Here is a 72089-nt window from a genome sequence, read left to right on the forward strand (position 1 = left end):
ACATTGGGCAGTCAGTATATGGCACTCACAAGGCAGCAGCAGTTCCAAGGGTACCTGCAAGACCATTGGCTAGAACAAGATCGTTCATATGAGACGTTAACAGTTCTTCATCTGGACTGCGGTAATGGGGAGCCAGCATCATCTGCCTCATAGTCATTTCACTGAGCACACGCACGAGCTCCAGTTACGTGCTCCACTTTGTTACATGTTACAGCATGTCCCTCCCCCGGGGTATCCCACACCTCCTTTGCTGCTGCCATCAACCAATTTATCAGGATCTGATTGCCATCATGTACATTTGTGTGCCTAGCGCACTGCAGTACATGCTGCAGAGAGGGCACAGCTGTTGTGCTGGCATGTTGCAACACCTCAGAAGGTGAGAGCTCCGTATTCTCAGTGTCCTCATCCCACAGCTGAAACAGCCAGGCAGGCACAGATTTCCCCAAATGTTCCTTACACTGCTTGGCCAAATTCCACAATTCCATGGCCATATATGTCATGTACATCATTTGCCTGGTAGCTATCTGGGAGCCTCCTGGCTTCACCCTGTGGCTACAGGTTCTGGTATCCCCACGCATTGCTGCACAGAGGGTGAGCAGCATGCAAACCCAAAGGTGCTGTTCCGCACTTGGGGATTTCAGCCCCCGATGATGGGGAAGTACTCACGCATCCCTGTAACATGTTCAGCGGCCACCAGCTGTTGCTCCAAGTCTTCTTCCTTCCATTGGAGACTATTCACTCACTGCTGCTACTGTGCAGTTTCACAAGCAGCCCGGTGAACAACTGTTAAGAACATCCACTTGCCCAGCCGATTCCTGGTGGGCCGGAGGAAGGAGGGAATCTGGTGTAATCAATGCAGTCCACATAGCCTCTGGGGTCGGCTGTGCAGGCTTCCAATCTTCTGGTGCCACCCAAGTGGTCAAGCACAAAGAGGCTGGGCCATATTTTCTCCACCCACCCCATCCATGTCCAGGGAAGCAGAAGGACCATTGTTCTGGCAACCACCTACCTCATCCTGCTCACAGAACCAAGTGTCACTGTCTGGGCTTTGCTGTTGAGGTCTTAGGGTGATGCAAAGAGCAAAGAAAGAGGCTGGAGTCATCATGCAGGGTGCTCAAAAGAAGCCACTTTATTCTGCATAAAGCTGTACTTTTTATACTGCTATAATGCTGATTCACGGTTGCATAAGTATTGAAGACACACATGCATGTGGCCTTCATGGCCAGGTGTCTGGCCTTCAAGGCCCTTCAAGGCCCTTATCTAGCTCCTTACTCATGGGTACAACACACTGTGTTTTCAATGGTTCATGGTCAAGGCCAGACATATCTGGCTCCATTACAAGGCCGGACATATCTGCGGTGAAGCAGCAATCAGCTGTCCTCATAGAACATAGGGAAAGTGGGGGTGGGGAGTCTTCCCTACGGTGTTGAACAGCATTTGTTTCCATTCCAGGAACCCACACGCCCTAAGGTTAGCATTTGTCAAGCCAGTACTGAAATGACAAAGAGCGTGATGATGACTCCAGGTCTCATCAACGTCCACTAAAGTCTGAGAGCACATTTCATGGTGGATCCTCATGACCTAATGGCGGGGTGGGGGTGGGAGTTGGAGGGGCTCTGATTCTGTGTTCCCAGAGGCCTGGGTCCCCACACAATGTTCCCCACAGAGCCGACTCAAAATATCTCTCATGAGTCAACTTTCCCGTACACCACTGATATTACAGTCACCTTCCTACACACTCCCCAGCACCCTTCTCTGATGCGACACAGCAAGAATAGGAATTTTGGCAATTGTTAGTTCTTTAGTCTTATCCTAGTATCTGGGAACAATAGGTCAGTTTCTAATGTAACATGCCTTGCTGAGAAGCAATCCAGAGAGATCGTTTTGGGTACTGGAAGGAATACCCAGAACATCCACCATCCATCTACAGGTGGTTCCACAAACAGATTACATTTCTTCCCTCCAAAGATTGTGCATTTTTAACTTGACGCATTTATGTTTCCTCTTCTTCCTTTCTATCTTGTCTGGAAACTTTCCTCATCATCTCCTCAGAGGAAGTTACCAAAACACCTTCCAATGATCATCATGCTCCCCAAATGCCCAAACCAAACAAAAAGTAAAAATGTTTCTAAAAGATAAATTTCATATTCTTCAAGAGATTTAAATATTATAGAATTAAATCCTACAATTTAAATAGTACTGAGCTGTGCTAGCCTTATCAGATACTGTTATTAATTAGCTTGAAGTAAGAAAAAATGGATTCCATCTTCATCATGAGATGTTAGGTTAAAGAAATGAAAATGTACAATTTCATTTTTCTTGTAAAAATTTATGTTTGTTCTTGAAGTGATTTACTGCCAATTGCAGCAGTGGCTGTCATATCTGTGTTTTACATTTTGGAAAACAGGTTAATATTATATTTGTTATTAATATAAGAACATTTATCTGCTTAATATTTCATATCCAAAAGAAAATCAAGTGGAAAAACAAGGAGACATATTCCAAGTCACACCTAGAATGTTCACCCATATTTGAGAATAAGTATTCATATGTTAACAATGAAGCTAAATGCCATGAGTAATTTGTAATAGTACCATTATGTAGAGTGGACATGGGGGTAACCTATGCACTCATATCCCTGAAAGGCAGCGATGCCGGAAATGACACTGATGTAGGCACTCGGTTCTTCAGCCTTTCAAACACTAGAGTGTAAGCTGTTAAATGATTTTGGCTGAGTACCAAGGCTGAAGCTGCACTTCAGAGCATCCTCAACATACTCAAATTTGAGAAACAAGTGTCTACACATTTGAAAGGTACCCTTGGGTGCCATATATACAAACAATGGAAACTTCAAAGGGACACACAGTCTTGATTGTGAAGATGGCAGGGTGCCCATGCTCTGAATGGCAGGAAGAGGAAGAAGAGGGATCTCAGGAAGATATTCTGTGTAAAGTGAGAGTTGGCGTGAACACATTGGGTGGGGAGAAAGGAAAGAGGTCTCAGATGCAGCTCAAGGCACTGGAGACAGAGACACCATTGAAAGGACTGATGTAATGTTTTCAGAGAATCTTTTATTATGTTGGGGGAATTAGAGCCTGCTAATAGGAGCCTTTTTCTGTAGCTCAGTAGTAGGATTCAGCTCTGAAGTTTCTTGCCAAGAAAGCACCGGTTGCTAGAAGAAATCAACACTGGGGAATTTATAAACCAAAGGGCCTGTTAGTGTACAAGTGGTTTTGGCACCAACTATTCTGTATAATTAAAGCATTGCATCAGCCTTGGAGACCCAGAGATCACGCTGTAAGGAGATACTGACCACAGTTGGCTATGAACCTGAGGGAATCCACTTTTCCTTCACTGCTTCAGGAGCCACAGGCAGGGCATGGAGTTGCAAGGCATCTGTAAGGAAGGCTGATCTAAAGAGTACATCATTGCTGCTGGCTCAGTATAGCTCATCACCCCCAGGAAATCACACCTTTGAGGAACACCTGGCATATGTGTTTAACAGTATTTACATCAGCTAATAAATCCTGGTAGATTTTTTTTATTAGAGACTTCGTTTTTTAGAGCAGTTTTAAGTTCATAGCAAAATTGGGAAGAAGGTTCAGAGATTCCCTGTTTACCCCCTGCCCCTGACACATACATAACCTCTCCCATTATCAACATCCCCTACTAGAAAGGTACATTTGTTACAACTGATGAACTTATATGGACACATCCTAATCACCCAAGTCCATAGTTTACTTTGGGGTTCTCTCCAGGTGTTGAACATTCTTTGGACTTGACAAATGCATAATGACTTGTGTCTATCATTGTATATCATACAGAGAGTTTTAACCACCCTAAAAATCCTCTGTGCTTCACCAATTCATCTCCTCCCCTCCTCTTCATATTGGGTTTTTAAATTAAGAAACAGGATGAAGGTAAATCTATCTTTAATTAAGCCATCTCTTTGGGTTCCTCATTTTTAAGGAATTTCTTATAGGCCAAATAACCTGCAGTCTTTCACTGGAAGGTGTCAGGCCTGCTTAGAATTCAAGGTTCTGGAAGTTCCTCTACTTATAGAATTCTGTAACAACTCAGTAAGAGAGTAAAGATGATACATCTTATTATGTATCTTATTATGATTTTCTATATAGAAGATCTTTTTCTATTTGGCTAGGCTTTTGAGACCAGACTGTATTCTGAAGAACAAAGAACTTTCTGATACTATGTAATAATCTGAGGTCCTTCAATACCATGGCATTCCTAACCTCTGCAAGCTATTTTGAATTAATATGTAGGTATACAGGAGTAGATGGAAATATTTTTATAAGTGTATTATAAATTTTAATATACTTTTATAGATATTTACACATTTTTATATTTTTGTAAATATTCTCATTTATAGAAGCATAATCATATTCCCTCAAATCAAACTTTCCATATCACTATTTTAATAATATTTAATAAGAAAGGGGAACTCTTTTTGACTCAAACTCTTTCCTTCAGAGGACATGTCTATTTTAGTGTTCAGAAATTTTTATTTTAAATATGACACAGATGAAGTGGCTAAGAAATTACAGTTCTTAAATTGACATTAAAAACATAAACCCAGATTGTTTTGTGAATTACAGAATTATCCATGTTCTTAATTTAAACAACAAGAAGAAAACAGGACATTCTTTTGCTTAATCCTTCACTCATTGCGTGTCGGTTATTAGATATTTTCACAAATAGTCTAGTTCTCTTCTTTTTTGGCACATAGTTAGATTGAATTTTCTGGAATCCTTGTGGAAATTTATGCCATTATCTTATAAAGCTGAATATTACCACATCTTGTAACCTTCCAATTACAGTGTCCTGGGAGACATGCTTAAAAATGTTCAGACTTACTGTTCATAGCAGTTAAATATTCATTGACAGGATAATGGATAAATACGTTTTGAAATAATCACACATAGCATAAGTTATAGCAGTGACAATGAGTCTACAACTATATTCAAGAACTGATATAAAACTTAGTGCATAATATTGAATGAAAACACAAGAGCAGTTCCTAGAAGTCTGCATATTGCATGCTAAGTTCTTTAAAATTCAAAACCAGGAATGACTAAAAAACACAGATGTGATAAAGATCTTTTTAGAATCAAGATAATTGGATATTTTTTAAAAATTTTATATTGGTTACCTTGAGGGTAAGGCAGGGGACAGGACAGAGAAGGGTCTAAAATAGATTTAATTATTGCTAATATTTTAGTTCTTGGGATGGTAGTAAGTTTACAAGTATTCACTGCATCACTTAAATAGGTATGAAAAGATAATAATATAAAATAAATAAAATAAAAGATAAAATGATAATGGTTGAATTATACAGCTGAAATTTTACTGTGAGAGTGAGGTCCTTCTGCTTATCTGTCAGCTCTCCTTCCCTTGTGCTGACTCTGTTCTCAGTCAGGTGATCTCCATTTAAGGTAAGTTCAGGCTTATACTCTCAGAAACCCTATCAGGAGAAAAAGGAATGACTTTCCTCCATAGTTCAAGAAAGCATTGGGTCCACATTTCATCTGCTAATAGATCCCTGACTCAGTCATTACAAGCTAGGGAAATGCTTTCTGATCAACCACCCAGGAGTCAGGTTCTCCCCCTTGGGAGGTGGATGCACTCACACTTATATGCTGAAAATGGAGAACTTAAGGATTCTCAAAGAAGGAAAATAGACTCCTGTCAGGCAAAAATGATCAAGACCCACTAAGACAGTTTTACAACTCATCTTTAACATCATTATAAGCATGTGGGATATTATCTGCTGAACTGTATAGAAATTTTTCAGCAAAACAGCAAGTGACCACCATAGGTCTAATGCACCCTGCTTTCTAACGCTACATTCCATACCACATCATGAAAATTATTATGGGGAGAACATGACATTTCCTGTCCTTACTATGAATTCTAAACTCCTCAACCTGAGATACCATTGCTAGCCATTGGAAATTTCTTTCATCACCATCGTGTTTTTGTTCTCCCTTATTTTCAGTCTAGACTAGCACCACAAAGTGTGTGAAAGGGGAGCAAAGTGTGAGAAAAGGAGCAGTGCCAATGTCCACATCACCAACGTGTGCGACCTGGGTAAGCTATTTAACTTCCATCAGTTTTAGTCCTCTCTCATGTGAAGTGTCACCGTTAATGCTACCTCATGGATGACTTATGTAAAGGAAAAGATATAACTTAAGTAAAGTGGCCAACAAAGAGCTCAGTACACAAAAGGCATTGAATAAATATTTGGTGAAGAAGTAATGCTATTTCAATAAAATGTATTCCTTAAACAGTGTCTTCTTACTGATATTAGTTAGCAAAACAAATGGAAGTTTACTTGAAAAATATGAGAGATATTCAGAAATAGTGCTCAGTATACATGTTAATGCTTAGACCACTTGCTAACAAATCTGTGGTTCCCTGATGGGGGATAGCTAGAGTCCATGGCCTAAACCTCTGGTTTCAAGACACCATACTGCCTTCCCTGGACTGTATGTGCAAATAAATTACAAGAGCTAGAAAATGTTGCCTCTCAAAGCACAACAGGCAACCTAGGGCACTGAGTGGGATCAGAGTAGTTTCTTAGTAACCTATCTCTTCTTTTACCAGAGACATTATGTTTGTTTTTCCTGTTCTCTGCCATCCATTTGTACTTTCCTCTTTTTCCCTAGTGTCTGTGGTCAGCCTGAGACACCTAGTCCACCAGACTTTTGTTTGTATTCGGTTCTTGAGTCTGAGGAAGGTTGACTTACCTGTCTGTGGTCTAACTGGACAAAGCACAAGTTAAATTCACTACAACATCTGGGTTGTTTTGACTAACAGAGGAAGAGAAACTTCAGGGACTACTGCTCTCTAGGATGCTAGTATCTTACATCACTATGTCTTAAAATATTCCCTCTAGAATACAGAAATTGAATTTTTTTCAGTATTCTATGGGAAGACTGCTTTCAAAATGAGATGGAAATACTTGAAACGGATTTAGAGTGCCCTAACAGGTAGGTGACTACTCACATCTTTGTACTCAGGCATCTTAGAGATAATCCATCATGTGCCTTTTTATATTTTTTATTAAGGTATTGTTGATATACACTCTTATGAAGCTTTCACATGTAAAAAGGATGTGGTTACTACATTTACCCATATTATCAAGTCCCCACCCATACCTCATTGCAGTCACTGTCCATCAGTGTAGTAAGATGCCACAGAGTCACTCTGCCTTCTCTGTGTTACACTGTTTTCCCTGTTACCCCTCACAGCATGTGTACTAAACATACTACCCCTCAATCCCCTTCTCCCTCCCTCACTGCCCACCCTCACACCCCTCCCCTTTCATAACCACTAGTCCCTTCTTAGAGTCTGTGAGTCTGCTGCTGTTTTGTTCCTTCAGTTTTGCTTCATTGTTATATTCCATAAATGAGGGAAATCATTTGGTACTTTTCTTTCTCTGCCTGGCTTATTTCATTGAGCATAATATCCTCCAGCTCCATCCATGTTACTGCAAATGGTAGGATTTGTTTCTCTCTTATGGCTGAATAGTATTTCATTGTGTATGTGTACCACCTCTTCTTTATCCATTCATCTACTGATTGGACACTGAGGTGAGTTTCAAATATATTTCCATATGTCTTTTGACTATATTACTCCTACTACCTTTGGAAAGAAACAGAAAAAATAATATTTCTTAAAGTTTACTATTAGTGTAGTAAATAAATAGAATTAAATATAAGCTTGACTAAAGCAATCTTTTGAACTCAACAAATATTTTATGAGCACCAGGTATGTGAAAAACCATCATTGTTGTGTGGGGATAGGAGGAGGCATGTCATGTCCTAAGGCTTATTATAGTTTCTGGAGTTGACAGAATGCAGAAAAGTTCCCAAATGTTTTTCATGTAAGTAGTTTCTAGAGAATAGCAGCTTTCCTATCTGCACAGGACAGCTTTAAATAAAATGTGGTGTATCACAGTATAGAACTATTGCTCTTTGCGTGGTTCTCAAGTTATATTCTAAGAATTTAACTTGCAGTTGAAACACATTTGAGATTTTGTTTGAAAAACCAAACAATCCTCTTGGAAAGTTCAGAGGAAACATGACAATGTGGAGACTAAAAACTCTTATAATGAAGGTGAAAGCTAATGTGCCTTGTATGTGGGAGGGGAGTTTTGATCACTTAATTTGGGTTTTTGAGAGATAAAGCATCTTGTGACAATCTGTTGACCTTCCCACAGAGAATGGCAAATTTTGTGTAGGAATCAGATGAGCTAGGGATTCTCCCAAAGAAAGAAGGCTAGTGTAAGTGAATCAGAGAAGGTTGAGTAATTTGAGTCCTTAAGGAAAGGAATGATTGTCACTGCACTGTTGCCTCTGCAGTAAAACAGATTTTTTAGGACAGAAAGATCCACCTAACACTTTGTATTCCACCCTCATTAATTCTCCACTTTTTCTGTATGTTTTCCTTTCAGCTCTTCTGTTACCAACCCAAAGCATTGCTTATTACTGTTCTGACAAATTTAGCCTTCTAAAATTGGCTACACTTGTTGAAAAGTTGAAGTAAGAAGTTACTAAAAGATGTCTTAGTTTATTATTGCTGTTTTCTTTCCAGATTATTGTAATCTATCCTCATGTCAAATTCTGTTGAGAACCTGATAAAAAGTGTTTATTTGCCTCTGGAAAAAATAGCCATATTGTCATCCTCAGAAAAATGCACAAAAATGTGCATCTGTAGCAGGAGGATAGGAAAAATGTCAAGGTTTTCCTTGTATTCTTTAGGGGCTAAGGATTCATGTAAAAAATGTAAAATGCTTAAGATAATTATTTTTATGGGTGTCAGAGTCTCAAAATCTTACATGGCCATGTGGTGCCATTCATAACACATCTACTGGAGGCTGTGGAGCTGATATACTTAGCTATATATAAGTGATCTCTTTATTTCTGCATTTATAAATAGAGAGCATGTGGTATGTCATAGATAGACCATATATACAGAAGGCCACAATGCATTATTGATGTGAAAGTATTTTGTAATCAGAATCATATGAAAAATCAAATAATATATTTTAAGAGATAATAGAAAAAAGTATAAATTAGCATCACTTACTAAGTACCTACAGTATACAAGGCATGGGGTTTAGAGCTATGGAGAACAAAATTCCAAGAATGTGTAGTTTTCAAAGTTTCTTATACGAAGAGGGAAGCTACAGGAAGCACATACATAATTTAATTTAGGCATAGTATGTAATATTTAAGAAGAGTAATTTAGAAAAGGCCTTTAGAGAACAGGAGAGAGAATTTCCTTTATCACAATGTAACCACGGAAGGTGATCAGAGGACATTCCTTAGCAGTTATGTGCTGAAGTTTTGAGACAGTAGAAGTAGCTGGAAATGAAATGACATTCCAGGAAGGAAGGAGACTGAGAATTCACGATTACTAACAGTGAAGGAAACCGTATGTATGCATACTTCATTCATCTTAAAAATGTATGTCCAAATGTATAAGCAGTCTTGTTCTAGAAGGTCTAAGGGGTCAATAACATACATACAAAAAGCCATACACGCAAAGGAGTGGTCACAATCACAGTCCATATTTTCAAGTACACGTATTTTGTGATGGATCACTCTTTCAAATGAATAAGGAAAGAATGAGTTTATTTTACTGAGTAAGACTCCAAAACTCAGTTCCCTTACAGATTAAGATCTTTGCCAAAGGCTATACAATCCAAAGCAAGTTGAAAAAACCCTACAATTCTAAAGTAAATAGCTTCATCAGACACTCTCCCAAGAGCAGTCTTTAATTTGGAGGAAGATAAGATATTTCAGGTTTGTTGAAGAGAAGAAAATTTATCAAGGGAGAGGAAAAAATAAATAAAGGAAATTTTGTGTGTATTTAGTTTATCATAGGCCAGGCTGCACACACTTTCAAAACAGAATATTTGAGGTGTGGATGGGTTTACACAACAGGATAAGTAGGTCTTCCAAGTCAATTTAAATACATCACATTTTCAGTTTGTATTTTTACTTGCCTATGGTGTTCCTTTCAACATCATCTTGACAAATATCTAGAGAAAAGATATGTTCTTGGAAGTGAAGCTACTGATAATCTTCCTGTCCAAATCTGAAGAAAGAAATCTTTATTAGAAGTGAAATTTCAAAGTTCAATAATCATTGACTTGTCAGAAAAGAACAAATTGAATGAAATCAGTAACTGAACATCCACTATTCATCTTGTCTAAAATTATTTCTCCCTCCCTCTTCTGAATCTCTGCTTTGTTATGACAACATGGGGTTTTCAGGTACCTGAATCATAGAAACTCTATGGGGGATCACAACCATGATCTGGTTCTATATGAATGACATCTCCACAAATGACTTCACATCTAAAATGCTTAAGCTTAAATAGAAATTGTGGAAACATGAACGGTTGAGTAATAGTGCCCCTTTTGCACTTATATGTAACCTCAGGAACTTTGGGCCCTCCAAGGGATACTTTGCAAAAATGGGAGGAGAAAATACGAATGGAGATATTTGATATATTAATAATTATCAAGGACATTTATTTCTCTACATTAGTGTGTAGCAGTTACTAAATATATGAGGGTGTTGCAAGATAACAGCATATTATCAAAAGGCTGTAAGAGTTTCTCTTCCTCCTCTCAGTCTGTAATATCTGGAAGCAGGTGTACAGTGAAACAAAGCATGTTTTATATTTATAAAAATATACATTTATATAAATATGTATAACAAACATATGGATAAATAATATATGTGTGAAGGAGACATGCTTTGTGGAGTAGGAGTGGGTGTTGATTTACATTTATATCATGAACCTCTAAGGACAGTGAAATATATTCAAAGTACCTAGTGATACCCCATCAAAACAGTGGTCCCCAAATTTATTGAATGTGAAAAAAAATCAACTTAATAATAAAGTAGAGCCATATCTCTTAACTTTATATTCATTGAATTGGCAAAATTAATCCGAATCTTTCAAAAGATACAGAGGGTTGAATTTCAAAGGTGCTAGGAGGGTATCACTTTCACAAGCTTACTTGAGATTCATAGTGACCCTATGAAGTGGTCATTGCAGATTGAGGAAAAAAGTGTTGAATTGAATTATTAAGAAACCACAGCTAAAATGTCCAAAATGAGGCATATTTATTTTTCTTAAAATATTACCTGAAAATCACATTCACCTTGATTTAATTCCTTTATTTGTGCAGATAAACCATTTCACACTCACTCCCTTCTCATTCATTGAATCATGCAGCTGAATCATAATGTGACTGAGCTCGTTCTGCTCGGGTTGACCCAGGATCCTGTTAGGAAGAAAATAGCATGTGTCGCCCTCTTGCTTTTCTGTTTGGGGATGTTGCTGGGTAACTTGCTGACTATGACTACCATCAGGACCAGCCAGACACTTGGGAGTCCAAGGTACTTCCTTTTCCACTTATCTTTATCTAACATCTGCTTCTTTAACTCTGTTGCCCGTAGAATGACTGTGATTGCCCTTTTGAAGAAGAACACTATCTCTTTCAATGAATGCATGATACAAGTCTTTTCATTCCAATTTTTGGGCTGCCTAGAGATCCTCATCCTAATCCTCATGGCTGTCCACCACTATGTGGCCATCTGTAAGCCCCTGCACTATGACCTTCATGAGTCGACTGGTCTGTGGTGTGTTGGTGACTGTGGCCTGGATGGGGTCCTGTGTGCATTCTTTAGTTCAGGTTTTTCTGGCCTTGGGTTACCCTTCTGTGGTCCCAGTGTGATCGATCACTATTTTTATGACTTGTAGCCCTTGTTGAAACTTGCCTGTAGAGACACCTACATTGTTAATCTCCTCTTGGTGTCCAACAGTGGGGCCATCTGTACAGTCAGCCCTGTCGTGCTGGTGCTCGCCTAGGCTATCACCTTGCCTTCTCTGAGGAACCACAGTGCTGAAGGGAGGAGAAAAGCCCTCTCCACCTGCATCTCCCACATCACTGAGCTCACCTTGTTCTTTGTTCCTTGAATATTTATGTACACGTGGCCTGCAACCACCTTTTCCAAGGACAAGATGATAGCTGTGTTTTATACACTTGCAACACCTTTGCTCAACCCTCTGATTTATATACTGAGGAATGCAGAATGAAAAACGCCATGAAGAAATTATGGAGCAAGAACTTAGTCTCAGAAGACAGAAGATGAATGAAAGTTTCAAATTTTTCTTCACAGTTTGGACTGACCTAGAAGTTTCTATCTATCTTACTATCTATCATACTATCGTCTTACCATGTTGCTAACGTAATCCTATCCTGGGACATGGGGGTTAGTTTCCTTCATGAAAGTAAGCAACATTACTAGACAGTAACTAGTTAGTGTTGAATCAGTTCTACGTAGAGTAAGAGGCAGGATCAGGTATAAACCGGCGGTCTGTTGCCTGAGAGGATCACTGTTGTGTCTCTGCCTCTCTAGCCTGCCTAGTGGCCTGTGGTTTTGATCTGTGTTCTTCATAATGTTGACTTCAAGTGTTCTCTACTTATAGTTACACTTCTTTGTGCTTATATCCACAGCCTGACAGGTTTTCCTTCCAGTTTATTTATTAGACTCTGTGGTTACATTTTGTCTGATCATAGACCTTCAACTTTCTTGTTCTTCATGCCAGCAGAAGGCACTAGATACAAATAACTGAAAATTCTTCATGTTTTAAGGGAAGACATACCATCTAGGTAATCTCCCTTACATTTCTTGTGGTTATATTTTGAATTTTTATCATAGTTTACCTAGATCCTTCTGGAACAGTGACAGACATGGTGAGAAAATTCACTGTTCTAAGAGAGTCTTTTTATCAGAGAAAAGTTTTTATAATTGGGGTTGTACTCATATTGTTATTCTGTTTATAAGAACTACTCTTTGCTCCTAAAACAATCTCATAATTTTGGGGAAGTATTAAGTTTTATCCTGAATCATACCAATTATAATAATTTATGTATAATGCTGAGTTATTATGATTGAAGCACAGGCAACCCAAATTAAGGTAGACCTACTCATATGGGCTAGGAATAAAGAGTGCAAGCAGCTGATGGTAGGGAATTAGAAAATAATAACTGCTTAAAGAAAGAATGTTGTAACATATAACAGAGAATTTAGGCTTTGAAACAAAAATACATCACAGATATGAATACTTTTATTGAGTTTTAATACAACCCAGAAAAGAGATTAACTTGTGAGAGACTGATATACTTGGATGAAAACTGTATTTATGCATTGGAGGTGTATATCACGTTTTGTGACCAACCATCACCTTAGCAGTCTCTAATCATCACTAAGTATCTTCTGATTTCAATTTGTTTTCTTATTTGTATTGTTATCCATATAAAAAGTCAAGATGAGTATTTTTGTTTACTTGGAACTTATGTTTCTATTTACACTACTAAATTATATAAGATTACTAAATTTGTATTAAATTTATCATATCATGAACTTTGAAGTTATTTAGGTGGAGGAAAAGATAACTTATTTCTCCTTGTGGTAATGGAAACCTGTGAAATCCACAGTGAATTCTAGGGATATATTACATCACTTTTTTTCAGATTCTGTGAATTTCAAGGTGAATCCATCTTAAGCAGTCTATCATTGTTTACAGGTTGATCCTGCTCTTGCCAAGTTTGCATATTAGTAGATTCCCATTGGTGGAGTTTTAGCTGAAGTCTTCTATTTCAACACAAGGAAAACATGAAAATAAGTATATATTGGATCCAGTTTAGGTGGCTCCCCAGATACACTCTATCTAATATATCTTCTGGACATGCTTTAATAGAGAGCTCACATGGCCACTATTGTCACATCTAGTAGAACTACAAAGATGCTTCAATGTGCCACCTCACCAGGATTTTGTTTTTAAAATCAATGTTCTGATAGGGAAAGAGTGGGACTCTGAGATCCTAAATATGCTAAAATAGACACATTTGTGTGGGAATGGGTGAGAACCATGCACACATAAATTATCTTGCCCCCTCTTGGTTGTCATAAGTAACTTTCTTTCCCTTCAACAAGAGGAAATAACAGTCTTCCCTGGCCTAGACACCTTACTATTACTGCATTTGAGGAAGGCACCTTGCAACAGTATCTGTTCTCCTCAAGAGCTTCCTCCCTCACTGCTTACTGCTTCCAAACAGCTCACCAGGCCCAAGTCATGGGAAAGTCAGAGCAGGAAAGTTACAGTCTTATGATAGAAGGAAATGAGATGCATGAGCATATCAGGACTGGGCTACTGTGTGCAGGTGTGAATGGGGGGAGCACTGCACTTCATTATGGGAGGTGTTAACACAGAGGAACAAAATGTAAATCAGGTGTTGAAGTCTATCATGATGGGCTTTTCTCATAGATGCTCATCATTAGAAATGCCTAATGTTTGCTTTAATCATACATATATGAATATAAAAATTGCTATATTTATATATAATGAATGTATATGTATATATATATAATATATAAGGAACATATATAATATATTCATATATATTCATATTCATATAATAATATAATGAATATGAGTAAGAACATATATAAATATTGTTAAATATTTATTAGATCTGTGTGAAAGAACTACAAAGACTGAGCTGCTTAAAGTATGAAAGAACTGATCATTTATTTTTTCTCCTTAGGGGCTGGCATATCCCCGAAACCTGTACTATTCTTGGGTGTGGTGGTTTAGGAGTGAATATGATTTGAACTCACTTCATATTTAGAGGGCACTAGGGTAAACTGCTTGGAGAAATTACACCCCAAAATTCAACCTGGGGAACTTTTTAAATATGTCATCAGTATGTCCATATTCAAATGGAGATAAAATAAGCCCAACTCAAAGAATTGTGGGCTGACTGATATGACACCTGTGGATTAAGTATAAGTTCTATTAATTTATTTAGTATTTATTAGGTTTATGTTTTTTAGCATTCTTAGAACATTTTTTATACGCATTTTAAGCACTTATCTACATGCATTGCAGACAAGTATAACTTCTATTCACTGATGTAATACTTGCAATTTGCAAGTATTTTTTTAATGGCAATCATTTTACAATGTATTCATGTATCTAACATGTTGTAACCTTAAATTTATATGAAATGTTAAGAAGGAAGACACAGACCCAATATTGTGTCACTAAGCCAAGTCACCAAACCGGTCCTAATGATAAACACAATCCGAGTTTCAAGCTCCCCCAGAAAGGTAGTCAGGAATATTCTGGCCAGCATCAGTGATAAGATCACCTGCACAGGAGCTTCTCCATCTTCTCTAAAAGAAGAGGATGTGATCTGCATTATAACCCTGCTCTTCCTCATAAGAGGAAGTGACCTTGCCTGAAACAATCCCTTCTTTTCCTTTGCTAATGACCTTTCTCCCTTCCTCCTTTCTATAAAAACCTTCCATTCTGTCCAGTTTCCCAGAACATCTCTACTTGCAGGATGAATTGCTGACCAATACATGAATCCCTTGATAAAGCAAATTAGATGTTCAAATTTATTTGGATGAATTCTGTTTCTTAACAAATGTTATACATCAGATATATTTCAGTTAAAATAAGGAATAGATTCTTTTTAAAAGGACTTTCTTGAAGATAAATCTCAATTCAACAAGGAACTAAGGTAACCTTGAAGGACAGTGGAAAAACCACAATCTCTGATGTGAGATTCCTTAAATAAAAATTTATTGGCTTTAAATAAATTTGCCTAATGTTACATATAATAAAAAAAACAACTTTAACTTAAAAAAATACATATATGTAGTCTGGAGATTGGAGAGATTTTTGACGTAAGGCATTCACCTATGACTTGGAATTTCATGTTGTCATGGGTTGAACTGTGTCCCCCAACAAAAGAATATATTGGAGTCCTAATCCCCAGTACCTTAGAATGTGATCTTCTTTAGATGTAGGGCTTTATGTTGTAAGTGCCTGATGTCAGGCTTTTTGATAATAATGTAAGTGTTAGACATTAAGCTTTGGATTGCAGAGGCAACCATTTCACATACACCCATTTGGAACAAACATATGGCCATCTGCACATTAGATAAGGAGCAAAACGGCCTCACCCATGAAGCTCCCCATTTAGAAAGCCCTGGGTGACCTATACCTGAGCCTTAGGGTGGCTCTGCATTTTCCTTTAGTCCTACTTCTCTGTTTTGATTCTTCAGTAAAAAGTGAACCCTTGAAACCCTCAGCCACCAAATCTCAAACCCACTGAAGACAGAACTCCAGGTTCACGGATTCCATATCCCACGTCACTGTGCAGCCCAGCCACACCCTGGCTCTGGTCAGTGGGGGATATGCCTGTAGGGTGTTGCCCCAGGGTGTAGGCCCAGGTGAGTGTCCCCAGGTGTTCTAGTGGATAGCATCTCTATCTATAGGCTGAGACTTACATAAACAGGTCTTTCCAGAGGTAACCAAACTAATATAAGGTCTTTATGGTAAGCCCTAGTCCAACATGACTGCTGTCCTTATAAAAAGGGGAAATCTGGACACACACAGACACACACACAGGGAGAACACCATGTAAAGATGAAGACAGAGATCGGGAGTGACCATCTACAAATCAAAGGAGGTTAATGGTTGTTAGTAAACCACCGGAAGCTAGGAGAGGGGCGCAGAACAGATCGTCCTGAGCTCTCAGAGGAGCGAGCCCTTCTAGCACCATGGTCTCAGGCCTTTAGCCTCCAGAACCGTAAAACCAAACATTTGTGGTGCTTAAGCCACCCAGTTTGTGGTCCTTTGTTACAGCAGCATTAGGAAGCTAATATGCATGTTCTAGAAACATCTGGAGCTGGCCATCTAGGCACATACAGGTCGGGAGCTGCACTGGTTTTCTAGTGTTGCTGTAATAAACAAAACCTATTAGCGAAAAATATCACAGGTTTATTATCTCACAGTTCTGTAGGTTGGATGTCCCACAGAGGTCTCGCTGGGCTAACAATCAAGGTGTCAGCAGGGCTTTGTTCTTTTCTGGAGGCTGCAAGGGAGAAGCCGTTTCCTTGGCTTTTCTAACTTCTAGAGGGTGCCCACATTCCTTGGCTTTGACCTCTCAGTTCCTTCTTCATGCAACCAATGTTGCATTTTTGACTATGCTTTCATTGTCACATCTTCCTCTGACTTTCTTTTCTGCCCTTCACCCCTTCTACTTTGAAGGACCCTTGTGATTACATTGGGCTCACCTCAATAATATTGGATAGTATCCCTATTTAAAAATCCACCTTAATCTTCACCCCATTTGCCATGTAAACTGGTATTTGCATAGGTCCCAGAGATTAGAGTGTAGACATCTTCAGGGGCCATTTTTCTGCCTACCACAGTAGACCTCAGTAAATGCAATGGAGATACAGGAAGATTCTTGGCATAGTGTTGAGAAAGACTCACACTATATTAGAATCTAAAGCCAGAGAGCCCACAAGCTGACTGTTAATGCTTTCTGGGAGGGCCCAGAACACACCTGCTTTACTAATGCAACAGCTGTGTACTGGTAAGGGGAGCACAGACATTTTTTAGAAGTTTGGTAGGAGTTAGAGGTAAAGATGCTTCCCTAGACCTTTGCTCCCTGGTATTATTGGGAATGGTGGGATTCCAGAATGGCAGATGGTGGCAGTTGATACCTATTAGAGATAAGGTAGAAATAATTAGATTGACAACAAAATCAAAGTATAACCGGGTGCCTTTTCTTATCTGGCTCTTTGACAATGGCAAATACATCATGGTGTTTCTAGGGGCAAGATGGACAGAAGCCAACTGGATGGATAAACAAGCAACTGAGACATTGCAGGACTTGTTTAATAACAGCAAGAAAAGGAGCTGATGAGAACTGTAAGGTCAGTCACCACATTGAAAAATTGTGGCTCCTGACCCAAGTCTAGAATTAACTGAATTTTCAGAGCCCAATAATTGGATGTTATTTTAAGTCTCTGAGGAAGTTTTAGAGTAGGTAAATCACCAGATATGAGCATGGAGAGGGAGGTGGACTTTGGCTGACTCTTTACATTCCACACATTCTGTGTAAGCTCTTGTTACAGTAAAGGATGTATTGAGTGAGGGTATAGATAACAGGCCGAAACTGACTTATTACAATATGGAGGAGAAGTTGACCTACACTTCACCCCAATATATATTGTACACTCATTAACATAGCACAAATCACACTTCCCCTTGCCATAAGAGTTCCGGTGAGAATCAAACATACCAAAACTCCCCTATCTGGCATGAGAATGGAGCAAGCTTGAACTCTGAAAAGACCCCTCTTATTCCTGTAGTTCCCCATTTAGTGAATGTTCATCTCCCTTTACATAGGATGCTCTATAGAGTGTCCTCAAGTGAGTCCTACTGGATCTGCCAGAGCTCAACCATCAGATGTGTACTTTTGTTTTTCTCTGTACGACTATTTTCCAAATAAATTTCTAAAGCTCAGTTCTTTTTGTGTCCATTTTTTAATTCTTTCTCAAGACAAGACCAAGAACCCATCTCTGTTAACAGGACTACTGTGCGGAAAACATGTAAGTATCTCTTTGATCCTTCCCCCAAAGGGCCTGTACCACCAGTGCAAACTGCATAATATGTGGGTAAACCTGTGCCATGATGTGGGTAAAATTGCAGTATTTCCAGAATCTCTCACCTGGCCTTAGTCCATCTCTGTTCCAATAGATGTTTACAAGGGGGTGGAGAGAGGTGTTAGGGGTGTATTGTGTATTTTCCTTGGTTTTTATACCTCTGCAACAAAAAATTGAAGGCCGAGACACAATAGTGAAGCAGGGTAGAAGTTTTATTTAATGTTACTTAAAGAGAGAAAAAGTACAGGTGACCTCAGGGAAGAGAGGCACCCTGAAGGGTTTAAGTTTTATTGAAAGAAAGAAAGTCTATGCACTTAGAAAGTCTGGGTGACCTCAGAGAGAGGTGCGTGCTGAAAGATATGGAAAAAGTCAAAGTTATGTACTCACAAATTGTGGGCAACATCAGAGAGAGGAGCACCCTGAAAGATTGGGTGTTCCCCCTTCTAAAAATTTTTCAGGAATGTGACAAAGGGCTGGGGGTGCAGACTTGTTAAGTGGTCTCAAGATGTTTATCTTTTATGAGACATTAAGTTTCTTATCAGTCCTCAGGGTAATTCTGCAAAATTAGTTTAACACAAGAAATTTACTGCTCTGATTCCCTCCCAGGATAGTAGCTTTCTGGTCTGGGAGCATATCAGTCAAGACTGCCTGCCCTGCCTCGAAGGTGGGCTGAGTTATTGTCTGTTTGGTAAAGAGTATGTTAAGTTACTTCTTAACTTCTTGTGTTTTAAAATGCAATTTGTGCTCTAAGAGGAATCTTCCTGTCTTTATTATGCTGTTTATAGCTGGGCCTTTTAGCAGGCCAAAGTAAATCTTACGATGGCATGATCTAATTGACACAACAAGACATGGTCTGTGTTCAGATACTTTTCCTTATCTGGGAATATTCAAACATCCCAGGCCAAGTTGCTCCTGGCCTTTTGAGCTTTTACTGATTAATTCACTAGCTCTAAGTATTTTCTGTCTTTCTAGTTTTAACTGGTTAACTCTTAGTCCTTTCTAGTGGGATTTACTGACCTTATTCTCTTTCCACCCTGCTCATATCTGTTTTCCTGCTTAACAGAAGTAGTCCATCTCCACATCAATAGGGGCGGCAGAAGTGAGAGTGTGCTTGGGACTGGAGAGGTTTATTGGGTGCCTCCCAGCCAGGACGGTGGGAGATGTGCGCAGGCAGGATAACATGGATGGAGCCAGGATTCTTGTAAGCAATAAAAGACCTCTTTTTCCTTCAGGTGATTTCAGTTTCAGTGGTTTGTGGTTTATTTGCCCTGGGCTGGGAACACATTTTTCCCCCGGAGTTACACTTCGCATAATTGGGAGGATCTCTGGACCTGAAATCTATCTTCATGCGTGTGATGCTTGGACAAGCTGCCTCTGGAGAAGGTGGGGAGATACCCAGAAACCCCCCTGTGGATGGTGGGGAGCCCCCAGTTACTGGTTGCAGTGGGGAACCACCCAGGGAGCCCCCATCCATGTGTCTTCCATTCGCAGAGCCTCTAGTGGTGAACTGGCCTAGGGTAAAGTGCCTCCTAGACACATGGGACCTTCCTTAGAAATGGGGGTGGGTGGAGGCACTGGCAGCTGTGGAGTTAACCCTCCTTGAGATAGAAGACTGCTTAGAGGCCCTGAGTGGCTGTGTGGCAGTCAGGATTGTGGGATTTTTATTTCTCAAGATACTGGAAAGGGTTACCGAGGAAAGAGACACACTTTGGGTCTGTTGGAGGAGCTGGGTGATGAGCTATAGGATGCCTTTAAGAAAGAGAGACAGTGATTGGGATCCGAGGTTGCTTTGCTGAAAGACATGTTAGCAGGGATGTCTTTGTTTCTTTCATTTTCTTTAGTTTTTTCTAGTAGTCACTTATACTAGTAGGGACCGCTGCCTACAGACTACAAGGAGAGATTAGACTCAGCAGGAGCACATTAGTGGGATGTTACAATAAAAGTGGGCATTTTAGAGGTAATCCTTCTCCTAATCCCTTATTACTTTTATTTAAAAAGAAAATAATGAGTCCAAGGGAAACGAAAAGCTTTTCCCAAGAGGATGAGAACAGGTCTTCTATTTTTTCAAGCCTGTGATTTTTCTCTTTCACATCCTGCTCTCACCTTCTTGCCATTCCAACCTACTGGGCTCAGGTTTCACTGTGTTTTGGAAGACTGACATCAGAATGCTTTAGCTCCTAGAGCTGTTATATTCCCTGAACGCTTTTTCTGTTCACACAACATATATGTATTGAATGCAACTATGATCATGCTGAATTTCTGACACGAATGTGAAACATTAGAACCAGTATAATCAACTACAATTACATATGTTTTATAATAAATAATTATAATTAGATAAATAATACCTCCCTTCTGTAGAATGTGTTATTCTTTTGTGTGTTCCTCCAAGGAAACCCTGTACGGTTGCTATTACTCTCTTTGTTGTACAGATGGGGACATTTAAGACCATCCACCTTAAATTATTACTTTTACAACTATTTTCCATTAGCCTCCCAGAAAACCTTCTTGTCCCACAGTTTCTTCATTGCATTCTTTACTTCTGCATTTCTCAGTGTATAAATCAGGGGATTTAACATGGGGGTGATAATTGTGTAAAATACAGCCACCATCTTATCTTCTTTAAAGGTAGTATCAGGGCGCATATACATGAAAGTACAGGGACCAAAGAAGATGATGACCACAGCGACGTGGGAGCCGCAGGTGGAGAGAGCTTTGTGCCTGCCTTCTGCTGACTGCTTTCTCAGGGACACCAGGATGATGGTGTAGGAGATCAGCAGGATAACAAAGCTCCCCAGGGCGATGGTACCACTGTTGGCTGTCACAACAGCACCCACAAGGTATGTGTCTGCGCAGGCAAGTTTCAGCAGAGGGTGCACGTCACAAAAGTAGTGATCGATCTCTCTGGGTCCACAGAAGGGCAGCTGGACTACCAGAGCCACCTGGACAGCGGAGTGTAGGAACCCACCTACCCAGATCCCCAGCAACATCTTAGTGCATCTGTCATGGTCCATGATGGCCATGTAGTGCAGGGGTTTACAGATAGCCACATAACGATCATAGGCCATTACAGTAAGGATGAAGATCTCAGAGCAACCTAAGAAATGGACCCCGAAGAGTTGCAACATGCACCCCACATAGGAGATAGTTTTTCTCTTGGCTAATAGGTCAACAATCATCTTAGGAGCTGTAACTGAAGAGTAACAAATATCCACAAAAGACAAGTAGCTAAGAAAGAAATACATCGGAGACTTGTGGAGGTTACCTACATACACTGTCAGAATGATGAGGAGGTTTCCAAGGAGAATGATTGTATAGAAGAAAGAAAACACCACAAAACAAACTTCTTCAGCCACCGGGTTCTGAGAAAGACCCAAGAAAATGAATTCAGTTACGTTGTTTATTTTTTCCATAGAATTAGCAGCCCAGGGTTCCAGGAGACGATTTGATAATCTGAAAGAAAAACATAACAAGACCAACAACATTTACTTCTAACTCAAAACATGTGCATGCCCACAATAGCTGAAAATGGAAACTGGGTGCTTACAGATGCTTGGCATGCATACGTGAAGATATTGACGTGCTCATGTCCCCCTCATCCCCTCAGTGTCATAGTCCATTTGTTCACATGAGATGAGAAAACAAAGACCAGAGAGAGAAAGCAAACTCTGTATGTCACACGTTAAGCAGGAGTCTCGCTTCCATCACCTTTTACTGAGGTTTTCTCTTCTCTTTGTTCTAAAAATGTACTAGTTCTTGTTCTGTTTAAGGCATTGTGCCCAAGACTTCTGTGTTTGGGAACATGATAACAATTAATTACCTTTTAGGAAAAGTTTGTCTTATCATTGACACAGAAGTGTATATGTGCCTGCATTTTCTCTTCTGAATATTCCCTGAGTATTCAAGCTCTTAGTCAGTCAGGAGGTGGTGTCATGTGGTAGAGAGAGGACTAAAATCACATAAATCTGATTCTCTGATAATGGTGCTGGATAAAGAGATAATAAAAAAGATAAACCTAAGAGAAACTACTGGGGACACATCAGGACCTGTTAGATCAGAACGGAGGTGAAATGAAATCTCTGTTACATTCTCCGCATTCAAACTCAGTGTTGAGTGTAAACCAAGAAATACTTTTATTAGTATTTTAAACACTTGGTTGTTAACTTAAAAAAGGAAAAAGAAAATGAAAGAGGCAAGCAAGCAAACAAACAAAATAAAGAAAAAAGGAAACAAAGGACTCTGCCCTTAATGCCACCATTGCTTTATTCATCGTTTTAATGTTTTAATGTCTTGTTGCTTCATATTAATTCTTCCACTTAGGATGCACTAAATATTCGTGGAGTAAGTCATTCCTGAAAGATACTTTAAATGGGCTAAGGAAGAGGACAATATTTAATTTAAATTGAGAACACTTCAGTTTTGAAATTCAGTAGATAATTTATATGGAATAGTTTTGATTCTGGAAAACCTGGGGTTTCCAGGTTATTCCTCAAACCATGCCACAGGTGTATCCAATTCCTTGAATTATTATAACTCAGTATGGGATTACACAGTGTCATAGGTGATTCTTAGGAATTCTGTCCTTCTGAGGCCACATCCCCCCCAGGTCTGTCAAATGTAGTGCTCACACCTCCTGCCGAACCAGGTGTGTGCTCTCTTCTGTCCTTTTGCTCTGCACTGGGCCTGGCTCTCCAGCTTTTGGGAAACTGCAGGGCTGGGTTTCCCCAGGTCTGTGTGTTAGAGTTGAGAGAGCAGCAATACTGGTGTTCCTTCCCCTATACAGCACAAAATCAGACAATAATAGTAGTGGTCATAATAGTAACAACAATAACTTCATTCATACTCAAGCCCATCCTCCTGCACTTCTTACTTGTACATTCCCTTTGGTTTTTATTTCTGAATTTTGAAAAGCTTATTATTCTCCACTGATGAGCTCTTCATTTCAAGAGAGCCCAATCATTGCAGTTTTTGACAACTGTGAATTATGTTGCTCGGTTCTCATCTAGAAGAAACTGGGCATTTAAATATTAGCCTGGGAACTGTGCTTCTATTGTCCACACCATAAACTCCTAGAGGAGCTCTTCTTAAATCAAGAATTCCTCCTTCCACTCTCTGAGTATTTCACACATGATAATACCTCAGTTTCTTTGGAAATCATTGATACTTTCTTTTTCACAATCATGTTACCTTATCTCTTGACCATGTATAGATGCACTTCAGTTTCTTAACATCTCTGAATAACATCATCTTATTCCCTTATTTCTGAAAACTGTGTCATGTAACCATATTATAGGCATTTAAAATACAGGAAGCTGATGAATTCCATTTTTCCACAAACTTTTTAAATTTTAGGAGAAAAAAAATCTCACCAGTATTGTCTGGGGCTTTAGCTTTGCTTTGCTTTTCTCTCTCTTCTCATTACATGGGTACAGCCATCCAAAATAAAGTAGACTGAAGCCTTAGGTATTGGTTTTTCCATAATTAGTACCAGAGAAGCCCTGGCACCCAAAACTCAAAGGCCAGTACAGGTCTAGGCTTTGTCATTCCTGGCTCCGTCTCTCACCTGCTGAAATTTGCCATTTCATAGTATCTTTGGTAATAACAAACGCTCTTTTCTCTATGTCTAAGTAGTAAGGCCTATTTAAAGAGAATGGTGCAAAATGTTAATGACCTTGGGGATAGCCATTCTCCCAATGTCTCCCTCCTTAATGAGAACCACATCAGAGAAATAACAGTGAGCTGTAATTTACAGAGGACTTTTATATTTGTTTTTAAAACATTAAAAATTTTTTTGTTTGATAAATTTAAAATCCATCAATTCTTGCATTTAGGACCATACCATGAATCCAGAATATTTTATCACACTTTTGAAGAATTGTTTTTCATCTGCAAGAAGGATATTTCATCTCTATTGAGGAGAAGAAAAATTACCAAGGGAGGGAAAAAATTATATATATATATATATATATATATACACACACACACACACACATGCACAAGGGAAATCCTATGTTTATTCAGCAATTATAGATTGCTTTTGCTGCTCGCAAGTTTTAGGACAATATATTGAAGGTTGAGTGGTACTGTGGTGGAACACAATGGCATAAGTAAGTTTTCCAGATTGCATTTAAATGAATCATATGTCTGTTTATGTTTACTTCCATATATTGTCACTGCCATCATCATCTTCATAAGAAAGATGTAGAGAAGAGATTTGGTCTTGGACATGACCCATGGTAATATTTCTTTCCAAATATGAAAAAATGTTCACTGAAGAAGAGACATTTCAAAGTAGAATAATTATTGACTTTACCAGGACAAAATTAATTGAATGATAAGTCAGTTAATATTTCCTGGTGGGCAGAGGGCTTTGTCCTGCTGAGCACCACAGGATTCCTATACATAAAGCCATTGTTTAAAACTTCTTCTCCCTCTTTCTCTGCTTCTCTGCTGTGTTGCAAGAATGTGGAGTTTTCATACACCTAAACAACACAAACTCTTTTGAGAACGCAGCCAAGATCAGGCCATATCAACTGCCTGGTGATATTCATGGCCCAAGAAAATCTACCCCAAATTTATAATGGTTAGGTAAAAACCTGAATTTTGAAACATAAACTATTGAGTAATAAACTTCCTGTTGATGTTTAATTTAGAAATATAATTTCATGAACTCAGATCTAAGTGGTGTTTTTTGGGTTGAAGAAAGATATAGTAATGGAGTTATTTGAAATATTATCAAATATCAAAGAACATTCATTCTGTTCATCAGTATATAGAAGGAATAAATATCATAAAAATACTTGTAGTTTGTAGCAGATGATTTGAAGGCTTTACTTTATTCAAACTGCAGTATCTGGAAGAGAGTCTGAAGTGAATAAATGAAGCATTTATGTTTTATGAATAACATACACTTGTATAAACATGTATATCAAATATGAAATATATGGATACACATATAGATAAGATTTTCTTTAAGGAGATAAGGATGGTGTATGACTCTTTGCTTATATCATAAACATGAGGCTCCAAGGGCAGTCAGTATATCCTAAATGCTGAGTGATACACAATGCAAAACATGGCATCCAACATTTATTAAATATAACCATAAAAAGAGGAAATAATAAAATGGAGCCATACCTCTTAATTGTGCATTCATAAAATTAATCATAATCATGTAAAAGTTAACAAGGGATTGTATCTGAAGAGTGCTGTAGGAAAGTGCAACACTTTCAAGCAAATATGAGATTCATACTGACCCTATGAAATGGTGATTACAAATTGAGGGAAAAAGTGTTGAAGTGAATTATTAAGAAATTACAGCTGTAATATCACAAATATACAATACTTAATTTTACTTAAATGATTTCATAAATTACATAACAAACAATTAATTCTTTTATTTTTTGCAGAAAATCTCTTGTATACTCATTCCTTTCTTCATTCATGAAATCATTCAGCGGAACAATAATGTGACTGAGTTCATTCTGCTTGGGTTGACCCAGGATCCTGTTAGGAAGAAATGATGTTGTCATTTCCTTGCTTTTCTTTTGGGATGTTAGTAGGTAACTTGCTGATTCTTACTACCGTGAAGACCAGCCAGACATGTGGAAGCCAATGTACTTCTTCCTTTTCTACTAGGCAGAAAGTCAGGCCCCATCAACAGTCCACCAGCAGAGCCATGGCTCAGATGCAACAGAGAAATGGGCTCAGGTGGGCAGAGGGCTTTGTGCTGCTGAGCACCACAGGATTCCTATACATAAAGCCACTACCTTCCAGACCAGGAGACAAAGCTGAACCATCTTTTACAGAGGAAAAAAAAGATCCAGACAAAATGAGGAGGCAGAGGAATATGTTACAAACAGAAGAACAAGATAAAACACCAGGAAAAATGTAAATGAAATGGAGATAAGCATCTTCCTGATAAAGAATTGAAAGTAATGGTCATTATGATGTTCAATGGAGATCTGGAAAACAAATCACATGTTCAAAAAGAATTTCAACAAATGAATAGAAGATATAAAAAGACATTCAGAGCAGAAAAATACAGTAACTGAAATGGAAAATACAATAAGGGGAATGAACAGTAGACTACAGGAGACAGAGGAACGAATCAACAAGATGGAAGATAGAGAACTGCAGAGCAACAAAGATGATGAAGGGGAAAAAAGAATTTCTAAAAATGAGAATATGCTAACCGAGCTTAATAATAGCTCCAAACTAAACAGTATTCACATAATAGGGGCCCCAGAAGGAGAAGACAGAGATTCAGGTGTAGAAAGTCTTGTTGGACAATTAATAGCTGAAAACATTCCCAATCTGAGGAAGGAAATTGATATCCAGGTCCCAGAAGCACAGAGAGCTCCTGGAAAGATGAGCTCAAGGAGGGCAACACCAAAACACACAATAATAAAAATGTCAAAAGTTAAAAATGAAGAAAGAATCTTAAAAGCAGCAAGAGTAAGGCAGACAGTTACCTACAAGAGAAACTCCGTAAGTCTATCAGCAGACTTCTCAGCACAAACATTCCAGGCCAGAAGGGGAATGGCATGAAATGCTCAAAGTACTGAAAGTAAAAGCTACAACCCAAAATACTCTACCCAGCAAGGTTATCATTCAGAATTGAAGGAGAAATTAAAAGTATTCCAGATAAATGAATGTTAGAAGAATTCACCACCATTAAACCAGCCTTACAGGATACGTTAAAGGGATATCTTTAGCTGGAAATGTTCTTAAGTCTAAGTAGTTTTCATCAGTTAAAATAAACCTACAGTAAAGGTAGTAGACCAATAACCTACAATGCAAGTATAAAGCTTATAAAACAAAAGTAATAAAGTCAACTACATACAAAATTAGTCGAGATATAAAAAGCATAAATTATGACATTCATAAAATATGAAGGAGGAAGAATAAAAAGTAGTACTTTTAGAATGTGTTCAAAGTCAAGTGCCATCTATCAACTTATAGAGACCGTTACATAGTTAGGGAGATATATATGAACCTCATAGTAACCACAAACCTAAATCCTACAATAGATACACAAAAAACAAAAAGAAAGGAATTCAAGCATGACAATTAAAAAAAATATCAAATCACAAGAAAAGAGTGTAGGAGAAGAAGAAAGGAACAGCGAGGAACTTCAAAACAACCAGAAAACCCTTTTAAAAAATGGGAATAAGTGCATACCTATCAATAATTACCTTAAATGTAATTACTTAAATTATGTCAATGTAAATGGACTAAATGCACAAATCAAAAGACATGGGGTGGTGAATGGATAAAGAAACAAGATCCCACTGTATACTGTCTAAAAGGGATTTATTTCAGATCTAAAGACATCCATAGACCAAGAGTGAAGGGATGGAAAAAGATGTTTGTCACACACACACACACACGAGAGGAAAAAGCATGAGTAGCAGTACTTAGACAAAATAGACTTCAAAACAAATAGACTTCAAAACAAAGAAAGTAACAAGAAACAAGGACATCACATAATGTTGAAGGTATCAGTCAAAAAGGAAGTTATAACAATTGTTAATATCTAGGCATCCAACATAGGAGTACCTAAATATATAAAGGAAATACTAACAGACCTAGAGAGAAAAATTGATAGCAGCACAATTACAGTAGGAAATTTTAGCACCCCACTTACATCTATGGATAGGTCATCCAGACAGTATATCAATAAGGAAATAATGGTGTTGAGGAGAATATTAGACCAATTGGACTTAACAGATATATACAGAACACTACACCCAAAAGCAGAAGAATGAATATACTTCTCAAATGCACATGGACCATGCTCCAGAATAGCTCACATATTAGGAGACAAAAATATCTCCATAAATTTAAGAAGATTGAATTGTATCAAGAATATTCAGATCATTTTGGTATGAAGCTAAAAATTAATGTATGAAAAAAACATAAAAAACACCAACACATGGAGGCTAAACAACATGCTTCTAAATAATAAATGGATCAATGATCAAATCAAAGAGGTAATCAAACAAAACATGGAGACAAATGAAAAAAAAGCAAAACCGTTGAAAATATGTGGGATGTAGCAAAAGTGGTTCTAAGGGGGTGGAAGTTTATAGCAGTACAGGCCTACCTCAAGAAACAAGAACAATCTCAAACAACGAAAACTTACAGCAAAGCTCAGAGTTAATAGAAGTAAACACATAAGAAAGATATGAGCAAAAATAAATATAATAGATAGAAAACAACAGAAGAAGATCAATGAAACTATGAGCTGCCTCTTTAAGAATATAAGGAAAATAGACAAACCAATAGCCAGACTGATCAAGAGAGAAAGAGATGGCACAAATAAATCAGAAATGACAGAGAAGTCAACTGACAACACATAAGTACAAAGAATCATAAGAGAACTCTATAAAAAATTTTAAACCAATAAATTGGATAACCTAGAAGAAATGGAAAAAATTCCTAGAAACATACAATTTTCTAAGACTGATGCAGGAAGAAACATTAAACATGAACTAACTGATTACTAGTGATGAAACTGAACTGGTAATAAAAAAATCTCCTAACAAACATAAGCCAAGACCAGGTAGCTTTGCTGGTGAATTTTATGAAGAAGAAAAGTATCTATCCTTCTTGAGGTATTCCAAAATATAGAAGAGAAGGGAATACTTCCAAATGCATTTTCTGAGGCTAGCACCACTCTACTAGCTAAACCAGACAAAACTACAATAAAAGAAAATTATAGACCAATATCAATGATGAACATAAATGCAAAAATCCTCAACAAAATATTAGAAAACCAAATTGAAGAATTCATCAAAAGGATCATCCACCACTACCAAGTGGGATTTATTCCAGGGATTCCAGATGGTACAAAATTAATAAATCAATGTGCTACAACAAATGAAAAAAAAGGGAAGGCTGAAAACCATATGATCATCTCAGTAGAAGGTGAAAATCATTTGATGAAACTCAACATCCATTCATGATAAAAGCTCTCAACAAAGTGGGTATAGAAGGAAAATACCTCTACACAATAAAGGCCATATATAACAAAATTACAGTTAACAATATATGCAATGGTAAAAGCTGGATTTTCCTCTAAGATTGGGAGCAAGAGAAGGATGCCCACTCTCACCACTTTTATTCAACATAGTACGGGAAGTCCTAGTCACAGAAATCAGACAAGAAAAAGAAATAAGGGGCAAACAAATTGGTAAGAATTAAAACTGTTGCTATTGCATATAACATACTATATATAGAAAAACCCTAAAGACTTCAACAAAAACAATTAGAACTGAATTCAGTAAAGTTGCAGAATAAAAATCAATTCGTTCATCAGTGTCTTATATTCTAAAGAGTATACTCTCATGCTCATGGATAATAAGAATTATTCTTTAAAATGGCATCCTGCCCAAAGCAATTTGCTGTTTCGATGTACCCCTATCAAACTACCAATGGTATTTTTCAATGAACTAGAGAAAATAATCCTAAAGTTCATATGGAACCACAAAAGACGCCAATAGCCAGAGAAATCTTGAGAAGGAAGAACATAGCTGGGGTATCTCAATCCCAGATTTCAAGCTATACTACAAAGCTACAGTGATTAAAAAAGTATGGTACTGGCACAAAAACAGACTCATAGATTAGTGGCATAGAATAGAGAGGCCAGAAATAAAGTCATGTATATGTAGTCAATTAATATATGACACAGGAATCAAGAATATGCAATAGGGAAAAGATGGTCTCTTCAGTAAATGGTGTTGGGCAAACTGGACAGCTATATGCAAGAAAATGAAACTGGATCACTTTCTAAAAGAACCATACAGAAAAATAAACTTGAAATGGATTAAAGGACTAAATATAAGACATGAAACCATAAAACTCTTTCCAGGAAACATACACAGGAATCTCGAATATCAGCAAAAATAAATTTTTTTTCTGGATACATCCCCTAGTGCACCCTCTGCTGAAAATTGTCTGCACAGACACATACCTTGTGGGTGCTGTTGTGACAGCCAACAGTGGTACCATCGCCCTGGGGAGCTTTGTTATCCTGCTGATCTCCTACACCATCATCCTGGTGTCCCTGAGAAAGCAGTCAGCAGAAGGCAGGCGCAAAGCTCTCTCCACCTGCGGCTCCCACGTCACTGTGGTCATCATCTTCTGTGGTCCCTGTACTTTCATGTATATGCACCCTGATACTACCTTTAAAGAAGATAAGATGGCGGCTGTATTTTACACAATTATCACCCCCATGTTACATCCCCTGATTTATACACTGAGAAACGCAGAAGTAAAGAATGCAATGAAGAAACTGTGGGACAGGAAGGTTTTCTGGGAGGCTAATGGAAAATAGTTGTAAAGTGACAATTTTACAGCAAAAGACACCATCAATAGAACAAAAAGGAACCCTACAGTATGGGAGAATATATTTGAAAATGACACATCTGATAAAGGCTTGACGTCCAGAATATATAAAGAGCTCACACACCTCAACAAACAAAAAACAAATTACCCAATTAAAAAATGGGCAGGGGAACTGAACAGACAGTTCTCCAAAAAAGAAATACAGATGGCCAACAGACACATGAAAAGATTCTCCACATCGCTAATTATCAGAGAAATGCAAATTAAAACTACAATGAGGTATCACCTCACACCAGTAAGGATGGCTGCCATCCAAAAGACAAACAACAACAAATGTTGGCGAGGCTGTGGAGAAAGGGGAACCCTCCTGCACTGCTGGTGGGAATGTAAATTAGTTCAACCATTGTGGAAAGCAGTATGGAGGTACATCAAAATGCTCAAAACAGACCTACCATTTGACCCAGGAATTCACTCCCAGGAATTTACCCTAAGAATGCAGCAATCAAGTTTGAGAAAGACCAATGCTCCCCTATGTTTATCGCAGCACTATTTACAATAGCCAAGAATTGGAAGCAATCTAAATGTCCATCTATAGATGAATGGATAAAGAAGATGTGGTACATATACACAATGGAATACTACTCAGCCATAAGAAAAGGGCAAATCCTACCATTTGCAGCAACATGGAGAGAGCTGGAGGGTATTATGCTCAGTGAAACAAGCCAAGCGGAGAAAGAGAAATACCAAATGATTTCACTCATCTGTGGAGTATAAGAACAAAGGAAAAACTGAAGGAACAAAACAGCAGCAGAACTACAGAACTCAAGAATGGACTAACAGGTACCAAAGGGAAAGGGACTGGGGAGGATGGGTGGGTAGGGAGGGATAAGGGGGGGAAATAAGAAGGGTGGTATTAAGATTAGCATGCATGGGGGGGTGGGAGAAAGGGGAGGGCTGTACAACACAGAGAAGACAAGTAGTGATTCTACATTTTGCTATGCTGATGGACAGTGACCGTAAAAGGGTTTATAGGGCGGACCTGGTATAGGGGAGAGGCTAGTAAACATAATATTCATCATCTAAGAGTAGATTAATGATAACAAAAAAAAAAAAAGCAGTTCCTGTGTGGTGACCTCCAATGAGTTCTACACAATGGTATAAAGGGCAAATAAAAGTGTAGGCAAAGGGTCTGTTTGTGTTTATACAGGGGATCAAAGCCTAATTTGGCTACCCCAAAAATGAACTAAGATACGATATGAAGAAGAACTTCCAACATCAGCACTCTCTGGAAGAGTCATCCCAGAAGATGATCATCAAAAAACCCCAACAAAGATCCACGCACTGCTACAGCTGTAGATGCACTCATCCCACCAGTTCCTGGACTTGCCATGGGAATGAAGAAGGAGATATCTAAGCTGGCCTGTGCATACAGTAAAACAACAAATTTGACTGGATCTATACTGTTGGAACTCAACCAAGAATTAGGAGAAGTTCAAATTGTAGCGCTCCAAAATCTTATAACTACAGACTATCTACTGTTAAAAGAATATATAGGATGTGAACACTCCCCAGGAAGGGGTTGTTTTAATTTGTCTGATTTCTCTCAGACTGTTCAAGTTCAGTTGGACAATATCCACCATATCATAGATAAGTTTTCACAAATGCCTAAGGTGCCTAACTGGTTTTCTTGGTTTCACTGGAGACGGCTGGTAATTACAGGTATGCTTTGGTTACGTAACTGTACTCCTATTATGTTAATGTGTGTGTGCAATTAGTAGTTTAAAACCTATACATGCTGAAGTTACTCCACAAGAAGATATGTCAAAGAAATAATCAATCTTCCCAGGTTTTCTGCCGCCTGCTACTTTTATAGCTTTTCTTCTTCCTTCCTAATTACAACCCCTAAATAGAATTCGTGCCTCATATCGAATTTACTGAGTATCATAATTCTTCCAAGTGGTAAAGATACCTCAAGACAAATGGCATAGAAGCCACAGGGCATAAATATGCAAAGAAGTAAAAAGCTAACCTTTTCAAACAGTAAGGCTTCTCTCTCACTTACCAACTTTACATTTCCCTGTATGGCCCCGGAAGATGACTGGTTAGCCAGAGACGGGTAAGATTCCTCAAGGGAGGAACAACCTAAGACAGGCACAGTCGCAGGGGAGTCATCAGGTGAGAAATTGGGGATCAACAGAGGTGAGGCTTAGAACTTCACCCCCCCTGTTCTGAGAGAAATCTTCTGCATACGTGGATGTTTTATTGCCCTTGTCTAGCTCGGATTAACACATAGTCTACAGGCACACACCTGATCATCTACATTTGCTCTCTTACAACACTAAACTATGTTTTCTACCTTTATCTTGTATCTACCTACCACTTCAGCATTTTATTAAAAATAATAATAATAAAGAGAGAAATGTGGTATCCACATATAAATCAAGTATAAAAATCAAATGAGTATTCATATTTGAACTGACTGTTTATAGTTCATAATGCATGAGCAAAACCAAAGGTTTCTGTGATGGCTGCCCTTGTACTGTTCACCATGTAACTTATTCACTATGTAAGAATTTGTTCTCCATGTAAGAACCTGTTCGTTATGCTTCAGAAGATTGGAGACTGACAAAAATTATACTTGGGGTGGATTAATGATTGTGCATTGAGCATTGACTCCCCTATACAGAATTTTATTGTTGTTAACAACTATTTGGTCAATAAATATGAGAGATGTCCTCACAAAAAAAAAAAAAAAAAAAAAAAGATTGTGTCTGTGACCCAATGAACTGTTATTTACAAAAAAAAAAAAGAAAATAAAAGTAACAATTTAAGCTGGATGCTCTTAAAAGTCCCCATCTGTACAACAAAGAGAGTAATAGCAACCATACAGGGTTTCTTTGGAGGAACACACAAAAGAATAACACATTCTACAGAAGGAAGGTATTATTTATCTAATTATAATTATTTATTATCAAACATATGTAATAATAGTTGATTATACTGGTTCTAACATTTCACATTCATGTCAGAAATTCAGCATGATCATGATTGCATTCAATACATATATGTTGTGTGATTTCTCTCAGACTGGTCAAGTTCAGTTGGACATTCATGTGTGAACAGAAAAAGCATACAGGGAATATATAACAGCTCTAGGAGCTAAAGCATTCTGATGTCAGTCTTCCAAAACACAGTGAAACCTGAGCCCAGTATGTTGGAATGGCAAGAAGGTGAGGGCAGGATGTGAAAGAGAAAAATCACCGGCTTAAAAAACAGAAGACCTGTTCTTATACTCTTGGGAAAAGCTTTTCCTGTCTCTAGGACTCATTATTTTCTTTTTAAATAAAAGAGATAAGGGATTAGGAGAAGGATTACCTCTAAAATGCCCACTTTAATTGTAACATCCCACTAATGTGCTCCTGCTGAGTCAAATCTCTCCTTGTAGTCTGTAGGCAGCAGTCCCTACTACTGTAAATGAGTATAAGAAAAAAACTAAAGAAAATTAAAGAAACAAAGACATCCATGAGGAATAGTTCACTCTGAGTCAATCTACAGGGTAAGCACAATTAGGTGAAATGCATGGTTGGGAAACTGTATTTCCCTAACTTAATACAGCTTAACTCAATACATTGAGCCATTTGCTTCTTTTACTAACATAACCTGATTTCCAGCTGTGGATTCCAGAGACACTCATTCCAACCAAGCAAATATATCTTTCCTATATGAAATGACACTTAAACTAATGATACATTCATCCTTCACATCCCGCAAGCTGGGCTTTATTTTCCTTTAACAAACAAACATATCACTGATTATCTCTCTTCCATTGTTTCATTGTCTTTTCCACAATCTGATCATTCAACTTACTGCCTATTCCTGGGATGTGTTTATAGCTATGGAATGTGTCTGTTTATATACACAAATTATGTTAAGGACAGTGCATACTTAGTGCTTTAAAATAAACACTGCTTATGTTGATTTTGATGTAGTCACATTAAAGATAAAGGTCAAAGACAGCAAGACATCTGGACTAGAAGTTATAATTAAGAAACCCTTGCCCTGGAATCACACAAATATTTGTTTATTGATCCAGCTTTGACGCACACTGGATCTCTATGGGGCTGCACTTGCTCAATCGTAAAATGATGACTGTGTCAGTGCTACTCAAACTTGTCTCATCATGAAGGATTTTTGAAGCATAACAGTATCTATTCTACGACTTTCTGATTCAGTAGGGCAGCATTAAAGTATATAGAAATCTCTGTGTTTTTAACAGACTCCTCTGATAAATTTTATATAAGCAGTGGCACATCCGGGAACTCAGATCTGGGGATAGTGGGATTAGATACTTGATGTTCATGGAGTACAAGGGGACTATGAGCCCATGAAACCTAAAGAGCCCTACCACTGATGTATAGCCCCATCTGTTCTGCTAACTGACACAGAGGAAAGGCACCCTGACCTGACTTTGTAAAATAATGGAATAGATAGATGTTACCCACTTGATAATCATTCTCCACAATACACTTTTTTTTATGTCTTTGCATTAAAGTCTTGACTATCAAGGGGTATTAGTGCTATAGAAGGTCTACAGTCCCTAAGAAGGTAAAAGCTGACAGATTCATTCATCTCAAAGAGCAAGAAGTAGAATATATGAAGTAGTACCCAAGGTTCCTCCAGGGACTGTGTAAACATATTCCTGTTCACAAAGCTCCTTAGAACAATCCCAGTCAGAGGAGCAGAGAACCTCCCCCTGGTTCCTTCGCGGGAGGTGACCAAGAATTGGGAGAAGTCAAAATTCACCCAGTTCAGGACGTGAGTCTGTGGTGACTCTGTCAACACCACCACTTCATGTCATAGGTGTGAGATCACCAAATTGACTGACAGCCATATAGTTTTGCATTTTTTACTTTTACTACCTTACTGTTACAAGATGACAGACTTGGAATAGAGCCTCCTGGATGAAAATAAACGGCAACCCTCTTCATTTTCCAAATGAATGAATTAACTTAATTCAGTGTGGAAGCAATGTCTCTAAATTCTAAACAGTGGTTTTACATTTGTCCATTGAGTAGCAACTACATATTTCAATCATGCTTCCATGCACTGCTCAATTGACTCTATAAAATTAGCTTCCACAATCCTCCATATGCCCCCTTTTCTCATTTAAACATATCCAGGAGATTAAAACATTTACCACCTGTCAGAGTCTCCAGAAGTTCATCATTTTTATGGGACCTGTGTGGGAACCCCTCAGTTTTACAGCATCCTGGTGTGTCCACTTCTTTCACGGAGATCAGTTGGTTCTGTTTCATTATGAGCTATGATGTAAGTTTATCACTTGATTCAGTTCATCAAAATACTGTTTACATTTTAGTGTAAAAACACAAAACACAATGTAGAGAGAGAGAGATGATGATGAGTTTGCATAACAGTCAATCTTTGGTCAAACATCACAATATCAGCAAAGACTAAGATAACATTGACACATTATACATGAGAATAATAGAAGCTGCATGGCATATTACTGAGCCCTCTCTGAGGTCTGGAATTAAGGCCAATCAAGCCCAGTGTACATAGGCTGACACCAGCTACCCACGGACACATGAGTGAGAATTAAATGATATTGTATAAGCCACAAGAGGTAAGATGGCTTGTTATAAGGCACTATTGATCTCGCTGACCCAAGAACAGGAAGGTCAGGTTACAGAAGTGAGGATTCTGAGGCATATTCTTTTTTTCAATGATTTATTTTTTTTTTTTATTTTGGTATAATTAATATAAAATCACCTGAGCAACATTGTGGTTACCAGATTTCCCCCAGTATCAAGTCCCCACCACATACCCCATTACAGTCACTGTCCATCAGCATATTAAGAGGCAATTGAATCCTACTTGCCTTTTCTGTGCTGTACTGCCTTCCCCGCTGAGATACATTCTTAAATGATAAAACTTCCAATATCTTTAGTGCACGTTACTTGTAATGGAACAGTGTAAAAGGTGAAGCTAGAGAAAGTGTACATGAGAGACAGCACATAACCTTCATTATACACACAAATGTCAAAGCATCAATACCTAACTATGCAGCCATCCTGTCTCCCACTATTTTGTCCATGGAGAACACATAGGAAGGGAGGCGCAGAATGTTACCCATGCCTGGGAGGATTCCTTTTACTCCTCCTTTGTTGATAAATTATAAGAAGAGAGTTTACAGAAGATAAATGTGAGGCATGTTCAAAGAGACTTCTGAAAGACCCATCTTCTTTTGGGAGAAACCACATAGTAAACATGACACAATAAGCACATTTAATTCATTACCAAAAAATGTGGCTTACATACACAGCAGTAATTGCACAATTAGACATCAGCCTAAACAGCTCTAGACATTCCTGTTCAATTTCATCTTCCAGAAGCAGACAATCCTACCAGGAGGTATTGGCCACCAGGCCAACATCAAATACAACCATGACTTGATCTGCTATTGTCTTTCTTATCTCGTTTTCAGTGTACTTCATTATTTTCCTGCCTCTCCTTAGGTTCTAAGTTCCTTAATTTTCTAGGCAGTACACTGTTAGGGTCATTTTGGAAGAGGAAAAATACTGCTGAAAACTTCATCAACCTTGGCTAATTTCTGTAAATGCACTGTCCACCTTAAAACTTGGATTCTTGTCACCAGTAATACTCGATGTGCACGCATTTCAGTTTCTTAGTGGTGTGGTCAAGTGGATGGAGCACCAGAAAAATATCAGCTCTGTGTGTCTCATATGTGAAAAGTTGGTGAAAACCCTCTCTAGGCCTCAGTTCTCAGGTGTCCTTTTCCTTAAGTATTTTTGTACAAATAAGGGAACTTCTTAATGTACCAAAGATGATCCCAGCTTATAAACCAGTTTTCAGTTTGAATGGTGGAAGAAAACCTCAAAATATGCCTTCTGCATAAAGTGCATTGAGTATTAATTAAATGCAGCCAGAATGCCCTTGTCTTTAGCTGTGTGTTTCCGTGAGCTCAGGTCCTTTCATAGGGTGGGATCTTTTCTAGGTTACCTATTTACAAAAAGCATCAGTTTGTATACTCATGAAGAATTTAAAATGAAGTTATAAGTACAGTCATGGAATTACATTTACAGAATTTTAAAAGGGTGTTCATCATCCAATCTGAAACTTCTAATTCCTGGACTATACTACCAATAGGTTACTAAGAATTCTTCATAATGGTTTCTCTAAGTATAGCATAGGCAGTCTAATGGCATGTGCTGCATTATTTTAGAATTAAGATTTGTTGTTGCAAGTGTTAAAATTGACAACAACACTTATAAATTTTTGCATTGCTTTATTTTTTTATTGCAATGGAAATCTCAGGAAAATAGAGGGCTTAGCACCTCTTTTTATCTGGAGAGGTGTCTCAGTCAAGGTATCTGTGTCCTAAAGCAGAGTACAATTGCACAGTTATGCAGTGTTTACAATATCCTCTGATAAAAGTGCTTTATTACCCACTCTACCTGTGATCATGAAGCACAGAATGTTCCAGAATGCCAGACCTAAGTGGCAGAAGGTCAGAGCTGGAAGGGACCTGCAGGTTGTCTGGTCCCCTCCCCTTGGCTTCAGCCTCAGGGCAGTAGCATAACAGGAAAAGCATGGCTGAGAGAGCTTCCTCTTCAAGGCTTGCAACCTTGTTTGATAGAACCGCCCACCCCCACCCACTAGCCTTCATGAAACTGGCTTTATTGTTCTCATTGACAACTCTGAGGATAGAACAGATCCAGCAAAGGGCTGGACAACCAGCGGTTTATTTCTCTTCAAACAGTCTGTGTCGGCACCACACTCTCCTCACGGCATTCTTCATGTCTGTGTTTCTCAGTGTGTAGATGAGAGGGTTGAACATGGGGGCAATAATGGTGTAAAATAGGGCAAAAGTCTTGTCATTACTGAGAGAATCAGCCATGGGAGCATAGGTGAAGATGAGGGGCAGGAAGAACATGAACACGACAGTGACGTGAGACCCGCAGGTAGAGAGGGCTTTGCGGCGGCCCTCGGACGAGCGGGTCCTCAGTGTGGACAGGACGATGATGTAGGAAATCACCAAGGCAACAAAGGTCAAAATGGACAGCACCCCCGTGGTGGCGATGATCACAATAACCAGAAGGCTAGTGTCGGTGCAGGCCAGCTTCAGCAAGGGGAATATGCCACATAAATAGTGGTCTATCTGATTGGGGCCACAGAAGGGAAGCACCGTGATGACCAATACATGCAGGATTGAGTGGATAAATGCCGCGAGAATGGAGGCCACCACAAGGGCATAGCACACCCGTGTGCTCATGATGGCCGTATAGCGGAGGGGTCTGCAGATGGCTGCATAGCGGTCGTAGGCCATGGCCACCAAGATGAAGATCCCCGTGGCACCAAAAAAGTGGGCGTAAAACATCTGGGACATGCAGCTGTTTTAGGAGATGGTTTTCCTCTGAGCCAGCGAGTCTGTGATGAGTTTGGGGTTCACCGTAGAGGTGAAGTAGACATCCATGAAGGACAGGCAGCTGAGGAAAAAGTACATGGGCTGCTCCCTGAGGCAGCTGCCCCTGATGGTGAAAAGAATGAGCAGGTTTCCTGAGAGAATTGCAATATAGCAAAGTGAGAAAAGCACAAAGTAGTCAACCTCTGCATCCTCATCTCTAGAGAGTCCCAGAAGGATAAATTCTGTGATGTTCTCATGTCCCATTGCTTCTGCGGCTTGATCATTTAGAAGTTAAACATTCAACTTTTAAAAATTATTGGTTTTTTAAAGTCATTCATTTATTCACTAAATATAATTATTATTTATGATACAATCACTATAATTAGTGCTATTGGTACAGCACGGTACAGAGTAGGTACACTTGCTACCCACAAGTAGAGTACAATTCATTAAAGAAGCCATATAGTCAGAGAAATAGTGCATATAACACCAGTTAATTGAAATTTTGATCAATCCCAAAGGCTCAGACTTACCACGTGCAACAGAATGAAAACTTAAAAGGTTAAACATGTGTTTCAGGTAATTTTGTGATGCAATTTCAGTATTACACTTCGGAGTGATTTTTGATTCTTTGGCTTGTATAAAACAGGAGTGCATTTCTCTGTTCTCCAAGGCCAGGAAGATCACTATTATTCTCAGTCTTTCCCAGTGACTAAATCTCGGCTGAATCCTGAAAGTCCCATAATGTCATCAGGGTTCAATGAGCTCATAATTTTAAATACTGAACCTCTGGGTGACAATTTCAGAAAGTGGCTTCAGATCCTTTTCATGAACATTTTTTTTTTAACTAGTGGAGAGAAAGACCAACAATCAGATAATTGGGGAAAGGGTTGCTCCATTGTATGGGCTTCTGGGACATTTATGGTTTCCAGGAATTGATGTTACTTCCCAGTTCACTTTCCAGTCTAACCCAGGAGTTCCCCTTATTTTTTGCCCTTTAATCACACTTTCTGGCACTCCTTTTCAGTACTGCATCCTTGGAGTGCAAATTGTACCTACAGATTCTTTTTCACTTGCTCCATTTCAACACCTTGCATCTCATTGAATTGCACAACTTTTTTCTTGCCAGGCTTACTACACACTCATGGGCTCGTGTCCTGGAATATTTTACTTTAAAAGAACATGTCTCTTTGGTGCAAAATGTTACACTACATCTCTTACTTTCTTTTGGCAACTTAATCTAAAATGTATCACAAAACTAGGATCACAAAACTCAAGGCTCAGTTTTATAAAAAATAAACCCTACACCTTGATGAAATTTGGCAACCTCCTTGTGAAAGTTTATGATAGCCACTGAACAATTGGCTTCATTTCATATTCTTTTGAAATTGTCTTAGAAAAATGGCCACTTAGCATACATTTAATAGGATAATTAAGGAGTTCATGGACTTTTGATTTGAGTTCAATCCATGAACCTCAAGTCAACACCTTGTGGTCTAATTTCTTGCAAAATCTCTGGAAATATCAGTGTCACACAAACAAGATGTCAACTGCAATTTCTCTGAGCTTTGTTGTGATTTCTTTAAAATAAAGAGTTAAAGATACTTTTCACTGTGCATTACCTATTCTTTCCTTAAAATAGAATTCCCTCATTAAGTGTAAAATTGTATTAAAATATATAGAAAGATTGAAACAAGTAAAAAGATATACCATGTTTATGGTTAAGGAGGATCAATATAAAAAAGATGTCAATTCTTCCCAAATTAATCAATACATTCAAAAGTAAAACAAATATTCAGACTAAAGTTTTCAGGTATTTTTGAAAAACTGATTCCAAAATTCAGAAACAGTTAAAATCCAGAAGAGTTAAGCCAACTATTTAACAGGAAAAACAAAGAGGACATACATCCATTTTCAGAATCGAAAAGTATATCATGAAGTTTTGGCAATTAAAAAGTTGGTGATAAAGAGAGATTGCTTGTCTTGAGGACAGTCAATAAATAAATACATAAATATATTGGAATTTATTCTGTGTTTAAGCTTAAATTTTAAACTGTGAAATAGTGGAGTTTCTAGTAACTGGTATTAGGACGTGACATCTTCTTCTGGAGGAAAAAAATACTGCTTACAAAAGCACAAAACTTTATATTTCACATGGTTAAAAGATACAAGTGTATCAAACAAAACTAGAAAAGAAATTGAGAAATAAGTAGAATGGGTTTGTATCTAAAGCAGGAGCATTTTAAAACAAAGCATAAAAAATAAATTCATAAAAAAACACTTAAAATTAATGTTTTACTAAATTCCGTAAGAACAAATATTTTAAAAGTGAAAATTGGAGTATTTGTAAATCCTGCAAATGAATGATACACAGGTAAGGAACTCAGTATTCTAAGAGCAAAATATTTGAGTAAGCAATACACAGGAAGGAAATTACAAATGGTCAAAAGCATATGTAAAAGTACTCAATCTTATTAGAATCAGGAAAATGAAAATTAAACAACAATGAAATACTATTCCCACTCATCAGGGTCATAAAAATAAAATTTGAAGTGCAGTCCATATAAAATTGCAATGAGTGTCACAGCGAAACTACCCCAGAAAGCATTCAGAAGGATATCACTGCAGATAGACACATTTGACTGGGGGAAATAGAAGAGATCCAAATACCTACACTAGGATGAAAATGAGGAGTGCTATGTTCTTATTATGGAAAAGCAAAACAGAAATTTAAATGTTGGCTCCATAAGCCACATCTACCATGATAAAAAAAATCACTAAGGTATATTTTTCAGCCAAAAATAATTAAGTGCGCAAAGATAGTCACAGTATGATAACTTGCATGTTAAAAAAAATGACACCCATAGAACACCATGCAGTTTCTATGAGAACCTCTGTGCTTGTAAATATAGGAAAAGATGAGGAAGGGAAGACTGGCTTCTCAGAAATGAAGGGAGTGATGGTCAAAGGGTATTTTAGGGCTATGCAATATTTTGATTTCTTTACTAAAGAGATTACATTTCAGTATTATTTCCATAATTTAATAAATTAATAAGTTAATTAATAAATTAATAATTAATTTTAAAAACTCATCATCTTATGATATGCTAAGAACACAATACACAATGAATGAAATTAAACAAAATAAAAAGTAAACCATGATCCTTTAGTGAAATTCAGTAAACTTGACACCTTGGTCTTCACTAGTTACCACACTGTTTCCTCAATTACTACATTTAGAAAAATGTAGACACCTGTAGCTGAATTTGGTTTCATATCAACATACAACATCTAGTTATACTTTTACAATCCTGAATAGATTTAAATAAATTCCAAGATGATCTGTTAAATCTAGCAGCTGCTATTACTGAGAATTCAAGTTCATAGTTTGCTCTTTTTCACGGCTCCTTGTTTTGAAGAACTAACACTACTACTCTTATTTAATTTTAATGGAAGGAAACAATAGATTAGTAACAGAGGACGCCAAGTAGCCAGGGTGGGCTACAGCACGGTTCACAGCCTCTGACGTGCATGGACTCAATAACGTGCTACCAGATTTAAAACTTCTGGTTCCCTGAAATCATCTCTGCTGCAAAGAGTTCATTAAGGAAATCTACATGGTTCAGCATCCCAAAGGGATGTCAGGACACTAATGTTCACCCTGCCTTACAATAACCTCTAAAAGGGGGTGAAGAAGGAAAAAGAAAAAATATAATCTGTCTTTATAATTAGGAAAAATTGAATCTACTACATCAAGAAAATAATTATTTTATCCCTATATTTTAATTAGGTCGTTTTGAAGTTTTAATTTTAATAATGTATGTTTGATCTAGCTTTGTTAAAGAAATAACACTTAATTGTTTAGTTTGAACTTTTCCAACTGTAGCCTCTACAATTTCCCGTTATGTTACTATTCATTTAAAATATCAGGGATTATTGCAAAGTATCACAAACCTATGATGCAATCCAGCAAGGAATGGAGTTGCCAGTGCAGATCTGCCTGCCATTCTCTGATACGCGGTCTAGGAAAAAGTCTCCTGAATTCCAAAGGTATGTATATCCTCTTAAGCAAATGAGGAATCATAGTTTTCATGGATTCTTCTGAGCTGCCAAGAACTAATTTTATAAAATCCAGTGATTTAATCAGTCATTTATCAGCTTATCAAAAACATCAATTAATTTTCCATCCTTTTCTTATCTTCTGCTCATTGCTTGTCTTATATAATTGATTTTTTTCAAACTTTTATAGCTTTTTAATCACTGTTTTTCTATACAAAGTAGAGTACAAAAGATTCCACAATTTCTCTTAGACTCCTGAACTAGCATCTAGCAATCCCAAGTTTGAGACCAGGATTTCAAGGTAGCATTCTCATATTCCATTTTCTTATGGAACAGACCTCTTAAAGTTGTGGTATAAACTATTAAAATGCCAAATTGTGACATCAACTGAAGCTGTAAAAGTTCTAAGAGAAACAGTCACCAAGCAGATGTATTTTTAGAATACATATTCATGGAAAAAATAATTACCTTGGAAAACAGGTAAAGATAAATGATTATACAGCTATTCAAGCAATGACTTTACATAGGCTCAGCATGCAAAAATTAAAAAGGAAGAAAGAAAAAGATATAGAAAGGAAAATAAAATAGGAAGAACTCACATATTTAGTATCAGTCAATTCCACTCAGTATTTGAAGGGATATCCTTGTCTTCCTGAACTCATCACAATAAATGAAAAATAAAATTATATTCTAAATCAAAATAAAAAATAGTTCTTCTGGGGGAAAAATAAATGACAGAAATCTCATGCTTTGTTTCTAACTTTCAAATTATATTTAAAATAAATAGGTCATAAAAACTTACTTTAAGCATAATCCCAATGGGAACAGGGATTATATCACTAAACTGCAGGGAAAATGTCAAAGGCACCCGAGCTTTCCTTGCTTGGCTTTTCTCCCTTCAATGCACTCGTGAGCAGCGCGGTCCAGTTCCCACAATGCACAGCGTTCCGGTCCTTGGAGAAGCTGCACTGAGTCAGGAAGAATATATAAAGGCACTGGAGGGACTGGTGCAATGCCTGTGGAAATCCCTCTGCTAATTCCTGGACAAGGCTAGTAAAAATAGACTCTGGAGGTTTTAATTTACTACTGCTTTGGCCTTTCAACTGTGCTTTTAAAAATATATTCTTTTACATTGCTTCAAATATATGATGTTAAATATCAAATGTAGATTTTATGGTCAGTGACCAAAAGGTTATACAAGAATCCTTATTACTTTCTACACAGGGAATAAACTGTAACACATTTATTATATTTATGAAGAGTCTTCCTCTGCTTCCATTACCAAAACTGATTATTTATTAATAATGAAGGTATAAGGCTTCTTCTGACATTACTAAGGCCAAATTTAAATGTCTCCATTTCCACAAAGACTATCTTCATTATGTTATCTTTCCTGCAACCTAACTCTATACCCCAGGTCACCCATTGCACTCCCAATACCTAATTTAGCCAGGTCATTTGATTTCCCTTTCATAGGCAGTTTAAGGTTCTTTTGTTTTGCTTTTTGGGGATTTTGTGTGTGCTTTAAAAATAGTGGGGTTCTTATCTTTTCAATAGACTATTAACTCAGTGATATCAAGGTAAAATCTTTCTTGTCCGGTATCTAATAATTTCAGTTTTAATAACAATAATTGAAAACAGTTACTACAATATGCTAGTATTTGTGGTAAGGACTTTAAAAGGATTCTTAAATTAAATGCACATAATGACCCTATGAGATGGTACTATTAATATTTCCACAGAGGCACAAAGCAGGAATTCACAAGACTAGCCAGCTGGCAGCTAATGTACTAGAATACGACCCTGGGTAAGACGCTTTACTAACACTTCAATGACTGTGAGCAGGACTACCACACTTACCACATAGAAAGCGCCTAATAAATATTTCTGGATTTTCAATATAAAGTGACATAATAAGAAAATGTTCTGAATATTTCAAAATCACATTGAATTTTGAGTTATGGACTTTTAGTCCCTGAGAGAGACCACCAGGTGACAGGCAGCAAGGAAACTGGGGCCTCCGGTCTCTGATCACAAGGGACCGCATTCTGCCAACAGCCTGAACGCACCCGGAAGCAATTCTTCCCCAGAATTGCGGGTAAAAGCCCAGCCCAACAGATCCTTGATTTTGGCCTTATCAGTGACAGAAACCAGTCACTCAGTCTCCTGGCAAGAAGCACTGTGAGATAGTAAATGGCTGTTCTCTGGGCTGTTAACTCTGTGATGATTCGGTGTGCAGCACAAGAAATCTAGAGCAAACACAATAACCAGTCAGTGTCTAGGTTTACTAACTAGAAGTTTCATTTATTATCTAAGTCTAGTTTAGTTCAAACTTCTCTTCTAGATTTACTATCAAATTGCCTAAACTGTAGCAAAGAATACTAGATTAAAGGTGACAGATTCTGTGATAGTTTTCTTTGAAATAGCTGAGAGCATATAGAACAACAGATTGCTTCCCCTGTGTAGTCTAGGCCCACACAGACACACGTGCACAAATAACTCAAGTATATCAAATACAACGGGCTGGTAAAAATACAGTAGCAGGTTGACACTGGGCCTCAAATAAGCTTCCCATATACATAAAAATTGGATGGTACCAAAGGTATAAAAACAAATAAACAGCAAGTCAAGTGATTTAACAGAAAAAAAGACATATCAGTTATATTTATCATTAAGTTAATATATTATCTGTCACACAGGAGCATAGTACATTTGTGTTTTTCAGGGATCAGAGAGTTTCGTAAAATAGAGATTCAACAGAGACTATTGTCTGTGCATTGGTCACTTCTTTGATGGGTGGCATTAATGTCTGCAATATCTTCCAGGGTGAGTATTGCTTCTGAAGTACTACCTGATGTGTTGATCAGGTGCCTCTGTCCTTCTTACATACTGGCACTATCCCGCCGTCCCACAGGACAATAACCAATAGTAATCCTGACAGCTTGGAAGTACATTAAAGATCAGGAAAATCATGTGAGTTAAACTGAAACTAAACTGAGCAGAATCCACTGACCCATTAGCTGGACTGTCAGCTGTTCTTGGGCCATATCTCTATCAGGTGGCCTCCATAATCTCTTTAACAAGACAAAACCATGATAACATTTTGGGTCCCTAAGTGTCACTATTAGCTCTGACCTCGTATGTGATGATCCTTGAAAAGTCATGGCATCGCTATTTTGCCAATTAAGATTTCATTTTTAAAATTTGAAAAGAAATAGTATCGTGACCCTTATTTCCAAGAACAAAACCTTTTCTCTAGGTATTTCTTGTCAAGTTGATATTGAAAGAGACACTGCATGCACGTAAAAGCAGAAAATGAAATGGGATGCATTTAAACATAATCTGAAAGACTCACTTACCCTATTGTCTTTCTTCTCAGTCTCACCCGTGCCTCTAATATATTGTCTTACAAGTTGTGAGTTGACCAAAATTCAGCCTATGATAGACTCCAAGGACACAAAATTACCCTTACATATATTTTCCCTCCCTTAGTAAATTTTCACTTCCTCAACAGAGTTGAAATGTCTTGTCTTTCTCTACATAAAAAACAAGTCCTGGTAAAATGCCTGATGAACATACTGACATTTTAGTACCAAAGATTAAAAAAGTGTTTTTGGACTTTTGGTATTGGACAAATATCTGAGATGGTAAGAGGAGTGAGTCTTGGTATCTTAATCATTAGCATGAGCTTATTCTCTCCTTTATTCATTTAAATGAGTGCTGTGTCATAAAGTGTTAGCACTTGAAAATATGGTAGGCACTGGAAGTAAGAGGGTGTGGAAGTCTTTGTATCCTGACTAGTCTATGATTTTGGCTTCCTCCTTGAAAGTGCAGTCTTTGGTTTGGATGTTACCAATTTTATTAGCCTGTCCACTTCTTGGACAAAGTTATTTCTTTTTCACTTCTGGACATATATAGTTAAAATACATCAAGGATAGTAAGTGCATACAATTTAGTTAACTTATTTATTATTGTGATTCTCATCAAATATTCGATCAATCGTTTCATGATGACATTGAAGGCCTACACCCCAATCTGTAGCTGTAAAGCCCATCTCTATCCATTCATATTCCAAATGATCCTGGCTATTTTATTTAATATTTATTAATTTATTTGAAAAATATTCTCTCTCTTCTCAAGACCACTTCAGAAATTCTTTTTTCTATGTTAAACAAAAGGTTTTTAAATCTACTTTGTAGTCTATAATTTCCATGACCTAGAAAAAGGAGAATACTGTCAAACCAATAGATATTTACTGAAGTCTGTGTATAAACAGGGTGTGTTTTGATTGTAATGGGAACATACAAAGATTAGTAAGTATGTCGGATGGGAGTTCTGTAATGGACATGATGTAGTAGCAAAGGATTAACATAAGTAAGTAGGTGTAGAGTATTCAAACTCCTCTCCACCCTCCTGTTTTCCTGAAATGCCTCCTGCTTTACTGCTTCACCTTTCTGTGAACTTTAGGGCCCAACTGCTGAGAAACTTCCCCTACAAGACCTTCAGTGATAGCCTGTGAGAAGGAAAATACATTCTCCTGCTCCCTGAGGCCTTGTGACTTTTTTATAATATTAGATAGTATTGATTATAACAAAAAATGTGCTTAAATTTGATTCCTTCATGGAATTAACATATTGGAAAGCTCTATTCACAAGTTTCATTCTCCACTGTTCCAACCCAACATCTTGTATTTTGGAGACGATCAGTAAGAACATTGAAACTGAACATTCCCCACTACCTATAAAGTGTGATAATGTGTATCTAATTATTGTAGTAAAATACTGATTACGAAACATATTCACAGCACAGATTTACTGAGGCCTTATATTTATTGGTATGGTAGAGGGACAGACACCCTTCTCATGTAGCACCGGAAAAAAAAAAAAAGAAAAACTTGAGATCAGTTTTATTAACCTTTGAAGTTGTTCAACTATTGTACAAGAAGATGTACTCTGAACAGCAACACCACATAGGGTGTGACTTGACACCCATAAAAAGGACCATAAAAATCATCTTAAAGTCTTTCTTCTTTATGAATCTTAGGCATTCGGGGAGCAAAAAGAAACTTACCATTTTTCATGTCCTCCTGATATTGATCCATGTTTTTATGTATATTATGTGCAGGACCACACATACAATATTTTTAAGAGGAGGGTTAATACCTTCCATTAAATTCCCAGTGAAATCTGACACAAAAAATGGGTTACAATAAATAAATAAATAATAATGAATGAGATTAATGGATTACAACAACCAACCTTAACACATGGAATATGTTCCTCTATCCTTGCCTGCAATGATTGCTTTTCATACACCTGGTCCTCATTAAAGATTTTTTGATTTCACAAGATCATTTTTCCCTAACATATATATTCATTCTATTTATTTCCTATATTAACAGTAAATATTTAAAAATTGGGGTTGTTTTTTTTTCTGTTAGTCCCTCAGAGCGTGGGGGAACAGTGTAATCAAAATACGTATGAAAATATGTTAGAAAATTATGTTGTATTATTTTGTAATGATGCCTCTCTGTGTAAAAAGATGGAGATAATCTGTTGCTTACCTGTTAGAAGACTGAATTACTGTCAAGTCTGACCATCCTTTTTGATAGCTTTCTTCTCACAGAACGTTGAAAAAATTGTTCTTATCTGTTTTCTAGGAGGAATATCTTATGAAATAGTGATGTAACTTTTTAGAATCCTATAAATTATTCTCTGAAGTTTTCCTTACTTTGTGTCAGAAACATCTCATATAATAAACTTAAAATTTGATTTCTTTTTAGCCTATAAGAACAGCAAGTTAACCCTCTTCATATTCACTAATCATATGCAAACAACGATTTGGAGTTCTTAGGTGCTTCAGAACTGACCAGCAGTATTGGGTTAAAAAAGATCAATTGTGGGGAGGGTGGTAAAGAAAAGAAGGAATAATAATAGTGTCACTCATTAAAACAGAAGAAGGTCACTGGAAACACCTCTGCTTCCAACTGGAGCCCTAAGTTGTTCCTCCCTGTGTTTCTTAACAGAAACCTTGATGAATAGCAGATGTGGGATAAGATATTCAAAGTACTGAATGAAAGAAAATACTAGCCAAAAATTCAGTACTCAGAAAAAAGTGTTTTTTAAACATGAAGAGGCTATAAAGACATTCCCACTCAAACAAAAACTGAGGTAGATCATCCTCACCAGAACTGCTTCACAACTAATGCTAAAGTGGGTTCCTCAAACTGGATGGAAAGGACAATAAACAACAACAAGAACATATGTGAAAACACAAAACTTACTTTATATAATTATGTATAAAGACAATTGCAGAATACTCTATTACATTAATGATAGTATGTCAATTTTAGTCTTAATGTAAACATTAAAAGACAAATGTTTTAAGAAGGAATATAACTAGAAAAGCTGACTAATTGAAACATAGTATAAATAGATGTAAAGTGTAACATCAATAACATGAAGTGTTTGAGGGGAGAAGTAAAAGTATATATGTGATTGATGTTATGATGTTAGCAGACTATCATACCAAAAGCTGCTCTAGGCAAGCCTCGCAGTAACCACACATTAAAAACAAGCATAGATGATGCAAAAGAGAAAACTGCAAACGAATCCAAGAATATCACTGCAAAAACCCCACAACAAAGGAAAACATAAGAGAGAAAGAGAATGACAAAATAGAAATGGAAGGTCTGAACAAACAAATAACAAACTAGAAGAATGAATTAATAATAAAAAATTTTCTACCAAAGGAAGGCCCAGGACCAGATAGTTTTATGAGTGAATTCCACCAGGCATTCAAAGAACTACTAATACCAACCCTTTTTAAACTCTTCTGAAAACTAGAGCAGGGAACACATCCAAACACTTTCTTAATACCAGCACACCCTTATTCAAAAACTGTAGACAAAGAAAAAAAAAAAAACTAGGCAATTTTCCTGATGAACATTGGTGCAAAAATCCTAAATAGAACACTAAGTAAGTTCAACAGCACATTAAAAGTATCATTCATCACAACCAACTGAGATTTATACCTGAGATGCTTCTCAATAGATGCAGAAAAAGCCTTTGGTAAAATTCAGCACCATTTCATGATAAAAACACTTTCAACAAAATAAGAGAAATGGAATTAAATAAAATAAGGCCATGCATAAAAAATTCATAACTAATATCACAATGGTGAAAAACTGACAGATTGTCTTCTAGGATCCAAAACAAGACAAAGTTGTCACTCTTCTATTCAACATTTCTAGCTGGAGCCATTAGGCAAATAAAGAAAATAAAAGGAAACCTAGTCAGAAGGGAAGAAGTAAAATTATCTCTGTTTACAGAGGACATAATCATATACATGGAAAACCCAAAGAGTACACACACACCACACACACACAAACACACACATGTTAGAACTAATGAATTTATTAAAGTTGTAAGATAGATAAACAATAAAAATCCATGGTGTTACTAAGAACTTACAATGATGTATTCAAAATGATAAAGAGAACATTATTTCATTCACATAAGCAATAAAAAGAGTAAATATTTAAGAATTAGCCTAACTAAAGTGACTAAAGTTTTATATACTGAAAATGATAAAACATTGATGAATAAAAGAACAAAAGACACAAATAAATGGAAAGTCATACTTTAAGTAGTAAAAAATTAATATTGTTGAAATATCTTAATATCCAATGTGATCCACAGTGATCAATGCCACCTCTGTAAAATCCCAATGATGTTATTTAAAAAACAGAAAAAAAAATCCTAAAACCATATGGAATGAAAACAGACCTGTAGTAGCCAAAGCCTGTTAAGCAAGAAGTAGAAAGCTGAGGCATCACAATTCTTGATCTAATATCTATTACAAAACTATAGTAATCAAAACAGTAAGGTATTGGCACAAGAAAAACAAGCATATAAAAACCAATGGAGCAGAAGAGAGAATCCACAAATAAACCAACATATGTATGATGTATTTGGACAACTTATCTTCTACATGGAAGAAAATAACAAACACACATTTGTAAATATACTGTGTGTGAATGTGTGTATATGAGACAAAGTAATATATATAAACACATGCATGTGTGTGTATATATATATGTGTGTGTGTGTGTGTGTGTGTGTGTATACAATGGAATATTATTCAGCCAAGAGAAAGGTGAAATCCTGCCATTTATGTCAATATGGATGGAATGGTTGGACCTTGAGAGCATTGTGATAAGTAAAACAAGTCAGACAGAAAAATGCATTCTGCATGATGTGACCTACATGAAGAATCTAAAATAGCTGAACTCATAGAAACAGAAAGTAGAATGATAGTTGCCATTTGCTGGGGGATGGGGCAAATGGGGAAGATTCTGGTCAAAGTGTAAAACATTCCAGTTTTAAGACAAATAAGCTCTGAGGATCTAATGTACAGCATGATGATTATATTGTATTAATAGACTTGAAATACCCTGTCAATAATACTATATTACATAGAAAGGAGACCTTAAATTTTCTCATCACAAAAAGGAAGTACAAGTTATGCATTGTTTTAGAGGTGTTAATGCTATGGTGTAATCATTTTGCAGTATATATGTGCAGCAAATCAACAGGTTTACCTCTTGAACTCATACAATGTTATATGTTAATTATATCTCTTCTAAGCTGGAAAAAACAGTACCTCACACCTGTCAGAATGGCTATTACCAAAAAGACTGATGGTAACGAGTATTGGTAAGAACATGGAGTGAAAGGAACCCATGTGCACTGCCGGTAGAATGTCAGTTGGCACAGCCATTATGGAAAAGAATATGAAAGTTCTTCAAAAAGTCTAAAATAGGACAACCATTGGTCAATCCTGCTGTTGGGTACATATCAAAGGACCTGAAATTGTGATTGTGGATGGATATCTGCACTCCCGTCTATAGTCACTAAAACTTTATTCACAATGGCCAAGATACAGATGCAAAATTTATTGGCCTTGACATGTTACGCAGATTTTAAAAAGATAGAAACCCTGTCATTTGCAACAACATGGATCAAGCTGAAGGACATTATGTTAAGTGAAATAAGCAAGGCACATACTGCATGAGCTCGGAAATAACTTAGTCCAACACACAGGAGCAGAGAGTCTAGTGGTCATTACTTGGGGCCAGGGGTTGTGGGGAATGGAGAGATATTGGTCAAGTGTACATGTTCTAGTTATGTAGAATGAGTAAGTTCTAGAGATCTAGTATACAGCATGGTGACTATAGTTAACAATTCCATATGGTATACTTGAACTTACAAAAATGATAGATCTTAAATTCAATCTTTCAATTGAACACGCACACACAAACACACACACACAATAACTCTGTAGAGACAATGGATATGCTAATCAGTCTAATTGTGGTGATCTTTCACTTTATATATAAAACCTGAACTTGCACATCTTAAACATATAAAATTTTGGTATGTCAAAAAATATCTCAATAAACCTGTTAAAAGTCAGAGAGTCAGTATTTGGATTCATGCAATGACCCCAGGGATCCTACTCTTTGTCATTATATTCTACCACCTATCCTGAAGCTAAAATAAGTGCAGTTTATGATGACTGAATCAACTTCCTTATGTTTCCTGTGTTTTCAGCTATTTAGAAAGATCTTTTGAATAAGGCAAATGTAGGATACAGGTATTTATTGTTGACTTGGGAGACATAGAAAACTGGTTTAAAACGTTACTTCTGGTATTTCTTAGCAGAACAAACTCAAGATATTTGTGTACTTTTCTGAAATCCAGAATTTTCATCTAGAAATTTTCAATAGGAATATATAACTTTGTACTATTTTTGTAAGACACAAATATGGTAAAAACAAAAAAAGCATTGAACACATATCAGACACTGCTTGTTCCTTTCATTTTAGGAGAGTCACTTTTGAGAGTTGGTCTTCACTTCCATTGTATGGATACAGCATCCCAGAAATTTTTAAACTTTTATTTCATTTTCACAGTTATAGTTTGACTCCAAGTACTTTTGACCCACATAAAATCTAAAATTTCTTCTTATTCTCTTATCTTAACATTATTTTTTAACTTACATATAGGCTTACTTTAATTTCTCTTAGATGCCTTACCTACATTCATTTGAAAATCAAATCACCATGAACACCTGTAGTGTGTCTGTGTGTGTGTGTGTGTGTGTGTGTGTGTGTGTGTGTGTGTGTACATGTACTGGTATTATAGAGATGTAGATTAGATAAATTTGTGATGGATCATGACATTTCCATTCTGTGGTAATTATATATTCCTCCTCATGAATGACATGCTGGGACACCAGTAGAGACACTAAAATTCATAATGTCCCAGAAAACAGAAGTAAGTTAAAACACAGTATATGTGTTATTCTACTGAATTTATTTTAAAAGGTTCTTTATTAGGAGGACAACATTGGTAGTGGCAAGGTTTTGCAATTAAATAAAGAACAACAGCATTAAAAATAAAATGGAATCTTACAACAATTACTAAGGAGGTGGTACATTTTAATAGACTGAAATAGATGAATATTAAATGTTCATGATGTAACTCCCAGCATGCACATCCAAGGTACAGTTGTAAATCTGCTCTGCCGGCCCTGGGCACCAAAGTTCTATTGGCAGTTCTAACATGTCAAAATTCTATCAGGAAGTCTAACTATTCTAACAACGCCTTTATTAGGAAAGCACAGGTAGGGAAAGAAAGTGCAATATGGGCTGAAATAGTGGATTCTCTCTAACTTCACTAACTAAAGGCAAGTGTAGTGAATACTACCTGACTTTGCTTCATTTCACTGACATATTCCAACTTCACATAAAGTAACATCATCATTTCTTTCATCAAACCAGGTTCTTTCCAAGTACCTTTGTGTGCTACAATCCCAAAAAAGTAGGTTGTATCTCTGGTGTATTTTTAATTTTTATTTCATTTTGAAAACACACTTTTTTTTTACTTTCTTGCTTCTTGGAGTTATAGAATTCTATTATCATAGCTCCTATTCACCAATCACACAAGTAGCTGAATATCTCAAGGCCTTTGTAACACTACATCTTAAAAATCCCATATATAATGTCTCAGTTATCTAATAGCCAAAGAACACAATTAGTAATATTTTATTAGAATATAATTACATTAAATATCATATACATATAACAATTTTTTTGATTCAAGTGTGGAATTTTTCAAAGCTAAGCTAATGATGTAATGAAGCTAACTTCTTGATACACAAAGTTCCTTTGCTTTGAAATGTTCACGAGAAAGCAGGATACCTTATTTGAAATGTGCTCTGGAGAGACTTACCAATCATAGTGAACAAGCTACATGCTGTTTAAGGATCCTCACATGTTTGAACAGATGTGATTATACATATAAATGTCTTTCTTCTTATCAAACTACAGTTGTGAGATTATTTCACAATCAGCAATGCCAGAATTGAATGCTCAGAAAAAGAGTCAGGATGAGGATGTTTGAAAACCTACTAGTTTGTGGACAGAACAGAGAAAGGCAAGGAAATCACGTGCATTATATTTGAGTACATGGAGGAGTCAGGCTACACACTATGATACTGATATCTGTAGAGATCCAGTTAAACTGCGACACAAAAAGTATTCATCCAAGGCCCTCAAATCCTCTTTTGCTTTCAGAGGTAATTTGGATATGCCACAGCTTTCTCATGGCATTTTTCACTTCTGCATTCCTCAGTGTGTAGATCAGGGGGTTGAGGAAGGGTGTCCCAATAGTATAAAATACGGACACCATCTTGTCCATTGGGAAAGTGGTTGGGGGACGTGTATAGATGAATATACATGGACCAAAGAATAAGACAACTACAGTGATGTGAGAAGTGCAAGTGGAGAGAGCTTTTTTCCTCCCTTCTGCACTGTGGTTTCGCAGAGAATGTAAGATGACAATGTATGAGATCATCAGAATCACAAAACTGAATGAGCAAAGGGCCCCGCTATTAGACACCACCAGTAGGTTGATCACATAAATGTCCATACATGCAAGTTTCAATAAGGGCTGCATATCACAAAAAAAGTGATCAATCAAATTGGGTCCACAGAAAGGCAACTTCAAGGCCAGGATAATCTGAGCCATAGAATGTATAAAAGACCCAATCCATGCAAGAACAATCAGAATGATGCAGACCTGCCGACTCATGATGGTTGGGTACTGCAAGGGCTTGCAGATGGCCACATAGCGGTCAACAGCCATGAGGACGAGAACAAAGATTTCCATGGAACCAAATAAATGTAGTGCAAAGATTTGAGTCATGCACTCATTATAAGATATAATTTTCTTTGCAGAGAGAGCATCCACAATTAGTCTAGGGGCTGTGGAAGTTGAAAAGCAGGTATCAACTAGGGACAAATAAAAGAGGAAGAAGTACATGGGGCTCCCAAGTGTTCGGCTGGACTTGATGGTCATGATAATAAGTAAATTCCCCACTGCAGTTCCCACATAGAATATAAAGAAGATTACAAAGACCATTTTCTGCCTCATAGGATCCTGTGTCAGTCCTAAGAGTATGAATTCAGTTATACTGTTATTTTGCTGCATTGTTTAGCCCACGTAGTGGAAGCACAGCTTAGAAATAATCTGCAAAAGAGAAATTTTAAAAATTATAAAATCAATAAAACATTTGGAAGTCAAATACATGTGCTTAGTCACTTATCAATGCATAATCACTTACAGGCTGTGTACTGTTTTTACCTGAATAAAATGCAATCCATAATACTTACTTGAGCCTTTTATCTGATTCTTTATGAAAATATTGAAATAGAAATAGACAAATAATGAAAAAATTAATGATGCTTCACATGTAATAATCACTAACTGGGGTGATTTGGCATAAGTGAATGACTTCTTCAGCTGAGTGCTTTCTTTAGTTTTCATCATTGACTTAATCAATATTTGGAGCGGCATGTTTTAGAAGCAGAGGAAAGTTTTGCATGATTTACTCAGTATGCTTTTACATTCCTTGAACCAAGTCCAGCTATAAAATACTCTTCCAAAACATGTAAATATGAAAGAATGATTGTCTTTCTTAATAAACCTAAACACACTCAAACAAACACACACGAGATGGGTGTAGGTGTAGAGAGAGAGACAATAAAAATGAAATTTTTGCAAAAAACGCCCAGGCAGTTGGCCCAGTTCATTATGAGTCTGAAATACTCTGTTTTGAGTAAGTAAGTTTCTTTCATTTTATCTCTCATACCTTTCTAGTTGTTTAGGCTTAAATTCAGCTGAATTAAACTTTGTACTTTTTTACTCTACTATGTTGTCTAAAGTTAAATCCTTCCCCTATTCATTGTTTTTCTGAGTCTTTCCACATGTTTTATTAATACAGAAGAGTCACTGAGACTAAAACAAAGGAAAGAAAAGGAGAAAATTTGCTGTAAATCAGAATATTCTTTAAAATTTCTGGTTTACTGTTAAGCACCAGGAACTGAGAAATGAGCTCTGGAAGCTCTGAATCACTGATGAAACTTTGAGTAGAATTTTTGTGATATGTGTCCTGAACATTCTATACTCTGATTTCAAGTAAGAAGTGATAGAAATAAAAAGGGAATTAATATTTATTAATGTCTAACTATGTGTCAACCAGTGGACATATTGTATATGTACCTTTATATTCTCCAAATAGTAGAATAGTTCATAACAAATTATTAAGCGCCAAATTGGTAAAATATATTTACAAATCGCATGCCAGATAAAAGCATAATTTTGAAGTCTCAATGGATTTCAATCTTAAACACACACAAAAAATGAATAATCGGCAAAAGGACCAATTATAAATTACCTGCTCCTTATTAAATATAATTGAACATATGGAAAGATGTCCGATTTCATTCATAGTTAAATATTTTCAAATTAAAGTTCCACTTAGATTATCATTTTCACCTATGTTGAATAGAGTAATCTTTACAATAAAAGATTGTCGGCATATAGTGCTGACAAATTGTGGCAATAGTCAATTCCACACATTATTGGTAACAGTTTAAGTGGGTGCAATTTCTTAGGGAGTGACTTTCAACGCATATAATATCATAACTGCACATAGACGTTGATCCAATGATTCCATTTTCTACAGATAAACTCACTACAAGGACAGAGAAAATTATTACAACTCTTTCCATGATAGCAAAGATGGAAAAGAACTTAAAACCTATCTGAAGGGTGCTGAATGACTCAGACATTGTACTTCCTTTCATACCACCCACTGACAAAGTTACTGATGAAAATATAGCAGACATATATGAAATGGTCCTGAAAATGTATTCTAAAATGAAAAATAAGAGAACAGAATGGTTGCTTAGGATGGTAAGCTTTAATTAAAAGTAGGATAATACACACACAATTATATAAATGAAATGTATTTAGAAAAGTACCAAAAAAGCATGTACTTGTACTCACTGTGTGTAGAAACTGCATTCTTTGTATTAAAGATGTGAGCAATAATTAATTGTCAAAATGTGTGCGTATGTCACATTTCATAATACTTGACTATCATGGTGATCTGTGCTGCACTGGAAAGCACAGCATTTAACATCTTATCCTAAGAGATGGTTATTATTCACACTGCCATCAAACTTCCTTGTGGTATAAGCAGGAAGGACAGAAATATTTTTAAGACAATAATAAGACCCAAAAGTTTAAAACAGTAAGTCAACTCTAGAGGTAGTTCTGGGACTCAGTGCTTTTCAATCACATCATACACCACCACACTACCTTTAACCACACATTTGCTGGCTCTTGGATGTTTCCAAATGTGCTCTTGTTAAAGCTGTCCAACAGACAAATGAAAATTTATTGGTTAATTATAGCAATTAAAATATTAGAAAAAAATAATCTAAACCTGTATATCTACGTCTAGATATATAGATATATGGAGGGATATGTACATCTGCAAAACTCACATGATTTATATATCTACATAAAGTATATATATATTATGTGCACTATATGTATCTATTTATATATAGATACTTAAAGATACACATATAAATATACACATATTTTAGAATTATATACACAAAGTGTCATATTTTAGAAAGAAGCAATATAAAAATGACAATTTTTGCCAATAAATAATGAATTTCAGCAGTTAGGTGAAAGTAGGTGGTTAAGAAATATTTGTTGAATGAAGAAAAGAGTTAAGAAAATATCCCATAGGTACAATTAGATAGTGTTCCACGCTATTCTACATTCAGTTCTCATTGAGAAAAATGGTAGCCTGCATTCTGCTGTATCCACATCAAAATCATCATCTACAAGGAGCATTTACAGGAACACCCAAACTTGTATTATTTCCGTTTGCTTGACTCCAATAGCCCTTACCTAGTAGTTCCCATTTCCATCAGGAGCTGCTGTGCACACCTTTTATTTCCATCATCTCACTGTAGAATGTAAGGCGCTCCTAGAAATGTCCTAAACATTCCATCCTTCCACCAATGTGTTGTGTGTTTGAGATACTTACAGTGGCATTGATCAGACTCATCTTCCAAGTAAGAAATACAACTAGCTTAATCCCCAATTCAAATTTACCAGCTTCGTAAGAGCTTAGGCAGAGATGAGGGTGTTCAGTTGCCCTCATATCTTCCCAAGGTACTGTAGACACCCTCTGCTCAAATTACATAAAGAAGTGCTTCTAAAATTCCACCTGATAATCTGGAACCAGGGTATATCTTTGGTCTCACTAAGAGACCAGGTTCTCTCCTACATGCCAGATTTCAGGCTAAGCTGTTCTGATTCACCTCAGACTTTCTGAAATCCACTCTCCAAGAGCATTTTGACTGGGAAATGCTTCACTTTTGCTTTCCCTGGAGGAATATTTAAACATGAATGATGCAAAATATCAAGAGTCTTGGGAAGTCATTCCCTAAAGCATCTCTTCCCTTCCTAATTAAGAAACATGAACCTGATGTGATAAAGAATTTAATCTCCAATATGTATTATGACATCATGGAAGAAAGATGGCCTATTCTTTCAATTACACAAACTTTCATATGGGCCATAAATGAAATCTTTTGACTTAAAAAAACTAATGATCACCTCGTGCCCAGGACTTGGCTTCCCATGCTTTCTCCAATAAAATGAAATAGGGTTTCTTGAAGAAATGGCTGATTCTAGGTTTGGGACAGGGAATGTACCAGAGGAACTAGAATGTACCATATTGTAATGCTAGACAGAAAGGAAGAGCTAACACGCACACACTCATACACAAACACGTACTCACACCATGATGAGGACATGTCAAAGGGACACAAAAGCCTGTAAAAGAGGCCCTAGTGCCCAAAGCTGGAAAAAAATTGAGCATCAAAATAAATAACACAACATTTAAACATAACCCAAAGTATAAAATAAGTATTAATGAGTTAAAATGATATAAACATTTCAATAAATAACAAGATACAGAAGGATAGGCAAAATAATTCCAAATGATTATGTAGAAATTCTGCCCTCAAAGTCTCCAACTCTGTTAAGTGTGGGTTGTACATAGTGAATTCCTTCCAAAAGGCACATGTGGGGGAGGTGCGGGACTTCAGAAAGGGGACATGTGACAAATGCTGCTTCAGCCAGGTGAGCAAGTTTAACAGCCACAGTAATAAGTCACATTGAGATTATATTCCCGTCGATATGATGTGATGAAACTAGCCTTTTACCGCTGTAATCTTTCTCCCAATAATCCACAACCCTTAATCTTGAGTAAAATATCAGACAAACTCAACTGAAGGCCTTTGTACAAAATGTCTATTTTTCCTCAAATGTGAAGTTCATCACTAATAAGGAAAGTTAGAAACTGTCACTGTCTACATATTTGGATGTAAACGGATTTATTTTGCCTTTGTGGTTTTTTTTTTATTTTATTTTAACCGTTTCCTCACTTTGGTAGCAAATGAAAAAAAGAACACAACAAAACTGAACAACGCAACGAAACTTTCACCGAGTCGGCGCGTCTCCTGCGCAGAGCGCTCAGCGGGAGCAGGCGTGGGAGCGCGCGGCGCCCGCGGGAGGCCGGGTCGGGGTGGGTGTCTGGAGGGCTGCAGGGGCCCGCGCGCCGCCCTCCCCACCCTTCTCCCGCCTAGTCCAAAGAGCCACCGGGCTTTGAAAAAGATTCCACGAACAAAACGAAACACAATTTCAATTAAAGTAAAAACACTTTCTTCACCCGCCCTCGTGCTAGGAGTTTCAGGCCAAAACCTCCTCCTAAAAAAAAGTGTTTTTTTCCGCTAGAAATGCTGTGCATTACTTTTTTTCCCTTTCGCTTATTTGGAAGGTTAAAATAAGACATATTTCCCCAGGAGTCATAAATACAATCTAGTGCATAGAGAAATAGCAGCACTGGAGTCCGGGCCAGCCCCCTCCCCCATGGAGAACAGCACTGCAGCGGGACTGGACACGGCCAAGGAAAACATGACAACTTCACGTAATGTGGTATCCTGGACCAGGAGAAAAGAAAATTAGTCAAGAGTAATTTGTTAGCAATCTGGTTAAATATGGATTTTAGTTAAAAGTAATTTATTAAAAAATAATTTACTAACACTGACTGATTTATTTTGACAAATGCACCATGCTAATATATGATGATAATAAGGGAAACTGAGTGTGGAGTTTATGGAAACTGTATTGGTTTTACAACTTCCTGTAAATATAAACCTGTTATATACCATAAACTTTATTAAAAATGAATAGCATGTTTCATTTAACACATCCTCAAATTTAATCTGTGTTGTAGCAGGTGAGAAACTCCTTCCTTTTCCACACTGAGTGATACTCCCTATGCAGGCCACATTCTGTTTATCCACTTATGTGCTGATGGACACTAGGGTTGCTTATGCATTTTGGCAGTTGTAAATAATGTGGCATTAACATGAATGGGAAAGTGTATCTTCTAGTCCCTGCTTTCAGTTCTTTTGGTATACATAGAACTCCTTCTTGCTAGATCTAATCGTTTTATTTTTAACTTTTTGAGGAATGGCATACTGTCTTTCAAACAGGCTGCCCCATTTTACATTCTCATGAACAGAGCACAAGTGTGTGTAGTTATGTTGGGCATCTTTTCATATTTTCATTTCCATTTATATATATTCTCTATTTTTTATTCAAGTTGTCATTGACTTGTAGGAATTCCTTGTATGTTCTGGATAATGGCTCCTTATCAGATAAACATTTACAAGTGTTCCTTCTACAACATGAATGATTTTTCCCCTCTTAATTGTGGTCTTTGATTCATAGAAGGTTTTAATTTCAATGTATTCCAATTCATCTATTTTTTTTCTTCTGTAGCCTGTGTCTTTGATGCCATATACAAGAAATTATCTGATGTCCTGAAGGTTTCTATTTTCTCCAGTTTTATAATTTTAGATGTTATATTAAGGTGTTTAAACCATTCTGAGTTATTTTGTATATACTGTAGGTTAAGGTCAACCTTCATTCTTTTATATGGGAATATCAAGTTTTCCCATCACCATTTATTTAAAAAAACTATCCTTTCCTGATTGGATATTCTTGGTACCCCTGTAGAAAGTCATTTCTCCAAAAATAATGGTATATTTCTTGGCTTTCAAAACTATGCCAGTCACCTAGATACCTGTCTTTATGCCAGTATCACACTGTTTTGAAAACTGTAGCTTTACAGTAAGTTTTGAAATCAGGAAGTATGGGTCCCCCTTCTTAGCTGTCCTCAAGACTTTTTTGTCTATAGGGTCCCTTGAGATTCCACATGAATTTTTTAGATTCTTCTGTATCTTCAAAAACCACCATGGAGTTTTGATAAGGAATGTATTGAATCTGTATTAGGCATTGAATCTCTATTGTTTTAGGTATTATTGATATCTAAACAACACATCTTCTAATCGACAAAAATTTGATATATTGAAACACACATATGTTTATATGTGTATACTTATACATAATATGAAGACTTTATTATAATCAAATAGCTCATGAATATATTTCAGTGGACAAGTGCAAAATCTGTACAGCCAATGTCTCATTTTGACTTGAAAGACCAGGAACCGCTGTGAACCATAGCATCCACTGTCCCGATTCTGGTCCACAGGCTGGAAGCTGCTGGAGAATCCGGAAGAGTTCACGTGCCCGTGTGCAGACCGTGGGGCAGGAAGAGCTGGTGTTTCAGCTCTCAGGCTCCCAGGCAGGAGAATTCCCTCTTACTCAGAGGAGTCAGCCTTTTGTAATTTTCAGGCCTTCAGTTGATTGGATGAGGACACCTACATTAGTGAGGGCAATCTGCCTTCAGTGCACCAGTTCAGATGCTGATACCATCTAGGCAAACCTCACAGTCACAACCCCAAGCATATGCAAGCAAATATTTGTGCACACTGTGGCCCAGTGAAATGAACACATAAAATTAGCCATCATAAATCCATGGCTTCAACTTAGCACCTAGATACATCTCCTTAAAGTGTACTTAATCTCCAAATAAAGTCATTACTGAGGTCATAACTTGAGCTAACATCATGCAACTGTCCTGTGTACAACTGAAAGTGCATGAACCCTACCCAGAAGGGAAGGTGTAGTCTTTGGGTTGTTTCCTCTTCTACTTAATATCCTGTAACTTAAATACTGTGATAGTAAATTGAAAATACCAAAATACTGTGGTGGAAAGTCAACATTCTTACGTTACATGATAAGGTAATAAGAGAGGAAAGAAAATTAAGATATTGGCTTTATGTATGTATTCACATATATACACATATAATAGGAGGACAAACAACAATTATCATCTTTGTTTTGTAAGAAGTGACATGGTCATAGATGTTCTTTCTGTTACTCATTTGTGTTCAGTGTGGCCTCATCAAGCTCCAAAGCAGGTCGTGGTTCTTCACCTGGTGGGGTGACACAGGCCTTCACTGCTAAAGGGTCTGGGCCATTAGTAGCTCTGCCTGGATTGGGTTGTTGTGGTTTTCCATTGACCTTAATCACTGGTAAGACTTGAATAGGTTCCCTGTCTATTTCTCTTCTAGGAGCACCATGATAAACTAGCAACACTGTTAGTCCACTGCTGTTGATTATTCTGATGGCTGCTTTCACTCCGCTGCCCCTTATGGTAACCATGCCCCACCTTGCCTTTGAGGTTTGAGTGGCACCACTTGGCTGCTGCTACTTGGGATCAAATGACTCGCGTTCTTAGATTTCCCAGTCTGGTGACCATAGATCCCACCAGAGATCGGCCTACAGAAAACATTGATCATAGAGCTTTTCAAGTACAATGAGCCTACAAATTCACTTCTTATGGTAATGATGAAAGGGATGCCTTCTGGAACTCCCTGTGTGGTTAAGTAGATCTTAAATGGCAAATCCATTCTAACTTGCCACTCTCCCTAGACTTTTGAACCTCTTCCTCTACATTATACCAAGGGAGGTCTGGCATTTCCAATTTGCTCACTGTGGGCCACCTTTTGGTTCATGTTTTAGCCACCAACCAGACAAGCTGTTAGACCTTTCTGGACTTCCCAGCTTCATAATTAAAGACAAATACCATATGACTTTACTTATTTGTGAAATATAAAAACAAAGCAAAATGGAATGAACAAAACAGCAGTAAACTCAGAGCCACTGAGAAGACTACTGGTTACCAAGGGGGAAAGGTTGGAGTAGGTTGGGGGAGGGACTGTGATGGGGATAAAGGGGCACAGAAATTCTCAGTCATAATATAAGTTGGTCAGGGGATGGTAGCAGAAAGGATACAGTCCTGACTGGAGCCTGGAGTCTGGCTTCAGCCTAAGAGCTAGGGAAGCTCTGGGCTACTCACTGGACTCTAGACCTGGTTCCACCTTGAGGCAAAGGGACCAACCCGCTTTAACCCCCATTCCAGTCATTCATTGGTCAGCGGTGGGTTCTGCGGTAATGGTCATAACCCCCCAGGTGAGGCAGCTCCAACTTTCTCTGGTGCAGGTGGACAGGGAAGGATGGGGCTCCGGCTCTCAGCAGCCCGGCACAGCGGCTGGAGCGCAGGTGCGCTGGCCTGTGACGGGGCCCGGGGCTGGGAGCAGCAGGGCCCACTGAACACTGCCTCCTCACGGGTACCACCAGAGTTCAGGCCTCCCTCCTTTCACACCCACAGCATTGAAGTAACCTCCTAACTTACCTCCATCTCCCCGTCTTGGCCCCTTCAGCCCATTTTCCACTCTGATAACCCATAAATTATTGTTTTAAACTCAAACCACCTGCACTACTTACTTGCTTAAGACTTTGCAATGTTTTCCCCAGGGTACTTAGCATTGGCCTTAACACAACTATGAGAACTTTCTTGATGTTCCTGTTCCTATCTCTCCAGCTTCATGTCTTGCTCTTTGCCCTTTATAAGCTTAGTGTGCAGAATTGTGCCCACCACACAGCAGGTGTTCAACCAATAATTGTTGAATGAACAGATGAATAGCAACCACAGTTAAGCTGAATTGATTTGGTTTCTTGCATAGCTACTTTCTTCTTCTGGACTTTGTTATGCGTTCTCTCTCCTGGGTATGTTCTCACTCCAACTGATGCCTATTGCTCTGCTGACTCTTTTTCACGGTTTGGATCCCATTATTATGTCCTTTTAGCATGGAACCCCTCCTAGTCCCCTATGTCTTTGTTGTGTGTCCCCCAATCATGCCTTCATACTACCTGGGCTTCCACTGTCTTACCATTCATAACATAATATTGGAACTTCAAGTTCCCTTTGGGATGCCTCTCAATGAATTGTTAGCTGTGTGGTGGTGACACCTGCATTTTTCTTTACCACTGAAGCATCAGGAACTATTAAGGTGCCTGATACTTTCTTTAAGCTCAGGTATATTTTTTGGTTAATAAGTAAAGGATGGAAAGAATGAATGGGACATATTTCACCTGGAATTGCTCTGTTTATAGATCAAGCTACATATTTTTAAAAGCAGCTTTTCATAATGAAATGTTTCCCCAAAGAAAACTCAAGTAGCAGAGAAAAATAACAAACAGCCTGCATTCAAGAGACAATGAAAAAAAGCTGAGAGCAGGGAGAATATCTAGACATACTATTTGCTCATTTACAATGAATGAAGCTCAGTTTCAATATCATTCTCATTTTTTCTGAAGTTGAAAAAATTTGGTTCCCACAAGAAAGCTAGTTAGAATCCTCCTTAGAGTCTACATCAAAGTAGGAAAAAAAATCCCTATACTCCAGTATCACTTTTTGTGCTATATTTTATTGAACTTACTCATCTTCCTCTATTCTTTCATTTATTCACTCACTATTTATCATGCACCAGACATTGTTGTACTTGCAAACACAATCATTAGATACCAGGCAAGTACTTTTATAGAGTATGAATGTATATTTAATAAATAGAAATTCCATTTGACATTAAAATATTCTTTTAATTTAAATTATAAAATACAATTCATCACAGTATGTAAAGGGTCATTAGCATAAGATGATATTAGCAAAACAATGTGGTTCTGAAGCCTACAAGGAAATTTGAAAACATTGTGTAATATTCATAACTTACCTCTTAGATGTCAAATGATCCATTGCTTTTATATTCCTAAAATTGTTACATATCACAGTATTACATATTATAACCAACATATTATCATCACCCATGGTACTATATAAGAATGAGCAGAGTTATTAATGAAAAATTAGAATTTAGTTATAGGTAATGAACTAATATACAAATTATATATATATATTATATTTGGATACTTTCCTCAGTAAATGGTGATAATAGAAGTGCTTATCACTGTTTTTATTATAAAGATTACTCCTCAATATCAATACATTTTTATTCATTTCTTTTTTTTTTAGAATAAAATATTACAAATCCATACACATGGATGAAGTCATAAAACTAATTTGGTAGAATGTTCCAAATATGTAAAGATTTGTCTTACATTAGGTTTTTATTCCATTGCTTGCATTCATTTCTGTTCCTTTCAATACAAAATCTCTGATTTATAGCAGTTTCAATTTTCTTTATTCCATAAGTATTTCTTGCTGAGATCGTCCAAAATCTTCTTCTGTCCTTTGCCTCAATTGAATCAATATGGGTCTTCAGGAACATTTATTTGTCAGCTGAAATAGATTTCCTGCTACATAGTTTTTTAATGGCATCTTTCATCTGCATATTTCTCAAGGTATAGATTAATGGGTTTAACATAGGGGTTATCATAGTGTAGAAAACAGAAACTGCTTTATCAATTGATAAGGTAGCTGTAGGTCTCAGGTACACAAATATGCAGGGAACAAAAAATAAGACCACAGCTGTGACGTGGGAGACACAGGTGGAGAGGGCTTTTTGCCTTGCCTCCAAGCTATGGTTCCGTAGAGAGCGCAGAATGACCACATAAGAGCCCATCAAGAGGAGGAAGTTTAACACACAGAGAAAGCCACTATTGGCAGCAACAAAGAGCCCTAGAGTGTGGGTATCAGTGCAGGCAAGATTGAGCAAAGGAATCAGATCACACATGAAGTGATCTATGACGTTAGGGCCACAGAAGGGTAATCGGAAGATGAAGAGGATCTGTATGGTTGCATGAAGAAAGGCTCCCACCCACACCACTCCCACTAGCAGGCCACACACCTGCCGATTCATGATGGTTGTATAGTGCAAGGGCTTGCAGATGGCCACATAGCGGTCATAGGCCATCACAGTCAGCAGGATGACATCAGCACCTCCAAAGAAATGTTCTCCGAAGATCTGGGTCATGCACCCATTGAAAAGGATGGTCTTCTTTTCATGGAGTGAATCTACAATCAGCTTGGGGGTATTTACACAGGAATAGCAGGCATCAATAAAGGAGAGATAGGCCAGGAAGAAGTACATGGGGGTTTCCAATAATGAGCTGGCAGTGATGGTGACCAAGATGAGTACATTTCCTACCATAGAAATGATGTAGATGAGAAAAAACACAACAAATATGATTCTCTGCATCTTTGGATTCTCTGTGAGCCCCAATAAAACAAACTCTGTCACATTGTTTTTATTCTCCATGTATTTCATATTTGTTAATTATGTTACCTGAAAAAAAAATCACTGCTTATTAACACAACCTTGAGTTTATTAAGCTTCTCTATCTAACATAATTACTACATAGATTCTATTGAAAAGTGAATTCTTATGAGGTTTTTTAAGATCATAAGTAGGTTCCGAGTTCCTGAATACTACTTAAATTATCTCCTCAGTAAAGGCCCTGTTAAGAGTATGAACATGAGGATCTTTTGTGAACACAGAAGCAGTGGATCATTTGTGAACACTTACTCATCAGAGATGCCTAAGAGCCTAACTTGAAGGAGTACGTTGCATGTAATCTGGCTGTTAAATAAGAAAAGGAGGGTAGAATATTGATCTAAATGCTATGAATGCAGAGCTAAGTGTTTTTCCATGTATTTCTTGGAAATGGGGAACCATGGAAGGGAATTAAAAATATGAATGGAAAGAGTAAAAGGAATCTGAGGAAGGGGGAATCTTGGATATAACTCTCCTAAAGATCTTTGTGTGTTTTGGATGAACTGGGCTGAATTTCAATAAAAGGATGGAAATCAGGGACAGAAAACCTAGTGTCAGACTATAATCCACATGAAGTCTAACAATGTATTGGTAATAGGGATTACATGGAAAGATACACAAGCTACTGTGAAGAATTTATAATGCTTGCAGTCTAAATCTGATTTTAAAATCTGATAAATATACTGTTGTTAATAGATGGTGATGTGCACGGCATGGTAGCCATGTAAATTGGTATGATTTATCCATTTGGCAAATGTGAAAACAATCTCAGAGACTATGTTAATAATAATAATAATAATGACAACATTAACCAAATCATACTGAAAACTTACTGAACTTTAATTAGTTTTGCAGACATTTGGTTATTGAATTCTCACTACAAACCTGAGAAATGATTACTGCTATCATTTTTATTCTTCTTTTAAAGAGTGGGAAATAAAGACATAGAACAGTTAAGTGTCCTTCTCAAGATCAAGCAGGTAATAAAAGGCAGAGCCAAGATTAGATCAGATTATACTTGTTAACATTTTTTTCCTCCTAATTCTTAATCTATGTTCTCCACTGTTATGTTATAATGAACAATGTTGAACTAGTGATCTCCTTTTGATATGACCATAATAATTATTATTACCTTACTACCATTTCAGAGACAAGTGTACATGAAGTAATTTCTACAAGATGCACAGACACACACAGACACACACACACACACATACACACATTAGAATCCCCAAACATTAATAAACATGTGCTGCTGTTTTCATTGAAGGTCACTTTTATCTTGGCCTCTCTCTCAGCCCCATTTCCCCCTTCTCCAGTTGTCCTTCATGGCCTGGACTCCTCTGCAAGATGCTGAAAATGACAACCATAGTGGTTGTGTATTGGTTTACTGGAAACTGCCTTTTCCACTTGTAACTTCTTTTTCCAGGAGTGCATTTCATGACACCCTTAAAACTTCTTTCCTCACCTATAAAATGAAAATAAAATATCTACCTGACAGGTTATATAAGAATTAATAAAGGAAAGATATATATGAACTTATTCTCCACACTTTCATCTATTATTATGATTGTGTATGCACCTAGCAGACAGGAAGAACTGACATTTTGAGCAATGATACAGAGATACATTTAACCATGTCACAAGTTCAGGAAGATTCATCTCCAATATTACTTTTAAAGAAGCCACAGAGACGCATATTTTGCAAAGCACTTGATCCTAGAAAGGGTGCTCTATGTTCATGCTCAGACTAAACAATTGATTATTTGTGTCATTTGATATTCATATATATGTCTTTTCTGTGTGTGAAATGTATTTCTATTTTGTTCTCAGTCTCGTTATTAGTCTTGAATGTATTAAAGCAGATGCCTCATTTGGGCAAAAGAATGGTGTCTAGTATCACCAAGTTCTCCAAGTTACTTAATCTCTGTGTCTCAAATTCTTTATCTCTCAATTAGGTTAATCATATTTCCAAACTATCTCTTGAAGAATTAAGGTGAGCATGAAATGTGCTATTACCATATTTTAAAAGTGTTGAAACATAATATTATATATATATGAATATATATACTATATATATGAATATATATATAATATATATGAATATATATATATAAAAAGTAAAAATCTTTGAGATTCATCTGCCCCATTAAAAAACTTACCTTGTAGACTTAGATGAACTTAAAGACATTCAGGGTTGTTCACAAACATCTTCAGACTAACCTCTTCTTCAAATAAGTCACTTTCAATATGAAAGATATGACATACTCAGAAATAAACTGCTCAAATTATTCAATATCAACAGTTGTTAGGCATATGTTTCATCTAGCCTATAGTCTCAGAATATTTTCATGGAAAACCTGGCATTGAGTTTAGAATGGATGTATTTGAAACACTATAGATAAATGATCTTCTATGGATGGCTGTTTTCCCATAGGCAAGAGGAAGAAAGTGCGGAGGAGACACATTCAGATGGGTCATTTCAACCGTGATGAATCTTGCTTTGCAGATGTGGTCAACAAAAATCATTTCACCTTGCACTTAATGGGTATTTAAGGAGGTTTTCATTAAGGACCTTGTCTAGTAGCTGCTACTTTCCCTCCCAGGAATTAATTATCTCCTCTGATGGAAAGACTTTGTCTTAGAAACGGATATTTTGGAGACACATGTTTGATAAACTTCCATTTTTTAATCTGAATGGGGAATTGTGTTCCCTGCACTTGGAACCTAAACTTCTGTAAGTCCCCTTTCTCTGTCTAAACCTGAGCTTTTAAGAAAGCTGACAGTCATGTGAATAGCAGGTGGCACACTTCCAGTGAGGGGTCCCGTGATGGGGGCAGCTGAAATTTTGAAGATCTTGATGCCAAAAGCTGTTTTTCACATCCATCAGAGTGTTATGCAAGTAAACAGAAACTAAGTTATCTTTGGGACCCATGGTATAGTCAGTATGGAAAAGCAGACATCGTTAAAAATGGGGAAAGATGTCAAAACACAAGAGTTCTAATTTCAAACATGAGAATTGTTCTACATTCTTGTTCCTTAGTACTGTTAGTTATTTCCCTTTTAGAATTTCTACAAGGTATTTGTCAGAATTACTGTAGTTTTAGTTTGCTTTTCCCTGTGACTACTGATGTTGGGCACTTTTTCATGTTATTCTTGCCCAGTTGTGAATCTTTTTAAAAATAAGTTTCAGAAGTTTCTCTTAATGTCCTTTACCCACAATTTAAAAATAGCAGTTCTGGGTTTCCTTTTACTAAGTTGTAAGCATTCATTAAATATTCTAGATACATGTCTTCCATTACATATATATCTTATCTATATAATTACATAGGCATTATATATATTTACATATAATTTAAAGGCATAAATTATATACAAAACTTGTTAAATATAAATTTGTATTGAGGGAGATAGAAAAAAGACAGCAGTGTGAGAAGTGAGGCAGAAACCTCCTCCAAAAACTACATAGAACATGAACAGACGGAAAATACACTAATCCTGAAAGAGCGACCAGAGGACTGCAGAACAGATTGTCTACACCTGGGGAAAAGAGAAGACCTCCCAGAAAAAGGTAAGGTAGCAGAGCCATGATCTGGCGGGATCTAAGCCCTCACTCCCAACCCCAGCCTACAGGTGGTAGGAAGAGAAACAAAGCAGGGAAGGAATAGGAGCCCAGGACTGCTGAACACCCAGCCCTGGAGATCTGCTCAAGGAGCATGAGTGCACATTACATGGTGCTCTGGAGATCAGAGGAGTTGGGAAACAAAGACTGGTGGAATACTGGGAGAGACTGAGATTCCAGTCATTTGTGTAGAACAGGTATGCACAACCAGCCTCGCTGGGGCAAAAGAACAGTGGGCACTTGAAAGACTTCCCAGCAGTGAGGGGGTGCATAAAGGGCCAAGATATCCCAGAGCTTGCTGCTCAGGAGCAACGGCAGGTGGACAAAATTGTCCTGGCACAGGGGGGCGGAGCCAAGAAGGCGGCGTGAGTAGGACAGTGGGAATCTCCTCCCAAAACATATATATCTTTGAAAATACAACAAATACAACTATCCCTAAAAGAGAGACCAAAAGACACAGGACAACAGCCAGACTACATCCACACCTGTGAGAACCCAGCGCCTGGTGAAAGGGGTAAGATAGAAGCCGCAGCCCGGCGGGACCCGAGTTCCCTCACCCCAGCTCCCAGCAGGAGGAGAGGAGTCAGAGCAGGGAGGGAGAGGGAGCCCAGGACTTCTAATCACCCAGCCCTAGCCATCTGCACCAGAGAGCAGACACACAGTGCATGCGTGGGGTGCTGGAAACTACAGAAGCAGAACAGTAAGACCTGTGAGCAGGTCCTGCAGCCAGTGCCCCTGGGACAAAGAAAAGCGAGTGCTTTTTGAAAGTCTTAAAGGGACAGGGACCGCAATACTGGATGGAAGCATCCCAGGTCACAGTCCAGCAGCTGGAAATTCCAGGGAACTCTGGGCACACTAATTCCCTGGCAACAGCTCTGAGACCCCTCACAGAGGTAAACAGTCAAACAGTCCCCGTCTATTACCCCACCGGGGCCCCGCCATAGCAGAGCAGAAGCCTGAGGCTGGCCATGCTCACAGCAAGGGACCTTCCTCCATACTGGCCTGGCAAGATAGAGACCCAGTCTACACGCAATTGCCCAACAC

The 72089-nt window shown here is 37.4% G+C and overlaps 3 protein-coding genes and 2 pseudogenes across 4 annotated transcripts; 1 reads left to right on the forward strand and 4 right to left on the reverse strand.

Annotated features, from left to right (window-relative positions):
• The first annotated feature begins 11268 nt into the window (after positions 1 to 11268).
• LOC130680158 (olfactory receptor 4C16-like) lies at positions 11269 to 12194 on the forward strand (annotated as a pseudogene).
• A 1107-nt stretch (positions 12195 to 13301) lies between these two features.
• Positions 13302 to 21988, reverse strand: LOC118933721 (olfactory receptor 4S2). Of its 2 annotated transcripts, XM_036928362.2 has the most exons (2): positions 21080 to 21988; positions 13302 to 13319 (listed from the first exon to the last, which is right to left on the reverse strand). In XM_036928362.2, the coding sequence occupies exons 1-2, from the start codon at positions 21986 to 21988 to the stop codon at positions 13302 to 13304; spliced, it is 927 nt and encodes a 308-aa protein (XP_036784257.2). The 2 variants fall into 2 exon arrangements, with proteins under 2 accessions (XP_036784257.2, XP_057346363.1); XM_057490380.1 differs by lacking the exon at positions 13302 to 13319 and having other exon boundaries at positions 21053 to 21988.
• Positions 21989 to 38709: 16721 nt separating this feature from the next.
• LOC118933722 (olfactory receptor 4P4-like) lies at positions 38710 to 39636 on the reverse strand (annotated as a pseudogene).
• Positions 39637 to 55037: 15401 nt separating this feature from the next.
• Positions 55038 to 55988, reverse strand: LOC118933716 (olfactory receptor 4C11-like). Its single transcript, XM_036928356.2, has one exon. It carries the CDS (start codon positions 55986 to 55988, stop codon positions 55038 to 55040), a length of 951 nt encoding a protein of 316 aa, XP_036784251.2.
• A 10490-nt stretch (positions 55989 to 66478) lies between these two features.
• Positions 66479 to 67420, reverse strand: LOC118933718 (olfactory receptor 4C46-like). Its single transcript, XM_036928358.2, has one exon. The coding sequence runs from the start codon at positions 67415 to 67417 to the stop codon at positions 66479 to 66481; it is 939 nt and encodes a 312-aa protein (XP_036784253.2). The 5' UTR covers positions 67418 to 67420.
• Between the last annotated feature and the right edge of the window lie 4669 nt (positions 67421 to 72089).

This window comes from Manis pentadactyla, chromosome 13 (genome assembly GCF_030020395.1).
Source record: "Manis pentadactyla isolate mManPen7 chromosome 13, mManPen7.hap1, whole genome shotgun sequence".
NCBI lineage: Eukaryota > Metazoa > Chordata > Mammalia > Pholidota > Manidae > Manis > Manis pentadactyla.

Coding starts and splice junctions, on each gene's coding strand:
- LOC118933721 (XM_057490380.1), bottom strand. CDS start 21,988: ATGGAAAAAATAAACAACGTAACTGAATTCATTTTCTTGGGTCTTTCT.
- LOC118933716 (XM_036928356.2), bottom strand. CDS start 55,988: ATGCAGCAAAATAACAGTATAACTGAATTCATACTCTTAGGACTGACA.
- LOC118933718 (XM_036928358.2), bottom strand. CDS start 67,417: ATGAAATACATGGAGAATAAAAACAATGTGACAGAGTTTGTTTTATTG.